The following is a 72,089-nucleotide window of genomic DNA, read 5'->3' as shown; positions in this document are numbered from 1 at the left end:
TTATATTCACAAATGTATAAGAAAAATCCAGTTGCAGTGCTGCTGTGAAACAAAAATGGTTGTAATAAGCATTTGTAAAAAGCACCAGAGACTGATTATGCTCTAATAAGGCCCTAGTCAATGTAATGAATCAAGCCAACTCCACCTCCCGTAGCCATTCTAGTGTCCCATTACTTGTCTCTTTCTCCCCACTTACCATAAACACTGTTCAAACCTATCAGTGTGCATACTATTTTCTTCTTTACTTGTACAGTTGTTGTTTGTCTTTTCGGCTTTTCCCAGTAAGGGGTTGCCACAGCGGAACTCCGGTCTGCTAATCATTGGCAGTAGATTTTTATGGTGCCAAGTTGCAGCCCGACGCCCAACCTTCAGAGAAGGCACAACCCATTCATGCATGTGATTCGGAGGCCACTCTTTACTTGTACAGTGTACAGCGATTACAGATATTTGGATTTAATTTTAAACTTTTTTGTTCAATTTTATAGCACAAACACTAATAGCTATTTGCTAAACAAAACAATACAGTCTCATAATTAAAACAGACATAGTATGAGCAACAGTAAACTTCTCCAGCCTTGAAACTCACATTCATTGAAACTCCATTGAAACCCATATTCACAGAAAATGCATCTAGCCAGTGATGGATTAGGTGTACATTTGAGTTGTTTTGAAACCATTGGCCCCTGCACATATTTTATTTAATTTTATTTGTCATTTGTTAATCGGGTTAGTCCAGCTGAGGCAGTGGCCTGTTTTCATTGGAGACCCAAGGAGAAAAGCTCTAAGATACAAACAAAATAAACAGTACTAATGAACATAAAATCAACATAAAAAAAACAAGAATATTACAAAGTGTAACATACAGTCATAGGCAAGACAGATATTGCATTTAAAAGCAAGAAGAGTAGCATGGATTATTTTATTGCAAAAAAGTAGAGTAAGACACATAAATTAGTTTCATGCTACATTTTATAATTTTACAACAATCAGAAACTAGATTGGTAATAAAATGTGTGCAAATGTGTTGCAATTACAGAGGGTGTAAGCCTTGAAAGGCAGATGGCTAGAGAGCAGCATGTGGTGAAGAGAGGTGAGAAGAGGGGGTTATTAAGTAGGATCCCAGCCAGGGCAGGAGCTAGAATTGAGAAGGTAGTTTTTAAGTTCAGTTCTAAAACAGGTTGTGCCATTGATGCTGCCAATATTTGGTGGTAGGTTGTTCCAGGCATGGGAAACCTTGCTTTTATATAGATGTTTACCAATGGTTTTGTTGGCCTTATAGCTATTAAGAAGGAATTGATCAGAGTTGCATAGAGTTCGAGAGGGGTTGTAGAGGGTATGAGAGAAGGGGGAGTGGGACAGGCTGAGGGTTTGTTAAGTAAGGTGTTAGTAAACTGTAGCCAGGTAAAAAGAAGCAGTTGGGGAAACTATAGCCATTGAAGCTGTTTTAAAGCAAGGCAGTGATGGGATTTATATGGTAGTTTAGTATGAGAATCTGCTTTGATAATGGTATTGTCTAGTAAGGAGATGAAAAAGGTGGTTTTATGGTGGGAGAGAGATTTAGGGAGGAAAAGGAGGAGTTTGATTTTTGGGGTTTACGATGAGCTGGTTATTAGTCAGCCATTGTTCGATATTGGAAAATGTGTTTTGAGTGATTGAGTGGAGGTGAGAGATGTCATCAGAGCAGGAGATAAGGGCAGAGTTGTCTGAATATTGTATCAGGGAACAGGAGGTACAGGAAGAGTGGAAGTTGTTTGTGAAGATGTTACAAAGCAGAGACCCCAGGGTAGAGCCCTGGGGGACACCGGTCTAGATTAGTAAGAAAGGGGAGCAGGCAGAAAAAGATCTGACTGACTGTAGTCTATTTGAAAGTTAGTTAGAGAACCAATGAAAAGCAGCAGAGGAGAGGATGAGATCAGCAAGTTTAGATAGAAGTTTAGAGTGAAAGACGGTGTCAAAAGCTTTTGAGAGGTCTAGGAAAAGACATGATACTAATTGTTTTTTTGTCTATGGCCTCTGCAACCGTATATGTAAAAGACAGAAGGGTGGTGGATGTGCTATGATTGGGCCTCAAACCATGTTGAGTAGGGGTCAGGAGTTTTTTGTCAAGTAGATAGTTCAGAAGCTTTTGGTATCTGCATTTTTCTAGAATTTTAGAGAGTGGGGACAGAATGGCTATGGGTCTGTAATTTGATGGATCTGTGGAGTTAGCTACTTTGTGCAATGGTATAGTGTACAAAGATTTCCAGATATCAGGGATAGTAGATTCTTGTACTGACCTATTAAAGAGACAGGGCAGGCTATTGAGGGAGCTGTGAGTTTAAGAAAGAGAGGTGGGAGGTAATCAGCAGATGGGGAGTCTGGTTTCAGTTTTAGTAGCAGAGATTTTATATATGCAGTGGGAACAGGATTTAGAGAAAAAGAGGTAGTACTTGTAGTGCTAGGAGTGGTGGTTGGAAGATTTGTACTTTGGTGATTTTGAGTTAGTTTGCGAATTGAATCAATGAAATGAGAGTTTAGTAGAGTGGTGGTTTCTTGAGGAGTATTGTTAGGATAGGGGTCAGGGGTAGTGGGTCTTCTGGGGTGTAGGATCTTGTTTATTGTGGACCAAAATTTTGGGGGGTTAGAGCTGTAGGTGGACTGGGCCTTGTAGTAGAATTTTTTTTTGTCTTTGTTAATATGCTTTTCTGTGAGATTTCTGAGTTCTTTGTATTTTTGAAGTACCGCAGTACATTTAGATTTTAGCCAAAGTTTCTAGGTGCTATCCCAATTTTTCATAAGTGTGAGGGTGTCCTCTGAGAGCCAAGGGGTATGGGCTATTTTAATACTAACTTTCCTTAGTGGGGCCAAGCTGTTAAGGATAGCAAGGAAATTATAAATGAAATCTAGAACTGTATCGAGAGGAAAGTATTTGAGTCTAGACCAGTTATTAGATGAGAGCCTATTACTGAATGTCTGGACATCAAAGGAGGAGAGGTTATGCTGGTCTGTTTAAAGATGGGCCTTGGGTATCTGTAGAGAGTGTCTATGTACAAAGATAGGGAGATGGTCACTCAGGAAGTGTGCCTGGGTTATGGTATAGGTCAGGAACGAAGGCAACGATCCAGTTGATTGTGGAACTCTTTTTGTTATTTTTATTATGGTGAGTGGGTGTTGTAATGACTTTGTTGAAGCCATGGAGACTGATGTTAATGTCTGGTGAGGTGGTTGATATTTTTTACCAATCAGTGTTGACGTCTCTGAGGATAATAGTTTCGTATGGGATATATAGCGAAATCCAGGAGAGGACAGTTTCTAGAATAGGTATATTATTTCCAGGTGGAATATAGATGGCTGCAATACAAATTTCTTTTGTGGGTTAATTTGACAGTTTAGAATAAGTAAATCCTCAAAAGTAGGAGAAACCAAGATCCAAATTGTAGAAATATAACCTGGATTTTATTAACACACCACCACGCTGTTAGCACAAATAAATCAGTAAGCACAAAGAACCACTTCGTATTAACGCTATTATAGAACACTGCATTTTCGTATTCCACCATGCACTTCATCAGATAAAAATAAGCATTTTTACACCTGCTTATATACCTTACCAAATTATGCAATTAATTAATTAACACATTTAAATGGCAATCATTAGGTTAAGGAAAATTTTAAAAGCCTTTTTTAAAAAACATTTTATATACAAGGACAAAAAGGCCTTTTAACTAAAATATATAAAAAGCTTTAAATGGGTTCCTAAATGCAATATTAATCTGTAATCATTTATTATATCCTTTAACAGTAAAATCGATTTATTTAAAAGTTGAAAAATATATATAAAAAATGTTAAATTGTTATATATAAAAAATATATTATATATAAAGAAAATATATTTTATAAAAATGCCATCTAGTGGTCCTTTACACACATTGCAGCTCAACTTCAAGTAGATTATTATATAAATAAATACATTATATAAATAAATAAATAAACATTGTATAAATTTTATAAAATTCATTATTAATTAATCTTTGTAAAAACATTTTTATCTTATACGTGTACAAGACAGGATTAACACATGCCCCAATTACCAAATATATTATAGGTAAGAAACTTATGTAAGTAATCTATTATAATTTAGCTGCTCTTAGTTTTAATAGGGGTAAAATGCTGGTATACTCATTTAAACCTGGTGGGTTATATGATTCTAGTGTCATTTGCCACCAAAGTTCTCTATACTCCAATTTTTCTTCCCAGGGTCCCCCTCTAATGTCCTTCTCTGTCTGCTCTATTACTGAAAATGTAAAACTAGCTTGCTCACATACCATGCTATGCTTATACAACGCATTCGTCTCTTTGCAATTTTTAATGTCATTCAGATGTTCAAATATCCTTCTTTTCAGTTTCCTTTCAGTTTTTCCCACATAAAAGGACTGACAAAATTTACAAGAAGCAAAATATACTAGTCCCATTGAGTCACAATTATAATGATACTTATCATTCACAATGGTCCTGTTTCTACTATTGATGTTTATGACATTGCTATTGGAAATAGATGCACACTGGGAACACCTACCACACTTGTAGGTTCCCTTCCTCCTCCTATCTTGTAAATTTATAGTTTTTTTACTTTCGAGTATGTTTCTAATGCTTTGTGAATTTTTATAAACAGTCTTAATTGGACAATTCTTGACCTTATTTATATCCATTAATTCAATAAATCTACTCCATTCTTTGTTAAAAATACTTCTTATTCTATTATTGATAGTATTATATTCTAAGGTAAGAGCTAGCAAATAATTTTCCTGGTTGCTAGCATTATTCACTTTACAGTCCACCTCATTCACTGTATTACCACCTTTCACTATCGGTAGGAATTTGGTACCTCTACCTTTTAATACTTCCTGTCTAATATCTTTAAGGTGTTCTTCCGGGTATCCCTTGTTCCTAAACATATTTTCCAAGAGATCACATTCTGTATTAAATGCTTCATCCTCACTAGTCATCCTGCATCCCCTCACAAACTGCCCTTTTATAATGTTCCTTTTTACATGTGGGGGATGTAAACTATCATAGTGTAAAAAGGAATTACAGTATGTCGGTTTTCTGTAAATTTTGGATTCTAAACCTTTTCCTTTTTTATAAATTTCCACATCTAAATATTGTAAAACATCAGGAGAAATGTGATGAGTAAATTTCAAAAAATTACTAGTGCTTTGAAGGTAGTCTAGGAAGGCATTTAAAGTTGATTCATCTCCAGTCCAAAAAATAACTATGTCATCCAGGAACCTACGATACATTACCCATGAGTTACTGAATTCACTTTTCAAGACATATTTTTCCTCCCACTTTGCTAATACTAAATTTGCGTAGGTGGGGGCACAGGCTGCCCCCATAGCTACGCCTTGAGTCTGTTTAAAGAATTCACCATTAAAGTATAAAAAGTTATTCTGTAATACCATTTCCATCAGCCAAACACTTATTAATTTATCATTATTTGTTAAGTTCCTATCCTCGTAAATTATCTCTTCGAACATACTGGTTCCTTCAGCATATGGTATGGAGGAAAACAAATCAATTATATCTACAGTGACAAATGTTAAATTTTCTATATTGTTAAAGCTAGCAATGGTCTGTAATAAATCCCAGGAATCTTTTAATATTTGTTCTCTATCAAGCCACCGTTTTTTTGTCATGTTATCCACAAATTTGGCTAAAGAATGGGTTTTGGAGCCGTCAGCAGAAACAATGGGTCTTAATGGGGGATCTGTCATATTCTTATGTATTTTGGGTATGCCAAATATAATAGGTACTTTGGGTTTTTCTACCTTCAAAAAATTATGAGTATCAAGATTAATCAAACCTTCCATAACCATCTCATTTAAGGAAATATCTATTTTATTATATGCTATATTAATCTCATTTTTTGATACTGCTTGATATTTATTTTCATCCCAAAGAATATTATACATCATACTTTCATAATCTATATTTTCCATTATGACAATACCTCCCCCTTTATCAGGTTTCATTATTCTTAAATTTGAATCAGTTTTTAAGTCTTTTAATATTTGTTTTTCTTCATTACTCAAATTATTATGAATTCTCATCCCATTTAATTCTTCTTTTCTGATTTCTTTCTCCAGAACTTTCTCAAGACTTTTAAGTTGTGGATGTAATGGGGGATTAAAGGTAGGGGTTTCAATTTAGAACTAGGACTATATATAGTGTTATCGAGTAGAAGCATCTTTAAATTTATTTTCCTAAGAAATAATTTTATTTATATCAATGATTTCGCTAAGTCCCCTTTGGTAGTAGGTATCAACTTAAGCCCTTTAGATAGTAGCTTGAAGTGGCCTTTCTGTAACACTAATGAACTAAAATTATAAATATGAAAATTATCATAAGTCCATTTATTTTCCTCCTTTGAAATTTCCTCTGTGGTAGGGGGGCAGGTAATATTAAGGGTAGTTTTACTATTTCCCTCTTCCCCTTCTTCCCCCTCTCCACTGAAAATTCTCTTCCCTTTCCCCTTGCCTAGTCATTAATCTTTCGGACCTCCTTAATGGGGGAAATTCGTCCTCATATGAGGGTTCTTCATCCTGTTGTTCCCTAATAACATTAGTTTCAGGTTTACCATGGTTGTTATGAACGTTGTTGTAATAATGACCCTCTTGCATGTATTTTTTATGTGGAGGGTGGGGATAACTCGTTTTGTTCTTATATTCACAAACATCCCTTTCCATCTTTTTAATTTTCCTAAGTATTAAATCATCCATATTTTTATCTATTTCCTTCCTCATATTAAAATATTTAGCCTTCTCTTCTTCTATAGAGAACATAAGGTCATTAGTAATCACTTTGTCAAGAGCTTCTATATCCTTATAAATATCATCCTGAATCCTACTATTTTCCCTAACCATGAGCTGCAACATTTCTAGACCACATTTATTAAAAATTTCCAACAATTCCAGGTGAAAATTAGAACCTGGTAAAACATTATTAGGATATTTATATAGCCGTAAACCTTTCGGTACAATATTTTTAGAAATGCATTCATTCAAATATGTATTTTCCACATTTAAAGTCCTATATTTATGCAACAATTTATATAAATTATTTAAATTGTCCTTATAGGTATAATTGTTCGATCGTCCAACAAAGCCATCAGGGTTCTCTTTAAAAGTAAATTTCTGGCGTAGCCAGTCATTTAAATCGTAAATAGGAACAACAGTACCTTTATCCATGCCAGGACGGTGTGCGCGAGTGTCTCGCTTATCCTTTCCCAGTCCTCCATTGGCTTCCCCTCTAGGATTGTCTTTGAAAATTCGCTGGGTGTTCGCTGGATTGAAACTAACCCCAGGCAATTCTTTTTGGTAGCCGGCGTCCCCTCTCGCACCAATAAGCTCCAAACCTTCTCCTTCCTGTATATTAGCATGTGATATTTTAGTAGTTTAGAATAGATAGTTTAGAATAAGTATTTCAGTCGGGAGGAAGTTTGGGAGAGCTATCGGCAGAGGGGATAAGTTGAGTTGGTCTGAGTACATTATTGCTACTCCTTTTTTAATGTTCCTATCTAAGCACTAAATGTTGTAGTGGGGGGTAAGATTTCTGTGTTAGAGATATGTGGTTTTAGCCATGTTTTGGATGGGGTTAGGATATGTGAAGAGTGATGGACAATCCAAAAGTGCAAGTCTGTAACTTTGTTAAGTAGACTTAGTAAGTTTGTTGAGTAGATAATGAGGTGCTTGGTAGCAGAGAGGATGGGAGGAGATTGGAGACTAGTTAGTGAAAGTTTAGTGGTAAGATGAGTGGGGGTGGGGGGCATGGAGTGGGAGTGGGAAAGCCTGGGTTGGGGTGAATGTCCCCATCGAGTAGAAAGGTTGTGGGTGTGCTGGGTTTGGAAGTATAGTGGTAGTAATCGAGTAATTTGTATTTGAGTTTGGGTGAGGTAGGAGTTAGTGTAAACATTTTGAGTTTACGTAGTTGTACACTGGAGATGGTAAATAGAGAAGTAGATATTAAGAAAGGATGAAGAGTGTCTTTATTAGGTAAGGGATGTGTGTGCATGTGTGTGGGGGAGGGTTAGAGATAATTTAGTTCAGCATGATAGGAGGTTAGGAATGAGAGAAAGAAGAGTACAGTGCTTAAGAAGTATAGCAGAAACATGACTGAGATGGGTGTTAGAGAAAATAGAAGAACATAATTGTCAGATATGAGCTGCCAAAGATTAGAAGGTGGGTTGGTGATTGTGGAAAGGGGGAGAGGTACTAGGTAGAAGGGAGGGAGTCTAGTTAGGGTGGAGAAACTGAGTGATTGGGTTATGGGTGTGGCTATGCTAAGTTATTGAAAGTATAAGTTTAAAGAAGGCAGGAGTGAGTGAGAATGGGGGTAGGAAGGGGAGCAAAGTGAGCCCGAGCATAGGAAGGGCAAACAAAGCAGGCTGAAACCTGGGAAAACAAGAAACAATCAGTAAAGCCCTTTAAGGTAAGAGTAGTCTGTGACCATCCCAGAGAGTGAAGGACAAAAAATAAGTACAAGTTGTAGTTCTGCTAGCGCAACAAAAGAACTCTCCACTCAGATATAACTGGGAAAATAAACCGTAAGGTTTAGGGTTTTAATTGTCTATGTAGGAAGGGGGAGAAACAAAAATATTTAAGCCACACAGCTGTTGTCCCTAGCAAGGCATGCAACCAATGCACTAGTTTTTTTTAACCACTACCGTATTAGTAAAAAAAGTGGGGGTATATAGAATGTAATAAACTATAAACATACACTTCCTTAAAATTAAACCTTGCTATCAGGCTTCAGTTTATCCCAACTTGTAGTGATGTTGCTAGGAGTGAAAAGAGCTCTCATATTTTAGGACCATGAATAAATGCATGTGTTCTTTGATTCACCTTCCATATTGCATTAAATTATATTCCTTGTTTAATACAGTACCACTTATCAGAGTGTGTTTTAAATGTGTAGTTTTGAACATTTTTCCAGAAAGCAGTGAAACAAAATGTATGAAGCAAAAATGACAAACCTAGCCATTTTAGAACATTTCAACCATAAAAGGCAGCTCAAACGGCTGTCATTATAATCCGTCAATAACAGTCAATGCGCACAATCCTTGCAGAAGTAAAATTCATCTGAATAATTCCACATTGAAGAGAGCTGTAACTAATGAACTAGTTACTGCTGGCAAGCAACTTTGCATTTCATTGCTTAATCTACAAATTCAGTGCCTGATGCCCTTAAAAAATAAATTGTCCATGTTACATACAAAAAACTTGGTGTGTTAGTAATATGCAATAAGGATTGATTGTCAAACCAACAACAGGTTCATAATTACTAGGCTTTTCACACTCTGGAGCTGGTACATTTAGCACTACAGATGCTTTCTAAAGACTTTGGAAATCTCTACCAGAGTATATATCAACCACTGTTTACCAATACAACCTTATTTGATACATGGCATGGACTACAATGAGAATGGAATCACAAATAAAATGTAGCATCTTTAGACAAAGATAGCCAGACATCTTCTGTAAAACAAGAAGTGTGAAAGCTTTAGTTTGAAGAGAATTTATCCTATCAATTTGAAGATGTACTTGGCATGATAAAATGTTGAAGCTGCAGCCAGTAAAAGAGAATAGCCAGGATGAATTTAAATGGGAAATCACAGGGTTCCCCATATCTTTTCAAAAGTGGTACAACACCAGCACAGACTCCCATACCAAAACCACATTCTGAATAGATGGAGTAACCAGGAGCTAATCATCAAAATAAGGGGAAAATTGTGTCTCTCTGTTGCTTTTAGTGGGCTGCAACAAAAAAGTATATTTGATGAACATCTGGGTCTGAGGCAAGACCAAACTGAAGCATCACAAAGGGGAAGTGACTGGCTCATATTCAGATGTGAACAAATATCATTGACTTTTTGTCAACTTGGTATGGAGGTATATGTCTTAGAAGTTCAAAGAGTGCATCCAGTCTTCCTTTAAATGATCTGTGTACCGCAAGTCAACATGCTACTATTATTCAGTATGCTGATGATTCCATACTCATCTGCACTGCCAAAAATCTACAATAACTTCAAACCCAAACACAGGAATACTTCATATCCATTGAAACGTCACTCAATATTTCTCAATTACTATTAAATCCTATTAATACCAAACTTATTCTGTTCACACCCAAACAATACTAACAACAAACCTGTCTTCCTCATTACTTCTGATCAAACTAAAACTTAACATGTAACTCATACCAAGCTCTTAGTGTCATCATGGATGATGCCATGAAATATGAACACCACATAAAGCAAGCTATCAGCAAAATGCACAAAAAACGTGGCACCCTATCTCAAGCTAAACCTTATCTGACTGAGCAGACTAGTCAAACAAATGTCTCTACTCTACTGTCACCCACCCTCCTATACTGCTGCAATATGTGTCTTCTTGCAAGCTACCTAAATAACCATGCTAGAAAAATGCTACAACAAAATCGTTTAAATTACAATGAATATAATTAGATTCCATCATTGCATGATAATGAAACAGATAAATTGGTTGGAATTGTCTCCCTATGTAATAGTCACAAAACTAAAAATTATTCTCAGTCTAATTCACCAACCTGAAAATTGCCAGACTCCAAAAAATATTATTTAACCTTATTCCCCATCTAGGACTCTTTACTCTACTGACAAATCTTAACTGCACCCAATTAAATCAAACAATACTGCAGACGACTCACTGTATTCCTTTCATGTCTCTAAAGTTTGGAATTTCATTCCTTTCTCACTCAGAGAAACGAACAATCTGAAATTCTTCAAGCTACTGCTGAAACAACAGCTAAAAGTCTCATGACAGTACTCATGTAATACACCTGGATAATAATACTATGTCAGCTTGACCATACACACAAACACACTATACCAAACTTTCCATACCTTTATATTGTTATGAAAGCTCACTTTACCACCATCCTGTTATAATAAAATGCTATAGGCCTAAACATTCATTCTGATCTGTGTTTGAATGTCTTTTATATCATTGTATTGTCTGCATCATTATTATACTGTAATTTTATGTTGAGTTCTCATCTTTATATTGTCACTGTTCTTGCTTTTTCTCTGTTGTATGCACAATCACTATTTTTTATTCTCATTCTTGAATTGTCAAAAAACTCATCCCACTTTGTATGTATGCATGCTACTTTTTCTTTGTGTCTTGTAGAGCTTTTTCACCTGGTCATCTCTTAAAAAGGGTTTTTCATCCAAGTTGGACTTTCCCATTCCACAAAAGCAACAAGTAACTAAATAAAACATGTGTTCAGCTGCATGACAGTTTCAAATTTTAAAATCTTACATGGCTTTTGTGTTCTTGTCTTAAACTTCTAAATGTGGTCATAACAATATTTCAGTTTTTGCAGATTTCTCTCCAACATTTGTTTCCTCAGCTTTGCTTTAATTTTCTGAAATTAATAATGCAGCTTTCTAACTGTCCATACAGCCATCTAGTGGTCTTTCATATCCAGAGTATGTGGTCTGTTCTCCATATATATATATATATATATATATATATATATATATATATGTGTGTGTATATATATATATATATATATATATATATATATATATATATATATATATATATATTATCTTCTGTTTAGAACACTCCTTACTGCATTATAGGTTACCTTGATAAATCTCTCTCAGGCAGTCTTGGCTATCATAGTTTTCAGTTTTTATTTTGTTCTGTTAGTTTGGAGTACTGATTGTGACACTTGTGATTGTAAATCTTCCACAAATTTCAAGGTATCTGTCTTACAGAAATGCCTGTAATTTCTGCTATACTGCTTTCCATCTTCACCACAAACAACATAAGCTCTTGGTTTGTATACCTCACTGATGACTTCAACTTAAAGATTCAAATTTTCCCAAAGACTTTTGTTTTCTTGCTTAATCACTGACTTGTTAATCTAACTGCCTTCTCCCAGTGCAGTATTTCTGTCTTTGCTGATTTCTTTCCAGTATTTTTCTCCATTATTTTCTAATGTCTTTCAGCTGACATATGTAATTTGTTTTTTAATGTTTTTGCCCATAAACAACTGAGATGGTGTCAAGCAGCTGCTACAATGGAATATTCTTATATTCCAAAACTCATTTTTCTTGGGACGGTTTTACTGTTTGTATACATCCATTAAACTGTGGATAATAAGAATAATGCAGACTGGATGTTATATGCCTGTATTTCTACTTTTGTGAGAAATAGTCTAAATTCCTCACTTTTTCACTGGGGACCATTGGCAGTTACCATGTCATTAGATGACTATCCTTTCAATAATAGACTTTAACACGTACCTCATTTCAATTTGTTTTTTTCAGTTTGGTTGTTAAAATGAACTTGGAGTAATAAGGCATGTAGGTTCATTGACTCAGAAATGTATGTGCTTACTCTGCGTCATAGATGGCCTTTTACTCAGTATATTATCAACTCTCCTTTCAGATTGTGTTATTGTATGTACTACAGATGGCAAAGCTCTGTACTAATGTCTTTCGTCTTTTCCCGGTTAGGGGTCATCACAGTGGAACTCTGGTCTGCTAATGATTGGCAGTGGATTTTTTACAGTGTTGAGTTGCCAGCCCGATGCCCAACCTTCAAAAAAGGCACACCCATTCATGCACGCACCTACCTGCATGTCTTTAAACGTCACTCGACCGTGGGGAGGACATGCAGACTCCACACAGAAGGCACTCCATCCGAGAATCGAACGGGAGAACCTTTTGCTGTGAGGCGACAATGCTAACCACTGAACCACTTGTTCTATATGAGTCAGCATCCCTGTCCAATACATTATATCTCTTGCTCTTTCTTTGCGATGTATTATTCTCAGATGTGATTCATTTATCCTCTCAAATAGTTGTCTTATGTCATTGAAAACTATTCTGTCAGCTTTGAACAACAAAATAAGCACTGAACACAGTTTTGCTTTCCATGAAAGATAAATAAGACAAAATTTATTTCCTTACTGATAACTTTCTTTCTGCATGATATGCTGTTATTGTACCATCTTCACTAATCGCATTTCTATGTCAAGGATATTGCATTTGCAGAATCCTTTTTCTTCTGTTATTGATAATGGAAGTGTTATCAAAAACACTAGTTCAGCTTCAAACATCTTCTCATGTTTTTTTGTTTTGTTAAATATGTTCTACAAAACATATTTTTGTGCGCAGTTTCCAGTCTATATTTTAGTTTTGGAACATACATCTGCAGAGTATGCAACAACAAATGCAATCTCACGTGTTTTGAAGGAAAATTTTCTGAATATGTTTTGCAGTAAACTCGGTATGTTTCTACGTGAACATGAAACATAGATATGCTTTTGGAGTTTCTTACATCCATACAGCATTGTATACAGTTCATTTCAAACTAAGCATATCTCTTTTGTGCACCTGTAAATGGTCTTGAACCACAGGCAACTAGTAATTTTCTTAGTAGGAGCACAACTCCTATACCATTCTGGCTAGCATTCACTAGCAACATGGCTAGCTTATCTGCATCATTGTCCTACAACACAATTGCATCTATAATTAGTTAATTTGCATTACACAACTATTGTCTTGTTCATAATTCCATTCCCCTGCAATACCTTGATATAACAGTTTTCTTAGATGTATATTTATCTCAGCTTTATAGTTTGCAAGATTATTCTCTGAAATGACTCACATGACTGCCTTCTGACTTTGATATTTTAACTTTTGTATTTTTCTTCATCAAGCTTCAGACTCAGTGATATGAGACTCTAACCCATGTATTTTAGGCTTGAAGTAAATCTGCAGAACCTCTCCTGTTCCTGACCCTCCTGAAAAACACATTATCATATGATGTCAGAAAGGACTAACTCATTTGCAGAACTGAAAAAAAATATATATCTGCATAAACAAATATGTGAATGAATATTTGCAAAGAGAAAATGTATGCATCTACAAGTAAGGATTTTCTAGCCACATGGAACGTTAGAGAAAAATGACAGTTTTTGATGTGATTTATTCCTCACTGCAGCTAGAACTGCTAAAAAGCTTGTGTGTCACAGTGTGTTGCTTGGGAAAAAACTCAAAGGTATATAATATACTTGATTTCTTAAATAAGAGACATATAAAATAGCACTTACTACAAGTTACCTTGCTCCTAAAAGATATGTGCGATTTACACAAGTTATGTTCACAAGAAAGTCTAACAAAGGCAATGAATGTTCATGTTAATGAGCTGCAAATTGAGTAAAAGATTGATTTTGATGAGCTGTATGATTTACCAACAAGATACAGGATAGTGTGTGTATAAGAAACTATAAAACAAGGAGCATGCTAGTAAGAGAAACAGGCATGACTTTAAAATGCACATGTACACAGTTTAAGGAATAAAGAGAAGAAATACATGTGCAAGATGAAATGTATGTTAAATAGAAAGGCAAAAATTAGAAATAAATGAAAAAGAAAGCCATGTAAGTATACACTGTTATAGTAACTGAGTCAAGAAACTGAGCAATGAGGTGCCAAAAAAAGGATTTTGTATGACTCATATACTAAGTGTTGCTATAATCATAACAGGAAGCATCTTCCTGATTTTGATCAATACTGTAGACTCTGACCCAGCAAAGGACAAGATCAGCTTACATACAAATATAAAAATAAGAATGACAAGACCTTCTAATATTTTGTGGCATTTGGCTTGAAAGCAGCTAAGACTGGAAAAAAACAATTCATAGCATAATTACAAACAGTGCATGTGCACAAGATTATTCACACAGTCAGAGATATCCCAAATATCATATGGAAGTATAAGAAAGACATCCTTCATGATTATACTCATTTTGTTTTATGTACTTAAGAAGTTTGACTGTAAATCTTAAATACAAACAAAATCCAGTGCTATGCCAGTGATGTATGCTGTAGGAAAGCTACAGAAATCCACAGCAGAACAGAACAAGAAGTTAACTAACCAGAATGTGTAAGTGGTTGTTGTTCTTCTTTTGGCTTTTCCCGGTTAGGGGTCGCCACAGCGGAACTCCAGTCCGCTTATGATTGGCAGTAGATTTTTTATGGGTGCCGAGGTGCCAGCTCGACGCCCAACCTTCAACAAAGGCACGCCCATTCTACGCATGTCTTTCAAACGCCACTCGACCATGGGGAGGACATGCAGACTCCACACAAAAGGCACTCCAGCCGAGAGTCGAACGGGAGAACCTCTTGCTGTGAGGCAACAATGCTACTGCTGCACCACCGCAATTACAGCCAACACGACTGAATAGTAAGGTTACTATTTTAAATTCAGATAAGATTCACATGTGCACTGATCCATATGACCTCAGTAAAGTGACTTTCTTACATCTGAGGAAGTGGGTGTCAATTAGTAATTTATTTTTAGCACTAGATAAAAAACAGGGATTCATACAGATAAAGCTAGAACATGAGGGAAACAAATTTTACTGTAAAGCTAGAGAAATAAAGTGCCAAATTCATTTATTTATTATTTATTATTTTATTTCACATTTGATTTCACATTTGTTATCCAGGATAGTCTGAGTGGACAGTAAGTGTTCATTTTCAGCGGAGTCCTGGGGAGAAAAGCTCCAACACAAATAGAAAAAGAGCATGCAATTTACATTAACATGAGATAAAAAGTTGCAAATTACATTAACATAGTATAGTATAAAAACTTACAAATTGCATGCAGTAAGTCAGAGCATAGATATAAAGTTTACAGGTAGATGTCACAATATAAAGATATTTCAGTTAATAGCAAGGAGTATTCCATTACTGGATAAAAGATGACATTTTTATACAGAACGAACACAGCAGTTTGCAGCATTTACACTGATGGATGAACAGATGACTATTTGCACAAATATTTACAATATTTACAGTGAGCACTGAGATGCATTCAAATTCATAACAAATTAACATACAGTTAGAAAGGTATAGATTCTTTAGACTTTCATTTAGAATTTCATCAATACCTGATGTACCCCAAAGAGTTGTTTTTCTCAGGTAACCAAAAGCTTGGAAGATCTGGTAATCTATCTGATAATCTACTACTGTCGAATAAGACACTAGAAGATCATGCAAAGATACTGATGTAATTGTTAAATAAAGATATAATAAATTAAGACAAAATAATTTTAAGCTTAAAAAGAGCAAATGTAAAATAGATTCATGGGTAAGTACTTGAAATAACCTATCCCATTTGGTGATAGATTGGCCTTACCCATCCCATGGTCAATAATTATGTATTACCCCTAGTGAAGATAACTGTGACCATACAATTTATAATTTTGGGGGCCTGTGCATGTTAAAAAGCATTTAGAAATGTCATCTTTGCATTACAAATAGAGGTGACAACCATGGATAAATGTTGTGCTTCCCATCCACAAATCCAAGTTTTGCTAGAATATGGAAATGGGTGAGGTTTGCTTTATGTGGATAGAGAATCTGTTCCAGAGCATCAGTATCATCTGTGAGATATAAATGTCCTTCCAAATCATTCTGTTGATGCTGCAGAAGAGGTTTCAGTGCCTAGACCATGTATTTCTGATGGAATTGGACCTGCTAATGTACATTTAATCCATCAGTATTGGGTCAGAGGATACCTTGTATGCCAGACATAGGCCACCTGTTAGCAATCTGTAGTACACATAGTTTAGTAATAAGGCTTTGAGTCAGTCCATGTATGACATATTGTTTAGACCTTGTATTCTTTTAGCAAAGTATTTCTGGGGAAGGTCCAGTTGTATTTGTCTGGACAGATACATGCAAAACGGGGCATTATATTCAATGAATGGCCAAACGAGGGCTGAGAAATTGGGGACAATGATATCCCTAGATCTAGACACAATCCCTTTGTTTATAAGCTGTGTAATATAGAAGGACTTTCTTATGACATGTTGGTCGAATTTTACGTCACTGTCCATGTAAGTTCTCAAATCCCAAACAACTGGGTCAGCTCTTAGGGGATGGGAGTTACATGTCTAAATATACACTTCATAAGGCTACAAACTCATCCACAGTGTTTATATTGTTTACTGGCTATCATTACAAACACCCATTTGCCACACACTTCACATGTATTCACATTATTTACATTAACTGTACAGTGTAGCTATAACTTAATGTAAACACTTGATGGCAGTAATTGCTTTTTAAATAAAATTTTAATAAAATCATATTAATTCACATTCGTGAGTACATCATATACATTTCATAATATGAATCCTTATTTTTAACAAGAAATTCAAAGTAAATGTTATCATCATTTTGTTATCCTAGCAGCTTAGTTGTTACCTGAGCACATGATAAGAACGTCCTTTCCAGTTGAACAGTTGTGTATTTTCTGCAGCATTGGTCTGCACTGCCAAATGTATGATTCAACACCAGTGCAATAAGTATCATTCATCAGCACAGTCCTGTCCACATGCATAGAATAGGATATGCTCGATACCCAGGTGGCATATCCACAACCCATCTGCCTGCAGACTACATTGGCAGCTGACATTCCCCATTCATTACTACAGACTCTGTACCATTCTTCATTAATGTATATCTCCAATATGCCATAACATTGACTGTGTCCATCAGCTAGTCTCACCTTCCAGTGATCTATGGGGAATAAACAGAAAAATCAACAGTTTAAAATTTTGAAACACAATCATTGCACACTTTAAATGTATGATCAAATTTTTAGTCACATGCCACATGCCAAAATGTATTTTTCTTACCTCACTGTATGCCTAGATTTTTTACTCATTCTGCACTTTTAGTTCCATAAGGTATTACCTTCAGTATTACATTGGCTAGATGCAAACCAAATTTCTGACAAAATTACATTTAATTACTGTTTCTGATTTTCTGAAATGTACATGTTAGCCTCTAACAGTGAAACTGCTGATGGGAAGCTTAAAGTGTGATACAGAATCCTGAGTAGTTTATCTCCATATTTAACGAGGATATGATGTAGTATTAGGAAACAGCAGGAAATAACTCATAAAGTATCCTTGGTGGGGTAACAGAAGGCTGCAATATGCTTCCCAAATATACCAGGGCACATGACATATGGTACTGCCTGAGAAAAATAATATTCTGCTCTGGAGGCATGGCAGAAGCCTATGCTATGTGGTTAACTAGCTACATTGTCTACTCTATTTAGAGGCAGCCATTTAATATAACCCTACCTAGAGGACTGTAACAGCCTTCACTACATAAAAAGATATTCCGTGGTGTCATCTCCATGTATCAAAGACATTAAAGTTAGCAAAAAAATCAAGATGGTATAGAGTACCTTTCCACTGCACAGGGCTTGACTTAGGTCAACTAGTGCCCTAGGTGAAAGAGCTCCACAGCACCCACCCCAGGCCACACACCCCCCACACACACTTACACACTAATGCACACACCACCCAGTGACTATCCATCCTGGCCTACCTATGTCTTACTTTTTTCTTCCTTTTTCTTCACAACTTGTCTTACTGTACAGTTTTTTATCATTTATTCATTCATTCAATCAAGTTTAAGTTGGCAAGACTGCCCTCTGGTAACTGTGTAGGAAACAACTGCATTAAACTGTGGTCTGGGGGGCTGCAAGGAGCCATGGAGGTTTTGTGATGCTTCCTCTGAGGTGCACTTTACATTTTTTTAAACAAGCTTCACTTCCAGCAATGGCCTGAACAAAATTTACAATTAAGGGAAAAAATGTACTAACTTTCAGCTTTTCTTTTTTTTTCTGAAACCTTGAAACACACCCTAACTGACGTAGACATCACTGTAAAAACAAGGGTAGAAATAAATATCTTAGACTGTAGCCGCCAAAAAACATGATGGTTCTAGATGTTCTTAGGTGCATTTTAAATTTTTTAAACAACAGTAATAAGCTGAATAAAAATCATGATTAACAGAAGAAATTTACCATCTTGTTTTTCAGAGTTTGTTTCCATGAATCCTTTCAGTATACTCTAAATGACCAAGGCTACATTGTCATAACCCTGAATTCTTTCAATATATCAGAACTGATGAAGGCTACACTTTAATAACTAAATTAAGCAAGGAGTCTAAGGACTGCTAGTCACTAGAAGCCATGGGGTTATAGATCCTCTAAGGTGATTGTTTTTTTTTTTTTTTTTTTTTTTTGCCAACCTTTTGACTCAATGATGATCTGAACAAACATTATACACAAGAAAAAAATACAGTCATGCTTTTTTTATTTCAAGGAAGAAATGAGCTGTATCCAAGGATCAGTGCTCAAAGTTAACAAAACAACAGTGCACAACAAAACATAAAAGACAAATGCTTGTGATGATACATACATCTTATCTGGAAATAGTACCTGCCTGAAAATGCCACCTTAAAAAACAGTTCACTTTCTGTGTATCCCTGTCTAGTGCCAGCGAAACAGAAGTAAAGAGTTTAACAAAATAAATGTGATGTTTCTTGCCAATCAGTTCCCTAGTTAAGTCAACCACAACTTGGTGCGCCATTCCAACCTCTGTATTCTGCTTTTCCAGTGTATATCTTGAAAAATTATATGCATGTCTTCTGTTGGTTTCTTGCTGTTACTTGCAATTGTGTGCAAGCAAGCCACAGTATATTAACTTTTAGTATGACCAACTACTTTAATACTGTATTGTACTAAGTTCAATGAATACACTGAGACAAACTGCTTCAGTTAGTATGACTTTACTGGGACATTTTTCTTTTGGATCTACAAGCATGCAATACAGATGCTGTCATCTCTCGATGGCAAATTCCTAAAGCTTGTTTATACACACTCATATTTATACCAAAGTCTGATATATTTTTCTCAATCTGATGTATTTTTATTTTATTTATTTTTATTTATTTTACATTTGTTGACCGGGCTAGTCTAGCTGGAGAAATTTCCATTTTCAGTAGTGGCCCGGGGAGAAAAGCTCCACAGAGTAAGATACATACAGAAAAACTATCATACAAAAAAATATAATAATAATAATAATAATAACAATGGAGTTAGTAATAGGGTTTGCAAAAAACAAAAACTAGTAAACCCTAATTAGTATTAGTCTTTCATTGTATAACACTTTCGTTGTTCTTCTTGTCCTTGATTCTTTTTCAAGTTTGGTGGTCCAAGGAAACTCAGTCTTGCATTATCTGAAACATGGTGTTCCAGCACTATCTGAAACTTGATGTTCTAACTTTATCTTGCTTGATGTTACATATCTTTACTTTGATGATGTCCTCCCAGCTGCCATCTGTGCAGCTATTTTTACAGACTTTGTTTCTGAATAACATACTCCTTTACATTGATGCCAGTATCTAATTAAGCTATATATGTCTGCCAGCACACTTACTACTTCCTACTTTTCAGCATTTTATACTATTCTAAATTAACCCTTTATATTTCATATCATTCTTGCAGATTTTTATTCAAGCTAATAATCATGCTAGCAACAGTTTTGAAAAGACAGTGACTATACTAAATAAAACAGAATACCATTATTCTTTCAGTTCCTCCTTATTGTATTTTTGAGGAATGGACTAGACTTCAGTTAAAGAAAAGACTGCATTTGTTTTGTCAGCATCATTATTTACAGTATTTACCATTTTGCTCATGTTTACAATCATGATTTGCTGAGTTATTGCAACACTTCGTAACCTGCAGCATATTAAACAATTGCAAGCTGTCATTATTATTATGATCCATAAAACAACTAACACTGGATGTATTAACCAATTTAACAATTTGGTTCCAGATGATGACCACCCTGTGAATATATCCCACCAATTATGGGCAGTATCAGCTTCCATTTTTTCAGCCAACTTTACCAATTTGTCTTTTACTATTATACTATTTACTTCATGCTGTAATATGCTGCAGTTACGATGATCCAAGTAAGCTTTAAGATTGTCTGTGTCTTGTATTATTTTTCTTAACTTGTCTAAAGACAAGGTAATGTTAGGAAACTGAATCATTTCATATTTCCACTAAAATGTTGCCATTTTTTTAGTACTGGTAGAAAACACACAAGTCTCATTTTCCCAGGTTAAATGCATGATATTACTGATACATCCGACAAAGGGTGTTTGCTTGTATTTTAATACTGGTTTATTTGAAACCACACATACAAATTGTGGTGCCACTTTGACAAACATTTTGAAGTTTGAAGGCAATATTGTCCATTTGCACATATTTATAGAATGTTATAAAAAACACGGTTCATAGACGGGAGAGTGCTGCTCACATATGAGACCATTCATAGCTTCTGTACAATGTTTTAACATGTGCATTTTGTTATCCATATCTATGTAATTTTCTTCAAGTTGAGGTAACCAAAGTTCAGTATCATTATAAGTAGACAAGAATATTATGAGTAATACTATGAATTGACACATTACTGTTTGTTTTGTTACATTATAATACATACGCCTTCTAGTACAATAATTGTGCTTACACTGAGTCTGTTCTGTGAACAGTGTTACCCAGCTAGAGGATGGAATCCATCTGTTGAATAGTTGTCGCCACATGTACTCATTTTTTAACATCAGCTTTGTCTGTAACTCATTTTGCTACATTTTAACTTACAATGACTGTAAAGTACATTTTGTCCAAACTGCAAATATGGATACATTGGTATCAAATTATATCTATTGCATTGTAATGATTTAAAAAAACCTCTTGATACTGTACATTTTGTTTATGTACATACCAAATGGTAGGATTCCACTGTGCAAATGTACGATTTGTGATATGTCTTGTCCTAGTAATTTCAGTTTATTTTGCAAAATTTCAATATCCACAGCATTTAGAGTTCCTACTGATGCTCCTACTCCCATTAAAAATGTGTTATACCAGACTCTTTTAAATCTGCATTTTGTTTGTTTAAAACTTGGAAATGTGATGTTGAAATGCAATATTGTTTTTTTGGCATTGCTATCCCATCATGGTACAAGTGGATGGTATTTTTACCACTTGATCTGTATGAAGTACTGGCTTATTACCCAGAATGGTGCATTCTGACCCATGGTCCTTTTTTTTTTTTGTATTAATGTGTTGATTATACAAATAAACAGAGTATTGGTAGAAATCATACCTGTTTCTTCCCGTCAAATTTATTCTTATTTTTCTGTTATTATCAACACATTGTGACATTTTTTGTATGATGTCTTCCCTTGTCAGAATTGTTACATCTTCAGGGGGTAATGTACAGCATCTAATAAGGACTGAGCTGTCTACTGAAATGTTTATGTCAGTCTTTGACTCTTCTTCTACTTTTATGTATGCCTGACCCTGTTTAGCTAACCATGCCTTTATATTAGTGTTAAATGTTATGCTTCCAAAGATACACTTTGTTTGCATTTTACAACTGAAACTGTCTTGTGTACTATTTTGTGTAGCATTTTCCCAACCTAGTGTTATTTGTGAAATGTTGTAATTGACAACCTTGAGTCCCTCTGTTTGGCATTCTACCAAAAGGTGGTAATGGTCCTGCATAGTCTATTTGAACTGCATATCATGATCCATTTGCTGGCATGACCCCTGTGTAACTGAGGCTTTTTACTTTTGGCATTAACCTGTAAACAGATTAAGCACTCTTCTGAAACTATCCTACACAGCTTTTTTAAAGCTAGATTCCAATACTTTTCTTTGACCACTGCCACGTTTCACTACCTACATGTCCTAGCACTCGATAGTTGTATTTTACTAACTGTTTTGCTGGTTGATATGGCACATAATGTCATTTTAATCCTTTTGTAGTGAGATAAACTCAGAATTCTCTAGGTGGGACCCCTTCAATCATACATCGACTAGTCTCCGCTTCTGAACCTTGTTGCCTCTGAATTCGGAATAAATCTTCAGTGATATCCCTGTCCTTATTTACTACACTAATGTGCTGTATTGCTTTGGCTGATTTTAAATCAGGATACAACTGCTATCCTGTCTTCACTGCCTGTTTGGCTAAGACATCTGCTTTTGCATTTAATTTGAACACTTCTGAAGTTGTTTTTTGGTGGGCTTGTACCTTTAAAATACTGAATTGTCCTTGTACATTTTTTGCTGTATGATTTTCCATATATTTTGCAAAACTTCTGCATGTCTAAGTGGTTTTCCTACACTGTCTACAAAACCTCTATGAGCCCAAACTGTCATGTGTAAACATAATGAGTTTACCACATATGCACTGTCTGAGTAAATATTGACAGGATTGTAATGCTGTAGTATGTACAGTACTGCTTCTAATTCAGCCCTTTGAGTTGACATGTGACCCGGGAGCTGCACCAACTCTGGAACTCCCAAACCTTCTTTTTCTGGTAGTACAGCAAATCCCATCACATACCATCTATTTTCCCAGTACCTGGCTCCATCTACAAAGACAGAGGGCAGAAAATGATTGTAGTCTGGTGATATGGGGGATTTTTCTGGCTTTATCAGATTGTCAATGCAGTTATGCTGCTTTCCCTGATATCCCAACAAGCTGGACAAATAATATTTTTCTTCTGTTTGAATGATTATCTTTTTTTGTACTGAAAGTGGTCACCCACCTAGCAAATACTGCTTGACTGATACCATCGGTAATCTTGTTCATTTCAAACCTGTCTACTAGTACTTGCACTGCATGATGCAGTGTCTGCACTATTATGGATGAAAAGACTGTTAGATACTCTACCTGTATGATTCCTCAATATATAGCCAATAACTGCTGAATACAGGGGTGATATCCCTTTTCTACCAGAGTCATTTTTTGGCTACAAAAAGTAACTGGTCTCAAAGTCTTTTGTGATCTCCTATCCCCCTGTGTGGCCATTCCTGTAATAACACCACTGATAGTGTGTTTTTTCCACCACTGCTTGTAAGACAAATGGTAACATTGAGGTTGGTGCTATTAATTCTGTAGCCCTTGCCAACTTCTCTTTCATAGCTGCAAAAGACTGTTCTTGTACCACACCTCATTCCAGAGTGCCATTATTTTTATGCATGGACAACATGTTGTACAAAGGTCCTGCCACCTGCACATAATCTTCAATGAATTCTCTGCTGTAATTCACAATACCCATGAATTTATAAATCTGAAATGGTCGTGGGCTTTTCCATCTGTAGAATATCTTGTACTCTCTGTGCACATGGGGATCTCCCCATGGGTTTGATAATGGTCCCTAAAAATTTGACTTATTGTGAAAGAAACTGTATTTTTTCACTTTTTACCTTGACTTCTGCCTCCTGCAGTGTTTTGAAACTTATTTTAAATGTTTTAAATGCTGCTCTACTGTTTCTGACTGTACCAGTATGTCATCTATGTAATAAAGCACTGATCCGTCTTCTTTTAACCCACTTAAAATTGTGCCTACTGTTTGGTGGAAAATTATCAGACTATTTTGAAACCCTTGTGGTAACCGCTTCATAAGATACTGCTGATTGTTAAAGGTAAAGGCAAATTTGGGCCAATCCCTTTTTCTCAGTGGTATGGCAAAAAATCCATTTGCCAAATCAATGACTGTGAACCACTGGCTTTGTGATTTTATATTAGCTGCTAATTCAGGCAATTCTGGGATTACATGTGTCCTAGGGGTAGTATATTGATTTACTTTTCTTAAATCTATGATTAAACTGTAACTACCATTTTTCTTAACTGGCCAGATGGGTAAGTTTGTTGGACTTTCACCTTTTACTATTATACCTGCCATTTCCCAATCTGCTATGCACTTTTGCATGTCTTCTTCTGCTTCTTTTGGTATTGAGTATTGTTTTTAGAAAGGTGGTATAAAATCCTGTTCATTTCCTATTCCTACTGGAATTTCTAGTTTTCCACAATCTGTCAGTCCTTGTGACAACAGAAGCGGAAACTGTGCCTGTAAGGACTGCCATGTATCCTGCGCATCTGCGTGTATCATCCCTCATGTTTTTTTCAGTGTCTCGTCTATTTGTATGGCGCAGCATGAAGATCTTTCTGCACCCTTCCATATTATGCCATTTGGTACATCTATGACCAAACCAATTTTGTTCATAATAATCATACCTATAATGGTCGATGCACATGAAGGGTGCATCAAAAAAGATCCCTGCATGCCTGCATCATTTTGTGTAAACTGTATAGACACATTTTTACTACCCACTGCTATGTAGCCAGTGTCATTAAAACCTGAAATGCATGTTCTTTTTTAGGATCTGGTGGGAGCGGTCAGCTAGTAACTGAAACAGCTGCTCCCATATCCAGTAATATATTTTTCCATAGGGTCCTCTCTACCCAGCTATCAATTAGGGGCATTCCATCCCACCCCTTCATAAAAGGTGTCAGGAAAGAAACTTCTTGGGTAGGGGGGGCACACCCCTATTGTATATTTTCCCAGTCATCTGTATCTAATGCTTTTTCAACTACACATAACTGTAACTGTACTACTTGCTCCTCACCCTCATGGTCATCCCCTTCACTGTCATCTACGTACTTAAACTTTGTAACTTCTGCTTTTAAACCTTCTGCATATTGTGGATTAACAGGTGTTTGGGCCTGAAAGTATTCTGGACACTCTACCGGACATATATTCCCCTGTGGTGTCATTTGTTTTACCTTATAATTATCCTTTCCTTGGTTATAGGGCCTTTGTACCTTTACCTGTTGCTTTCCCATGTTTTTATCTGTAACTTGCTTAATAAACTTACCCTTTCTTTCCTGAGCTTCCCTCTATTTCCTATAATATGGACAATCCTTTTTAAAATGGCCAGTTTTCTTACAACAAAAACACTGTAAAACCTTTTTTTCTTCCCTTTGTTCCTCGGCATCCTTTGGAGCCAGAGGTGCGGAAGCCACTCTCTGCTGCCGTTGTTGGCCTTGGTCTATCCAGTGGCTTCTACCTCGCCCTTTTGAATGAACTTTTATGACTTCAAAAGGTTCCATGTCTTTATCTACTGCAAAGGCATGGTGAGAAAAAAGACTGCCATCATCACACATTACTTTGCCTCTCATTCATTTTTACACTAAATCATGCAAATCCTTTAAAGTTTCTTGATAGATACACTTAATGTTACCTGCAATCCCCTTCACTTGCTCTAAGAAGCAGCAAATAAGCTGTTTTTGAGTGTCTTTATCTTTCATATCCTCATCAGATTTATTAAACACTACCTGATACGCCATTTGAAAGTGCTCTGCCTGTTCGAGCATTTTGTCTGAAATGACAATATTGAAATCATCTAATAACTGAGTAGTTAACGGTTGTGCTTGTGTGTATGCCTGTAACACTGCTGCCATACACTGCCGCTGAGTGTTAAGAGGATTTTTTTTAGCTGAATAAATGTTTTAAAACACTTAGGAATAAATGTCCAAAAACATTTGGTCAAAGAATCATTCCATGCATCTGCCCACCTGCCATGTAATTAATCAATTCTTCAAAAGCTAACATGTTGTAAAATATACCCTTTTTATCATTCTGTTTGGGGAGGGTCTGTAACACTCTTGATTGTTGATACAAATAAGCTGGTGCTGCTGCCTCTATAATGTCTATGGGATGCCTGACAGTTTCCCCTGCTGCAGTTTCCAATTCTTTAAGATGGTCTTGTAAGACTTTTAGTTATTCATCTAGTGTCCTGAGCTATTCTGTCCATCTGTCTAGATCATACTGCATCTGTTTATACTTTTGATCCTTAGCTTGCCTTTCCTCTACCCCTCTCTCTAGTATCTTTAGCTGCTGTTTGCACTGTTGGAGTTCAAGTTGCATTGTGTCATAATGTGCAGTTTTGTCCTGCTCTGCCTGTAATTCCTATGTAAGCAATGCAAACCTCACTTCCCAATCTTGGAGAGTGTTATGTTTAAATTCAAGTGCTTGTAACTGACACTCTAGGCTACCCAAACATTGTGATAGCAAAGTTGCAATAGACTGTCGGAGATTATTCCACTCTGTCTGACTATCCCTTTGAAATTTCTTAAACTGTTCATTTAACTTTTGTTTAGAGTCTGGTAATAAAGCTGAACTCCAGTCTGAAAAGTAACAAAACATGATACCAAATCAATGTCTGGGTCCTGTAAGAGCTTATATTTGAAATCAGTAATATCTTTTAAAAGGTTTTCAACAGTACATACAGGAGAACCTAGAAGTGTATTTGGATCAAGATACAGAGGAGAAGATAAGGGCTGTATTTCAGGGGACTTATCCATGGATGTAACTTGTGTAACAGCCTTTCTGTGGCACACTAGACAGATTTATCATCACTGTCACAAAACACACACACTGGTCTGTACTTATAAGTTTTGACATTAGACATGTACCAATCATAGGTAAAAATCCATTTATACAAAGCAGTGACATCAATATTACCTAATAAAGTACTGCATGTGCTACAGTTTTGTTTATACCAATCTTTAAATCCTGACCATACATGTGCTGGACGGTCATTACTATCTACTTGAAAGGTAGCTTTACATTTGACACTTTTCTGTTTTATGGCATCCATGCTGTAGAATGAGAAACAAAAAGAGAATTACCAGTTTCTGTGTGGAAGGTGGCCAAGTCTTCCATTGAGAAAGTGTGGAAAGTCCCTCTTTGATCTTCTCAAAAGGTTGTCAAACACAGCTGGTAGATTCAGCTGTGTGAATGTACAGGACCTGTGGAACTTGTAGAGATGCACTGTTCTGCTACTGGATACTGTGCATAAGAAGGAGGCAAACATTTGCACTGCACCTGAATGTACTAACTGAATAAAATGAAAAAGAAGCTGTAGTTGTCACAAGCAGAAACCATTCGGTCCGTCAACTGTGGCTCGCCATTGAAAAATGATATACCATGTCTTCTGTTAGTTTCTTGCTGTTACTTGCATTTGCATGCAAGCATGCCACAGTATATTAACTCTTAGTATGACCAACTACTTTAATACTGTATTGTACTAAGTACAACGAATACACTGAGACAAACTGTTAGTATGACTTTACTGGGACATTTTTCTTTTGGATCTACAAGCATGCAATACAGATGCTGTCATCTCTCTATGGCAAATTCCTAAAGCTTGTTTATACACACTCATATTTATACCAAAGTCTGATATATTTTTCTCAATCTGATGTATTAGTCTTTCATTGTATAACACTTTCGTTGTTCTTCTTGTCCTTGATTCTTTTTCAAGTTTGGTGGTCCAAGGAAACTCAGTCTTGCATTATCTGAAACATGGTGTTCCAGCACTATCTGAAACTTGATGTTCTAACTTTATCTTGCTTGATGTTACATATCTTTACTTTGATTATGTCCTCCCAGCTGCCATCTGTGCAGCTATTTTTACAGACTTTGTTTCTGAATAACATACTCCTTTACATGGATGCCAATATCTTATTAAGCTATAAGTTTGCCAGCACACTTACTACTTTCTAATTTTCAGCATTTTATACTATTCTAAATTAACCCTTTATATTTCATATCATTCTTGCAGCTTTTTATTCAAGCTAATCATGCTAGCAACAGTTTTGAAAAGACAGTGAATATAATAAAATAAAACAGAATACTATTATTCTTTCATACCTGGAATTCATGGACATACCCATTGATAGAGGTTGTCAACACCAACACCATTATGATGACCTGAAGCATAGAAAGAGAGGTCTTTTGGCCCAGTGGATCCAAGATGCCCGAGACCAAAATGCCCCAGAAATTTGTAAGTATAGGAATTAGTGATTTACCAGATTCAAGTATGAATATCTGATAGATAGGTACGCATAATGGTGTTTCCCTTCCCACAGCTGCAGAGGAGAGGACTCGCAACTTGGAGGCCCACACAGGGCGCTTAGTGAGGATGCACCAACAGTGTGGTGAGTACAGATCTAGCTTGCAATATATATAGTAATATAAATAAGAAAGAGTACAGTAGCAACTGCCAGTAGATATGTTCTGTTCTGAGTGTACTGCAATGAATGTGTTCTTAGACATGGAGTGATATAAGTGAGTAATGCCAGGTACAGTTCAATACAGATGAAGACATGGAACATGCTAATGTTGATGAAAGAAAGCTAATACTGTAGTAATAATGTGCAGGAATGACATAAGTATACTGTATAACCTCAATAAAGCTTTGTTCTGCCAATTGTTGTGTGTATTATGGTCTGTTGTTGAAGAAATCCAGTTTTACAGGTGCTACAAAGCAAATATGGGTATAACACCATGAAGTGGCTGAAGTTTGGCTGATAAAGAACTGTTATGCTAAAGTGTAGATGTGGAGCTGTACTACAACATAGAACACAATTTGATATATATTCTCCACTAAAATCTGAACCTTGAATAGTAATGTGTAAGGTATTATAGTGTGTTTCCCTCAGGATTGTCTTGTGTTAACCTTTTAATTTCTCTATACGCATTCCTGAACGTTGGCACACTGTAATGGCTATAGACTGCAAATATACGATCTGCAAATATATAGGGGTCAGGAAGGCAACCCAGCACCCTGATATGGTGTGTACCGATCACACATATTCCCATCCACTAGGGGTTAAATGTGTACACCTGCATCCCAAGTATTAATACACACTTCACCTACTACCTCTGTCATGCATGAATCTCATGCATGTATGTTCAATGGTCACTGCAGTCTTCTGTGACACTCTACCTATATTACCAGGTCAGACTTTGTCACCAGGTGAGCTTTAGGCACATATCAGTCAACCAGCACACAGCAGTAGCTCAGTGTGATAAGCAATACATATGTCATTACTTTTTCCACACACAGACCAGGGTTTGAATCCAGGGACTGGTACTACGATTTATTTATTGTAACAGAAAAGTAGTACTGACTATTTATAGAAACAGTCACGTATTGTTAACAGATATTCTTCCCCACAGGACTTACAGGTAAAGAAATATCTGTAGTAGCTTTATGAAGGGTATACTAATGTCTGTGTCCAGCTGTTTAAGTGTGTAAACAGCATTGCTCAGCAAGGTGATAAGACTTCATTAAATAAAACATCATGAAGTACACTACTATTAGGTTTGTAAGTTCATATGTGTGTACTAGGCTAATGGTCATGGAGCCTTTACAAGCCTAGCCCATAAGATTACCCTAACATTGTGCCAGCTGACCTTAGTTCTTTGTGCCTCTGTCGAGTAGAGTGAATGGAGTGATCTCCAGGGTGAATTATTTTTCCCATCCACTCATCAAGATTCCACTTGAAGACGGCCAGTGAGATGCTCTGTTTGACACATATGGAAAGTCTATTCCATAGCATGGGCAGTCTCTGGGTTATGAACCTGTCCCTCCAGCATGTTCTGTTGATTGTGGTAATGAGGTTGAGGTCTCTGGAGAGTGTGGTGCAGAAGGCTAGGGATTTCTTTAGATGTAGCATTTCTAACAGAGCTGGGTCAGACATGGCTTTGTAAGTCAAGCAGAGATTGCCTGTAAGTAGATGATATGAGACAGAGAATTGTTGGAGTTTTTTTAGTCTGTCCATAAAGGACAAGTGTCTAAGGCCTAGGATACTCTTTGTGAGGTATTTTTGCAGGCTCTCCAGTTGTTGCAGGTGTCTAGTGAGGTACATGCAAAATGGGACATTGTACTCAATGACTGGCCTAATGAGGGAAGAGTAGAGGGAGACAATGATCTTTTTCTTCCTGGATGCAAATCCCTTAGAAATGAGATGTGCCACATAGAAGGACTTTCTGACCAAAGTGGCAATGTGGTGGTCAAAAGAGAGGTTGCAATGTTTTCAGAGGAGTTTGTTTTGTTTGGTGGAGGAGTTCCTGTTTTCCTGGGTGGAAGATGGAGTTGATGGTGGACCAGAATTGTTTAGGGTTGTTTTGGGTGGAGTTCAGGGCAGACTGGTAATTTAGGATTTTGTCCTATTTTATTAATTTTTTTGACTTTGTTACGTAACTCACAGAATTTCTGTCTATCAAAGTTTTTTTTGTCTTGCATCAGTGATTCCAGGCTCTATCTCAGTTTTTCATTTCTGATCTAGTGTTTTTTTGTAGCCATGAGGAGGATTGGGCTTTAACTCTAATAACTCTTGTGGGCACATGGGTGTTTAGGACTTTAAGGAAGGTGGTGTTGAAAAATTGGACAGCGTCATCAAGGTTGAGGTATTTTAGTGGAGTCCAGTTGCAGCTTTTTAGGGCTGAGATGAAGATGTCAGGGTTAAAGTTTACTTTATTACATGGTTTAGCCTGATATATGAGTTTTTTGAGTAGAAAAGTTGGAATATGATCACTGAGGTTATCCGGTAGGCAGCCAACTGTGTATGATTGGGGCTCTTGCTGACTAGTATCCAGTCAAGAGTAGAATGCTTGTTGGAATTCTTATTTATTCTCGTGGATGTCTGGATAAGTTGGAAAAAAACATGAAGATTTAGATGGTGGGCTTGATGGGGGTTGGAACGGGATAGCCAGTCTATATTAACATCACCTAATATTATGGTTTCTTGTGGAAGGTGATGATTTACTCAGCTGGGGAGGTTTTCTAGTGAAGGGATATTGTTGCCAGGTGGGAAGTAGCATCCTATTATGTTAATTGTCTTGTCTTGATTTACTTTTAGGTTGGTATAGATTATTTCTTCTTTATCAATTAGGGGGGGGGGCAATAAGTTTAGGATGTGAATATTAAGATTCAATTTATACATTACAAGTACACCACCTCCTTTTTTGTGCAACCAATCTTGTCTTAGGATATTGCAGCCTGAAGGAAGAATTTGCTCACTGGTAATGTGAGGTTTGAACCAGGTTTCTGTTAGAATAATAATATCAGGGGATTATACGTCTACGGTAGTGTGGAGTTCATGGATTTTATTTGTTATACTTCTGATATTTACGCTTAAGATAAGGAGGTCAGTTGATTTCCTATTGGATGTAATTTGAGGGTGGGTGAGGTTGTTAGACTGACTATCAGTGGAGGAGTTGTGGGGTCCAGCGTTTGGATGGATGTCCCTGCTGAGGGCAATTATTGTTATGGCTGAGGACATTAGTTTTAGTAATGAGAGAATTAGTTTAAGTTTTGGGGTAGCATTTTGGGTGAAGTGGATGTTAGATAAATTAGGTTGAGGGATAGTTTGTAAGGCATTAGGAATGCTTTTTGTTTGTGTGGTGGAGGTGATAGCTTAAGTGGGTTGTGCATTGGGGTGTATTTGTTGTGAGAGGTGTATGAGTAGTGTGATGGTGTGACATGAGTGGTGGCAACTGTAGTTGTGCAGTGGAAGTTGTTTGGTGGGGGTATAATGGTAATTTGGTAAGATGTAATGTGTGCAAGAAGGGTGCATGTAAAGAGTATAGGTAGAGTGTGTAGGATCATTGCACTCAAGGTGGGAGGTTGATGGTAGGCTGTAGGTATGGTTAGAGATGGTGTTGCAGGTGTGGTTGGTTGTGATTGTAATGGGATGGATGTCTGGCTAGAATAAATGTAGGTGTGTTGGGGGCGGGTGGGATATGGAGGCAGGGAGGGGAGTGAAGCCAGCATAGTGAGCGTAGTAGGAAGAAACACTATTTGTTGTAAATATCAGCTGGAACCAATCAATAGGCTAATACAACTCACACACGTCACAATTATAGTAGAAGTTTAGGCAGATAAAGGTATAAAAATGACCTGTGCCTTTAGCATTAAACTGCTGGGTTAGAGTACACTAGCAATGAGATGCTAGTTTGTAAAGGAAAGGGGAAAGAGAGGTTGAGTGAAAAGAAATGATCCCTGGAAACCTTGAGGCAGCTTGCCAGACCACAGTAGAAACAATCAGTTAACGTGTGCCTGAAGACAGTGGAGCAGTTAAGAGTAGCAATGCCTAGAGGTAAGAAACTCACACATGTAATAGCAACCTAACACATGCTGCTTTATTATGTCTGTATAGTTTTGCAGCTCTTGATATTAGCAGTTGCTAAAAAGAGAGAAGAACGGAGGGATAAAGTTCAGGGGAAAGGGTAGGGGAGTCCAACACTATTTAATTGAGTGAGTGAGCGTGCCACTTGACAAATAAGCACTAAAGTGTTTCACTATAGAAACTTGCCTAATAATAACAGCTCCCAACTTGCAATCATCTGTGAACTTTATCAGCCAGAGTCCCTTCTTGATGGCCTGGATTTCAGATAAGTAGATAACAAACAGGAGAGGACCCAGGATCGAACCCTCTGGGACTCCACTCATGACTGTTTGGCAGTCTGACTTGGAGTCAGCTACTTTCACACTGTGGGCTCTTTCTATGAGTCAGTTTGCAACCCATCTAGTGATATAGGGGTTGATAGTTAGCTTAGTGAGTTTTCTATGATTCCTGAGTGAGGAATGGCATCAAAGGCCTTGGCCAGATCAAGGTAGGCTGTATGAACCACTTTGCCTTCATCCACAGCTCTGGTGACTGACTCAAAAAAGTCAATCAGGTTGAACAGGCACAACCTACCCTTCACAAAACCAAACAGCGAGGGATGCAGAGTTTGGAGATTCCCTATATCATTGTTTATTGGGGCCATGATGGTGTGTTCCATAGCTTTGCATATCAGACTCATCAGGCTAATGAGTCGATAGTTCCCAGGGTCTGTATTTGCTCCTCCTTTGTGGAGAGGGATGACTGTAGCGGTGCACTATTTGGTAGGGCCAAAGCCTGAGGTGAGGTTGTGATTGAACAGGGCACTCAGGTGAGGTGCCAGTTCACTCTGTAGTTCATGCAGAACACAGTCAGGGATATTGTCAGGTCCCATAGAAGCTGTATTCTTGGCCTTGGACAGTGCTGTTTTCACCTGTGCAGCAGTAAAAATGGGTGCCTAGCAATCTACTGGTATTGTGATTGGGCCTTTGGGATGGGAGAGGGGTAAAGTTGGCACTGAATATGTCAGCCAGTATATTGGCAATATTTATTGGCTTGGTATAGGAGGTACCATTGTGCAGTAGGGCAAAGAAAATCTGGGTAATGCCATGGAGATTCTTTACATAACTATATAAGGCCTTGTGGTTGTCTTTACTATCTGCTACAATTCTGTTTTCATAGCTAACTTTAGAGGATTTGATGAGGGATCTCAACTTTTTGTTGAGGCTGATAAGGAAGTTTTCCAGTGTTGGGACTTCACCTTATTCTGCATCAGTTTCCTCTTTCTGTCGGGTTCTGTTGTAGAGTTGGTTTATGGCAGGGGACCACCAGATTGGCTTCCCTTATTTTGGAGGAAAGCACATTGTTTCTATTGGGTATGGCGAGATCCATGCATTTGTGTATGTGTTTGCACAGTGTATTGGTGTATGATTTGGTGGTCATCTAACTATTCTTCATTTGCATGGGTGCCGTGAAGTTAGCCATCTCTGTTTTTAGGAGCCCAAAGTTAGCTTTGGAGAAGTTTTTCATGGTGGTTAACTTTACGGGGGGGGGGGGAGTGGATTTCCAAGGTGATTAGTTTGTGATCGGATCTAACCAGGGAGGGGTTAACTATTGGTGTAGAGCAATGGTCGCCCATGTTAGTAACGACCAGGTCAAGGATGTTGCCACCTCTACTGGGTAAGAAAGGTAAAGGTAAGAAAGAACTGGTCCAGGACATTGGAATTAATGAATTCCAGGAAACATTGGGCAAGTGAATTGGTACATGAGTAGTTTTCCCAGTTAATGGAGGGGTAGTCGAAGTTGCCCAGTATAAGAGTGTTAGGTTGGACCCTAATATTCTCCAGGGTGCTTAGAAATGTAGAGTGTGAGGCTTGGGACATGGTTGGGGATCTATAGCAGACTACAACCTGAATTGCTGTCTTACCCAATGTTAGCTGCACCTGAAGAATCTCTGATGAGTTATGTTGCCCTACCAGTCTGGAGGTGTGCACATCCTTTATGACTATGGAAATACCATCACCTTTGGAGCTTTGGTCCAAGTTCTGGGGCCAAAAGGTGTGGAATGAGTTGTAGCCTGGTAGTGCAGGGTGCTTTCTGCTGCTTTGAACCAGGTCTCTCTTCCAACACAAATGTTGATGTTCTCCATTTTAAGGAGTGCTTCGAGCGAGTGCATTTTGAGATTTAGACTTCTAGCATTCAGCAGCATGACCCTCAGATTGCATTTGTTTTTAGCTGATATGGTGGTAATTTGGTCTTTGGAAGACCACCAAAAAAAGGCATTTTGGGGGTGGCAAGAGTCTTGGCCAGTATCCAGAAGCCCAGGGGTGACAGATGCAGGTGATTTCTGGGAAAGCTTCGAGGTCTGTCAATCATGTCATCTCAGGCTGACAGATATTGGATCCTCTTAGAATGACATCAGAAACTTAGCCAGTTGTTGATATCAATCATTTTATGCTTGTACTGTAGTATCATTCTTGGTGATGGTAGGATGCTGCTCAGGGCTAGGGTCATACCACCTGGCCTACATAATCTGAGAGCTCCTCCATGTCTCTTTTCATGTGGTCCAGGGAGGTACATCTCAGATCAATCACACCCACATGTACAATGACAGTCATATTTGTACTTGTTGTTGAGGGACATAAGTGGGTGCGTTATGTGGCAGATCCTGGCACCTGACAGGTAAATGACTGTTACTTTCTTCTTATTCAACCTAGTGAGTGGGACATCAGTGTACCTCACCATTGAATCATCTATGACTAGTGTGTTGGGCATGCTGTTTTGCCTTAGGGGCTTTGATTGACTGGCACACTGTTTAGGAGAGTTATATGTCTCGTGATTAGTGTTCTGTTGTGGTGGTCGAGGGCATTTCTACTTTGGAGGTCTCTGCTGTTTGGGTAGAGGTGGGTGTATGGTTTGTGTTTTTATGTGAAGGCAGTTCTGGTGTGTGTTCTGGAGGGCTACGTCTGCCATGTGGTGTGGTGCAAGTGTTGACATTCTCCTCTTGAGCAGCTATTCCAGTCTTGGATGGAGAGTGTGTGGCTTCCAATTTGGATATATAAGTGCATCTCTTGCAAGTCTGAGTGTTGGGAGGTAAGAGGAGAGGTTTGTCAGTGTACATGAGGCAGTTGCTACATTGCCTCAGGATGCCCAAGTTCACCAGGTTAATAGGAGAAAGCAGCGTGAACTGACCTTTAGACATGCCTGGATGGGTGGGCATTAATAATAAGTACTGGAGCTGTTTCCTTGGAGAACTTTAAGTGCTGGTAGCACTTTTGTGTGCTACAACAATTGCTACAAGAAGTCTGGTAAAGTGCTAGACTAATAAGCTAGTAAAAGCACAAGAGAGAAGAGAACTAGCAGATTGAAGGGAAAAATTGAAGAGCAGACTTTGGCACTGTGCAGAAGTTTACAAACAGTCCTGAATACAGCAAATATGTATCTGGACTAGACTAGCTACAGGAAAGGCGAGAAACAAGTGCAAATGTGGGCTTTTAAACCAGAAAGTTGAAAGAGATGGACAAACTACCCAAATGGCCAAAAAACTACAATTTCCTGGCCAGAAACCTCTCCTCTTGTGGTAGATAGGCTTCCTCATGCTTACCACTCCCACTGATAAGCTAGAAGGCTTCCCTCCAACACAGAAAGGCTTGGGGGGGGGCTCAGAAGCTTACATACAGTCCTGGGTACAGCAAATCTGTATCTGGACTATTCCAACTGAGTAAGACAACTTAAATGTTCCACTGGTGGTACGGCTGTATGCCTGGTACATCTGTGAATGTGTGCTGATAGTCTTACCCCATGCCTATGAATGAAAGCAAGATAGGTATAAACTGCACTGTGCATGATACATGTCTTTCAGTTGTCACGCTGTCATGGTTAGTGATCGCTGTTGCCAATAACCTTGGACACAGATATAAATCCAGTTGAAGTATGCCAGTAGCACACTCACACAATATCAATGCAGGCTACACCTTTTTAGTCATATATGTTCCCCTTACATGTCATAGCACTGTAGTTATGTATCTATAGTTCTTACAGTTTGGCCCATAACATCCCATATGGACAGCTTGAGTGGTATGTACATGCTACAGAAGCTATAGGGCACATGTAGATGTAAAGCAATGGCAGACCTGTAGAGTAGTGAGCAGTACTGTTGTGAAAAAATATAGCCTATACAGTTGGTAATGGAATGTCTTTCCCTCCATCCACTCCTTATTTGCTTCACAAATTTTTATTCTTATACTACGGGTATGTTTTCATATCCACATATGTTGTTCTCATAACCTAATGTTGGGCCTTGTGTTGTATTATTGGTTATGTACTACAATGGTTGCATACTAACATATCTTGCTGAAGTTCCACCATTGTTGGTCTTTTGCTGTAACTGTTATTGACATGCTTTTACAATACTGACTGTTATTCCAGTTATGCCTGTGTTCTGTATGCTATCCAAGTTTATTGTTCTGGGTTAATTGGAACACCTACATATGCTGTTATAACTAATGTTTAAATGTTCTGCTCATGACTAACCTATACAAGTTGACAAACCTCAACACCATAGTATGACTGGGTAGGCTGGTTCCGGAGGATCCGCCTATCCCACCTCATCTGGCTGCAGCAGCAGGTCCCAACATGTCTGGGACCCAACCTGGAGCTGCTCCCACTGCTAGTCCTGCACCACCCATGGGTGGAACCACCTCAGGGGACTTGGCCCATCCCCCCCTGGGCATGAGCGCAGACAGGAGGTCGTCACCTGGAATCAGGTTTCAGGTATGGTGCACAGGGTCATCCAGTGTGACTTGGATGATAGACTGCACCAGACTGAGGGTAGACTGGTGCACCTTGAGGGGCAGGCCATCCCCAGTGCCCAGCCCCCAGCACAGTCACCTTTGGGGCCTTGAAGTGGCAGTGGTGACTGCCCATGGGTGGGGATCTCAGTCCTACTATTGCAGTCTGGGGGCACTTGGTCCTACGATTCCTAACCACCCTCCCTATCCAAGGTGTTTACTCCCTTCATGTGTCATACACCATCCTTGTCCACTGTCTTGTCTGTCTGTAAAAGCAACCACTCCTACACAATTTACCCCCCAAATGTACCTACAACCCATCCCCAATATCCCACTCTCAACTTAAAAAAATGGGCATCTGTCCCAAAAGAAATTTTTTTGCACCATACATAGCTCTCCATTTTGCCCCCATATACACTGCCATCAATCAATCATCCCATCAATTAATCAGCAAAGTTATGTCACCCACACCCCTCCCTGTGAGGTGTGAGGTTCCAAATTCTAAATAGTTCACATCATACGCAGCTGTTGCTGCCCAAGAAATGGAGAGCTATGGTCCTTTCCTACACCTATCCTGCACATCCCTACATGCCTCTCATATTGTTTTTCCCCTGCATGCCCCCATTTCACCACTGTCCTATCACCACCTTTTTCCTTTTCTTTTTTTTTGGAAATAGCATGGGTTTAAGCAGGAATAAGCACCCCTTAGCATCACGGAGCATCACTCAAACTCATGCAAACCTGCTTAAAACTGCTTTAATCATCTCGTCTGATTCTGACACTGTTATCCTCATCAGTAAAATAATCACCCCTTACAAGTATCAAGCCCAGAATCTTCTGATCCACAGCATAATGTGTGAGCTCACTAAGGCCACCTCAGCTCTGGGGAAGAGTTGGTGTTTCTATAAATCTATTATGCATTAAAGTGATGTCACATCAGCAAAAATGTATACCCCTACCAAGTATAAAACCCAGGACTTTGTCAACCACAGAATAGTGCATTTACCCACTAGGCAAACTTAGCTCTGGTGAAGAGCTGGTGTTTCTATAAATATATCATACATTAAAGTGATGTGACATCACCAAAAATGTACACCCCTGTCAAGTATTGAACCCAGAACCTTGTCAACTGCAGCACAGTGCATTAGCCTGCTAGGCCATCTCAGCTCTGGGAAACAGCTGATGTTCTTACAAACATATCCTGATTCCAGTGACAAACTACTCCTACATATAATGGGATAAATTACAGTGTACTTGGGCCTGCAATGCAGACACCGAACCAGTACACAGCCAAATAAATGCTGATGGATATACAGGAGGCCTATGATATCAGGTAGAGCTGATGACTGCACAGACTGTTGCAGAATGTAAAAACTTGTGCCCCCTACTTATGGCAAGGTTGTCATAAAACCTATTCTGTGTGCTGAAGTAATAGCAAGTTAATGCAGATTGAGGTTACAAAATCATGACAGACAGGTCAGTGTCACACTTCATACCCATCAGAAACCAACATGTCTATGCCAGTCCTGTGTAACATACTGCATGCATGAAGATATGGCTTGCAAATACACCTGTCATAATAATGACTCAGTAGATGTGTCTGTTACATTCCTAGCATGGGACATCCACAGTCCTGGCCCACAGTCCAGTCTGTTGCATGACAACTACATTCATGTCACTTAAACATAGGAATAACTGAGCCCTGCAACATCCAGCAATACTGGATGTCACTATTACTTAACATATGTACCAGAGGCACATGCCTCACCTGGACTGCCATGGGAATCATCACCCTGGCCAACCTGTGACACAAGACCTGACACTGCTCCCTCACTGACATTAACAGCTTGCTGTCCCCCAATGTCTTCACAATCCCTACTATGACTCCTGGCCAGAATGCAGCAGCTGCAGCCTGCTACACATGCAGCAGTATGTTCAGCTACCTGCTACAGAACTAACATACCTCCCAATCACCTAGAACAGGGCATCCCCACAACACTCATACATAAAGGGTTGGGGGGGAATGTTCAGGTGAAAGGGGCATGTGTCACAGTCTCCCCCTACAAACATACACAGCTGATAGACCAGCATCAACTGCAACAGCATACACATTCAGATAAAACGGATGTATGACACTCATATCTGCCTGTCTCCTTACTGACCACAACACACATTGTTAAACAGTACATGGCTACAGAATCAGAAAGTCTGTTAACAATGGCCAGACATAGCATTCAAAACTGTGGACATAAGACATCAATCCAAACAGTGGACAGTATTTCTACCTACCATATGTGACGCTGTAGCTTCCATGCCTTGATAATGTCCTCCTTAATTGTAGCACTGTGTTGCCAAGCCATTGGCTAATGAAAAGGCAACTTAGCTGTTCTAAATGTTATTAGCAAGTGTGAGTCACAGATTGGTGCATAAGCAATCAAGTGTTCATGAGCATTACCTACAAAAGGCAAGCTGTTGCATATGGTAAACAGGTCTGAGACTTTCTTCATGAAGACAGACTGCGACTTTCTAGGAAAAGTACCACTGGATTTCTTCTCACAAAGGAGTATAGTACTATACTAGGTATGTCATAGAATTAAGCATGTAATGGAATGCAGATGGGGGGTGCAGTCATGGGAAACAGGAATTTCAACAGTAGGTCCCAACAACATATCTTGGAATGACATGTTGCTGTTAGTCTACTGTCCAGCACCTATGACCTTCTCTTTTGGCTCTGTCTGCAGTGACATAGATCACAGCGCTGGCCCCTGAGTCACCCCAACAATGGTCAGCTCACAAATAAGTGCTACTGGATTGTCTGTTGTACAATAGTGACAGTAAGTACTGGTGGATACAGCTGGCATATCACATCATGTACTGTCAGTGAGCCCCTCTCAGTCTGTGAATGTCATATAGGCTTAGTTCAAAGATTGCCCAGGTGTCCCTGACCATTCCTGCTGTACTCTGGCTAGGTCTCTGTGTACTCCACACCTATATCTCATTGCCTGACACCTACAGCTAACATACCTGGTGACCCCCTGCAGCAGGACAGCAGGTTATAGGCAGTAGAAGTGGAGGGACACTGGCTCTGCCTCAGCAGCAGTGTGTACATATTGAGCATGCAATGTAAGAGAATGAATACAGTACCAGATATTAATGTACCATTAATGTGTTCCAAGGAATCTGGCATGTCACAGATACATTCCCCACACTCTGGGGACAACCATCATGTATTGCCAACTGTTTTCCAGAAATCTACATTTGTCTGGCAGGGGGTCTACATATATCAAGCACATGTACACATTCCACAAACATCTGGGTACTGCAGATGTCAGACACCTACAAGGAGGACACCCTACACAACATATGCACTGCTCACAGTTACTGTGCAGCATAAACTTTGCTGGAATGCTCACATGCACTTGTACCACTCACCAGTTTGTCGGATGTAAGCTATATCACATGGTACTGTAACATTGCTCATAGTGGACACACCACAGTCAATGGCAGTGATGGGTATGGACACATAATAACACAGTCTGTCACAGCACATAACTGGCATACCTGGTACCATATGAGGTTACTAGGCTATGGGCCCTGAGAACCCATATGCCTAGACCAGATGATAGCCCATGTGTACGCAAGGCAGCACCTGATGCCCCGGTGCAACAGGGACTCAGATGGTATCGCAAGGGAGTATGTGCAGTTAACCATCCAGTTATCCAGGTTCCACCTGCAAAGGTGTAAATAGCTACCCTGCATGATATGGACAGGGTGACCATTGTACAGCAGGATGAGTGTGTGGGACACACATCTGAGCTGGCAACAAGCCCAGTTCATGTCACCCACTAGATTGAGGGTGTGTGTGTGTTAACAGAGTGGACCATGAGTTGCACTTGTGCAGGAATCCCAGCAATGTGGAGTCTGTGATTGTCATGCATGCCACACAGAGGTCACCTCTGAGAAGTATATATGAAACTATGTAGAGGGTTGGGCCTATAGCCTATCTGTGTATGGTAGATGTTTATGGCCCTTGTATTCCCTGGTGGGGAACCTCTGTGATGTCCCCAGCTGTTGCGCATGTTGTGTGATGTGAATAATGAACAGGGAATTATACACAATAATGGGTCTTACTGGGGGGAATACAGGGATGTTTTGACCCCATGTTCCTTGATGAAACCCTTATGTATGAGGTGGACTATGTAGAAGGTTTACCTTACAACGGAAGCAATGTTGTGTTTAAATGTCATGCTGGCAAAGACCTGTGTCCACAAACCCCTGATGACTGATTGTGTGCCTAGGATGTTGTTAGTACTGTGATACTATGTGGAGATGTCACTCTCCCCAAAGGGGTTGACACTGCATTTCCTGGCAGGTGGCCTGAGGCCATTGTTTGGCAACAGTCAACTGTCTGTGTGAGACCCTCCTAGGCAAAAGTCCACATCACTAGGCAATCCGGTAACATGGTCGATCACAGGCCAATGGCTGTTACCTGCACTGCAGACATGTACATCACACATAACAGATGCCCAAACACAGACCAACAGGTTACACCACTAGTTATGGTTCAATTGCTTGAGGTGGATTCTGGTATGTGGAATAGGTGGGTCATGTCAGTGCACTAGTGTGCTACCCCGATGGTAACATATTGTGTGATGCATACTTGGGAGTGTATATTTATTATGGTCAGGTGGGTTATACTGTCAAAGACTTTGTTGCCGTCAAAGCAGGCAGTTTGCACTGTCACCCCCCCATCCACAGCTTTAGTGACTGTATCATAGAGGTCAACCAAATGTAACAGACATGAACCCTTCCTTGACAAAGCCTAACTGTGTGTGATGGAGTGTGTGCAGGTCAACAATGTCCTCGTTAATGGGGTTCACTATAAACTATGCTACGGCCTTGCAGAACAGCCTAGTTAGACCGATGGGTCTATCATGTGACTAAGTGGTGGATGCCCCACCTTAATCTAAAGGAGTGACAGTGGTTGTTCTTCAAACAGCTGGGACAAAGGTGGTAGTCAGGCCTCCTTTGAATACAGTGCCTTATGGTGTTGCAAGGTTATGGTTGAAGTCATGAAGGATGCATCCTGTGATGTGATAGGCTCCCATGGCAGATGTATACCATGACTTTCACATGGCAGTGGTGGACCATTTCTATTAATTATTCCTTGCATGTATCTTCCTCTGTATTTAATTTACTGACTCTAATAAATTGTCCCTTCAATATACCTTTATAAACATGAGGAGCATGCATGCTTCTCATGTGAGTATATCTGTTAATGTGAGTTTCTTTCTTATGCAGACTGTTTTTTATCAAAGTCATGCATTTGTCTATCTGTACATCTAAACAGACAATAGTACTGTTAGAATAATTCATCTTAAATTTCAAAAATTCAGTAGAAGTATTCAGATATTCAACAAAGCTCAATAACATTTGTTCACCTCCTTTCCAAATTAAAAAATAATCATCAACACAATGTAAATACAATAGTACATTTTCTTCATAAGGACTATTAGAGACATATATAAATCCATGCTCCCATTCATTTAACACCAGATTTGCATAGGTGTAAGTCATGGGGGTGCCTATTGCTACACCAGAAACTTGTAGAAATGGCTCACCATTGAACATTATGAAAATATTCTTAATTAATACTATTTCAATACATTCACACAGATTTTCAATCTGCCTACCCAACATCTCAGTGTTACCACACAAAAAGTCATGGATTGCATTGATACCATATTCGTTAGAAATAATGCAGGAATTTCTACAGGACCTTACAGGACCTGTAGATGACATCCACCTGAATAGTAGTGGCAGACACTGCAAAACTATATAAGCCAATAAGGAAAATGATTATTTACTGGTGACACTTGATATAAGGGGTTAAGAGGTATGGTGGTGGCCCTAACACAGTCACACTGCAGCAAGGGGATATCCATACATACACACACACATCCCCTCATGAACTGCTCTTGTTGAGAGTAGAACCCTTCCTACCTAGTGTAACATATGACAATGCTGGATACATAGAGCATGCACCACAGAGCTTATATAGTTTTTCAGTGTCTGTCACTACTATTCAGGTGGATGACATCTGCAGGGCCTGTAAGTATTGCCACTGGGGCATTAACAGACCCTTAAAATGGTATAACCATCTCACCCACAAGTACACTTCTGCAGGGGGGACATGCATTCGAGCACACGTACACAGAGTTGCCAGTTCTGAGATTAGAATACATATCTATCTAGTTATGTACACTATAGCCCACTGTATGTATTGCATGCACCACAGTGCTATTGTGTTTGAAAATGTCTAACTCTGTATCTAAGGTGGATGACATCTGTAGGCCCTGAATAGGTTAGTGATGGGGGAGTTAACATGGTGGAACAGGCACATAAAATGGTATAACCATTGCACACACACACACACACACACACACACACACACACACACACACACACACACACACACACACACGCACACACACACAGGCAAGACAGCCACACTGTTGTAAGGGATATGCATACACAGACATATACACTCACACAGTTGTCAGTATTGAGATTGGAACCTTACTTATCTAGTTGTATGTACTATAGTGCTATGTACTTATCGCATGAAGCATGGAGCTTATACATCAGGGGCATACCTCTCAACCTCTTAGAGCAATAAAGCTGGACAAAGCTTTCAATAATGGAGGATAAAGGCCCAAATATAGGGACACTGTTTACATATTGCTCTTACAAACTTAGATAACTGATAGATGAACAGGTTTTGCATAAGCATCAATGTTGTGAAGGGTATAAAGTCTTAAACTCAAATCTCTGTCATTATTTTCTAACGTCAACTCTCAATGATTTGCCAGTGATTTGCCAAAAAATTAAAATTTTATGAGAAACAGACTATATATATGAGGCAAACATCTGGACATTCGGCAAAATGCTGTACAGTTGAGAGGTATGACCTGGAGAGTGTCAAACAGTGCATCTAAGGTGAGTGACATCAACAGGCCTTGTAATGTAATGCAATGGGGGGAGTCAACAGGGTGCAACAGGCCTCAAAATGTATTGGCATGCCACACACATAGGCAGGAAATACACACAGCCATAGGGGAACATACTTATACACACACTCACTGAGTTGCCATTGTTGGGATTAGAACCACTATGTATGCAACTGTCTATACTATAGTACTATGCATGTATCGCTTTCACCACAGACTTACGTGGCTAGAGAGTGTGTAAATGTGCATATAAGGTGTATGACATCAGCAGGCCCTGTAAAGTAGAGCAATGGGGGGTTAACAGGCTTCAAGATATATTGGCATTGCACACACATAGGCAGGAACTACACACAGCCGTAAAGTGATATACTTAAACACACACACACACACACACACACACACACACACACACACACACACACACACACACACACACACACACACACACTCACTGAGTTGCCTTTCATGGGATTAGAACCACTATCTATCTAAATGGCTTAACTATAGTACTAGGTACTCTTCGCATGCACCACGGGACTTACAGATGTGGAGAGTGTCTGGCAATGCTGTTGGGGTGGATGCTATCAGTAGCTGCTGACAGGAAGACCACTGTTGTGGAGGACACTAGCCACACGGCCAAAACATGGATGGCCATTACACAGACATCGGCCTTTTGGTTGTGTATTCTGCTGTACATGTAATACATACAGAAACACACACACACTCACACACGTGGCAACTGATGTGAGATTACAACCCCTAATCACGTACTATTACACAATGGGGTTCACCATAGTATTTGCACGTGCCACTGGTTCAAATTGGTGTACATATGGCTGCGGCAGTATATCACTCTATGCCTATTGGGGTCTCTCTCTCTCTCTCTCTATCTATACCTCTCTCTCTGTCTCTCTCTCTCTGTCTCTCCCCTTGTCTCTGCCTCTCTATAAATTATATATTTGTATATGTTACCTATACATCTGTATGTATATCACACTCCACAGATCCAGATAAATCTTATACATACCACATATGGATAGATGGGGTAAACATGTCTGATGGGGGGTGGAGATAGACAGTTAAGGTGTACATAGCTATCTGTATGCACAAGGGATATATGTATATAGGTTCATAGGTGTGTATTAAGCTAATGGCCCTGGAGCCTTTAAAGCGTAGCCCATAGACACGCCCTGGCATCCTGCCGCCCAGTGTTAGTTCCTAGTGCCTCTATCAAGTAGAGCCACTGGAGTGATCCCCGCGGTCAACTTTCTATTTCCCATCCACTCATCAAGATTTCTCTTGAAGAGGGCCAGTGAGGTGCTCTGCTTAACATGTATGGGAAGTCTATTTCAGAGCATGGGCAGTCTCTGGGTTATGAACCTGTCCCTTCAGCATGTTCTGTGATAGTGGTAATGAGGTTGAGGTCTCTGGAGTGTGTGGTGCAGAGGGACTGGGATTTATTTAGATGTAGCATTTCTAACAGAGTTGGGTCAGACATGGCTTTGTATGTCAAGCAAAGATTGCCTCTTAGTAGACAATATGAGACAGAGAATAGCTGGAGTTTTTTGAGTCTATTCATGTAGGACATGTGTTTAAGGCCTAGGACACTCTTTGTGAGGTACTTTTGTGCCCTTTACAGCTGTTGCATGTGCCTAGTGAGGTACATGCCAAATGGGACATTATACTCGATGACTGGCCTAATGATGGAAGAGAAGAGATAAATGATGACCTCTTTCTTCCTTGATGCAAAACCCTTGGTAATGAGATGTGTCACAAAGAAGGACTTTCTGACCACAGTGGCAATGTGGTGATTGAAGAAGAGGTTACTGTCAACCTGTGTCCCCAGCTCTCCTATAATGCCTTCAGTGTTCACTGGGCTTCCATTGATGTGGTAATTAGTGGGAACTGAGTTTTTCCCAAAGGGAATGATGATGCATTTTTTTTGGCATTAAGCTTAATGCCATGGTTTTGACACTAGTCATTGGTCTCAGTGAGGCCTTCCTGTAGGATGTCTACATCACTTGGGGAGTTAATAATGGCTCCCAACTTGCAGTCATGTGTGAACTTGTTCAGCCAGAGTCCCTCTGTGTTAGCCTGGACTTCTGAGAAGTAGATGCCAAACAGGAAAGGACCCAAGACCAATCCCTGTTGGACTCCACTCGTGACTGGTCAGCAGTCTGACTTGGAGTCTGCTACTTTTACACTGTGGGTTCTATCTGTGAGCCAATTAGCAACCCATCTAGTGATCTATGGGTTGATGCCTAGTTTGGTGAGTTTATCAATAATTCCTGAGTGGGGAATGATAGCAAAGGCCTTGACCAGATAAAGGTAGGCTGTATGAACTACCTTGCCCTCATCCACAGCTCTGGTGACTGACTCAAAGAAGTCAACCAGGTTGAGCAGGCATGATCTACCTTTCACAAAATCAAATTGTGTGGGATCTAGAGTTTTGGAGATTCCCTATATCCATGTTAATTAGGTCCATGATGATGCACTCGATAACCTTACATATCAGACTCATCAGGCTAATGGGAGTGTAATTCCCAGTGTCTGTAGTCGCTACTCTTTATGGAGAGGGATGACTGTAGCAGTGCGCCATTCATTTGGGACAAAGCCTGAGGTGAGGCTGTGATTGAACAGGGCACACAGATGTGGCACCAGTTCACTCTGTAGTTCATGTAGAAATGGAAACTGTATTTTTGGTCTTGGACAATGTAGCTTTAACCTGTTCTGTAGTAATGCTGGGTGCCTGGCATTTGTCTGGTATTGTGATTGGTCCTTTAGGGGGGGAGAGACGGGTAAAGTTGGCACTGACTCTGTCAGCCAGTATGTTGGCAATATCTGTTGGCTCAGTATAGGAGGTACCATTGTGCAGTAACTCAGAGCAAACCTGGGTATTGCTGTGGAGATTCTTGATATAACTATAGAAGGCTTTGTGGTTGTTTTTAGTGTCTGCCACAATTCTGCCTTTATAGCTGGCTTTAGAGGTTTTGATGAGAGATCTCAACTTTTTGTTAGGAGGTACCATTGTGCAGTAACTCAGAGCAAACCTGGGTATTGCTGTGGAGATTCTTGATATAACTATAGAAGGCTTTGTGGTTGTTTTTAGTGTCTGCCACAATTCTGCCATTATAGCTGGCTTTAGAGGTTTTGATGAGAGATCTCAACTTTTTGTTGAGGCTAATATGGGAGTTTTTCCAGTCTTGGGACTTCACTTTTTTCTGCAACAGTTTCTTCCTTCTGTTGTACAGTTTATTAATAGCAAGGGACCACCAGATTGGCTTCCTTTTTTTGGTGGAGAGCGTCTTGGTTCTGTTGGGTATGGCTGGTTCCATGCATTTATGTACATGTTCATACAGTGCACTGATGTATGATTCGGCAGTCATGCATCTATTTTCCATTGACATGGGTGCTGTGAAGTTAGCCACCTCTGTTTTTAGGAGCCCAAAGTCAGCTTTGGAGAAGTTTTTCAAGGTGGTTACCTTTGTGGGGAGTGTGGGTGAGATGTGGATTTCCATGGTGTTTAGTTTGTGGTCGGATCTAATCAGGGAGTAATTAACTATTGGTGTAAAACAACAGTTGCCCATGTTAGTAATAACCAGTTCAAGGATGTTGCATCCTCTAGTGGGGGTAAGAATGAGCTTTTCCAGGCCATTAGAATTAATGAATTCCAGGAAGCGTTGGGCCAGTTTATTGGTGCATGAGTAGTTTTCCCAGTTGATGGAGGGGTAGTTGAAGTCACCTAGTATGAGAGTGATGGGTTGGACTCTAATAGTTTCCAGGATGTTTAGAAATGTGGAGTGAGAGTCTTGGGACATGGTTGGGGACCTATAGTAGGCTACAACCTGAATCACTGTCTTACCCAATGTTAGTTGTACCTGAAGTATCTCAGATGCGTTATGCTGGGCTACTAGTCTGGAGGTGTGCATATCCTTTATGAATATGGAGATGCCACTGCCTTTGGAGCTTTGGTCCATGTTCTGGGACTGAAAGGTGTGGAATGAGTTATAGCCTGGTAGCACAGGGGTGCTTTCTGCTGCTTTAAATCAGGTCTCCATTACAGCACAAACAATGTTCTCCATTTTGAGGAGTGCTTTGAGCAAGTGCATCTTGAGATTTAGACTTCTAGTGTTGAGCAGCATGACCCTCAGATTGCATTTATTTATAGCTGCTACAGTGGTAATTTGGTCTTTGGAACATTGCTGAAAGAAGGCACTATAGAGGTGGCAAGAGCCTTAGCCAGTCTCCGGAAACCCAGGGGTGATGAGTGCAGGCCATCTCTGGCAAAGCATCGAAGTCTGTTAATCATGTCATCCCAAGCAGACAGATACTGGATCCCCTTAGAATGACACCAGAAACTTAGCCAATTGTTGAAGTCGATCATTTTCTTCTTGTACTACAGTATCATTCTGAGCAATGGTAGGATGCTGCTCAGGCCTAGGGTCATACCTGCCTGAGTCACATAATCCAAGAGCTCCTCTATGTCTCTTTTCATGTAGTCCAAGGAGGTAAGTCTCCTTTCATTCACACCCCCCATGAACAATGACAGAGTCATACTTGTACTTGTTGTGGAGTGACCTGAGTGCATTTGTTATGTGTCTGATTCTGGCACCTGATAGACAGCTGACTGTTACCTTCTCCTTGTTCAACCTAGTGAGTGGGACATCAGGGTGCCTCACTATTGAGTTACCTATGATTAGTGTATTGGGCAAACTGTTTTGCCTTACAGGCTTAGGTTGAGGGGCACACTGTGTAGGTGAGCTATGTGTCTTGTGGTTTGTGCCGTGTTGTGGTGGTTAAGTGCATTTCTGCCTTGGAGGTCTCTGCTGTTTTGGTAGATTTCTATTGAGAGCCTCAGCGAAGGTTGGTGTGTGGTTTGTATTTTTATGTGAGAGCTGTGATGGTGGGTGTTCTGGAGGGCTAGGTGTTGCATGTGGTGTGGTGCAGGTGTTGACCTTCTCCTCTTCACCAGCTATTCCCGTCTTGGTTTGAGGGTGCATGGCTTCCAATTGGGATATATAAGTGCATCTCTCGCAAGTCTGAGTGTTGGGAGGTAACAGGAGAGGGTTGTCTGTGTACATGAGGCAGCTGCTACACTGCCTTAGAATGCCCAAGTTCACCAGGTTAATTGAAGAAAGCACAGGGAACTGACCTTTAGACATGCCAGGAGGGAAGATCATTACTACTAAGTACTGGAGCTGTTTCCTCGTATATTTCTTTTACAGGAAAAATGTCACTCAAGGTGTCTGAGTCTGTACAGAGCACTGCCAAACACTTGAGGGGAAATTAATTCATATACCCTGAAAATTTAAGGATGAAGTATTTAGGCAGATATTCTGAAGTTAGAAAAAAATCAAGCAGTACTTACTGAAAAATAAAGTAGCAGCTTGTCAAGAATGATGTAAAGAGGGGAGTTGCATGAATGGCTACTGCCTGGCTACTACTAATTTGGAGAGTCACATGAATGGCTACTGCCTGGCTACTACTAATTCTGGTCTCAGCACAGCTTCACTCTGTTGGGATAGAATACTTTTTTGCTTTTTCTCTCACCAAAAGCAAAATGTTAGCATGAATCCCAAGAAGAGAAGCAGGCTCAGTCTTGTCCCAGATGATGCAAGGGTCGGCAGGCTACTAGCCTTTTTCTGGTAGATGCCTGTAATAGCAACTAGACCAATCAGGTATGTTAAGCACAAACATTCACTCTCCAACCAGCAAGAGCCAGGAATCAATGCACTCTGCTCCTACTCTCACCAGGATCAGAATATAAGCACAGATTCCAAGCTGTTACCTACAAAGCAGTTATTAAGCTTTCCAGTGATCAGCAGTGTCCAGGAAATAATGTAACTGCACTCCTTCTCTCACCAGGAGAAAGCAGAAGGACTAATCCCAAGATGACTACTGAGAAGCAGAATGTGGGCTCTCCAATAACTGGTGGTCTTGCAATAGATGACATGGAAGAGCTCTCGGATCATGTGGCCCAGGCAGGTATGACCCTATCCCTAAGTAGTATCCTGCCTTTGCATAGAATGATACCACAATATAAGGACAAAATGATTGACTTCAACAATTAGCTAAGCTTCTGGTGTCATTCAAAGGGGATCCAGTATCTCTCTGCCTGGGATGACATGATCGACAGACCATGATGCTTTGCCAGAGATGGTCTGCACCTGTCGCCCCTGAGATTCAGGTTACTGGCTAAGGCTTTTCCCAACCCTATAGTTCCTTTTTTAGGCAAAGTTCAAAGGACAAAACCACCACTGTAACAGGTACAAGCATGCAAATTCTGAAGGTAATGCTACTCAATGCTAGAAGTCTAAACCTCAAAATGCACTCTCTCAAGGCACTCCTAAATATGGAGAACATTGATATCTGTGCAGTAACTGAGACCTGGTTCAAGGCTCCAGAGAGCACCCCTGCAACACCAGGCTACAACTCTTACCACACTTTTCGGACACCAAACCAGGACCAAAACACTAAAGGCGGAGGAGTGTCCATATTCACCATGGATATTCACACCACCAGGCTAGTTGCCCAACACAATGCTTCTGAAATTTTCCAGGTGCAACTAACACTAGGTAAGACTGAAATCCAAATTGTAGCTTGCTACAGATCCCCCACCATGCCCCAAGATTCTCACTACACCTTTCTAAACATACTGGAAAATATTAAGATACAACCAAACACCCTAATACTGGGTGATTTCAACTACACTGCCATTAACTGGGAAAACTACTCATGTGCCAACACTTTTGCCCAACAGTTCTTAGAATTCATAAATTCCAACACCCTGGATCAACTAATCCATAGTGCCACCAGGGGCTCCAATATCCTAGACCTGGTCATTACCAACATGGGAAATCCATGCTCCATACCTATGGTCACCCCCTCATTGGTCAGGTCTGACCATAAGCTAATCACCCTTAACATCCACATTCCACCCCCACCCCCCAGTAAGGAAACCTCCATAAAAAACTTCTCCAAAGCCTACTTCATGCTACTAAAGTCAGAAGTGACAAACTTCATGACACCCATGCAGATGGGAACTAAAAGTTCGACTGCTGAATCCTACACTAAGGCACTGTACGAGCACATCCACTCATGCATGAATCGTGCTATCCCAAATAGAACCAAGATGCTCTCCTCCAAAAAAAGGAAGCCAATCTTGTGGTCCTCTGCCATAAACAAACTTTACAACAAAAGGAAGAAACTGTTGCAAAAAAGAGGAAAATCCCAAGATGCAAAAAACTCCCTTACCAGCCTCAGTAAGAAGCTGAGATCCCTCATAAAATCCTCCAAATCTAGTTGCGAAAATAAAATTGCCAAAGATTCCAAAGACAACCACAAGGCATTTTATAACTATGTCAAGAATCTAAATGGCAATGCTCAGATCTGCTCTGAGCTACAACAGAATGTTATTAAATATACTGATACCAAGGATATTGCCAATATCCTGGCAAATCAATTTAGTGCCAACTTCACCCCCCTCACCCCCTAAATGGCCCATCTCAATACCAGAAGATTGCCAAATTCTGGTAATAAGGCCCCAGAGGTAGAAAACGCACTCTCCAAAGCTAAGAATGCAGCATCCACAGGACCAGATGACATCCCGGGCTGTGTACTACATGAACTACAAAATGAACTGGCACCTCACCTAAGTGTCATGTTTAAACATAGCCTCACCTTAGGCTTCATGCCTACTGAGTGGCACACAGCTACAGTTATCCCACTCCACAAGGGGGGATCCACATTGGATCCCGGGAACTACCACCCCATCAGTCTGACGAGCCTGATCTGCAAGGCCATGGAATGTATTATCATGGAACTTATAAACAAAGACATCGGCAACCTTCAAACACTGGACCCCACCAAGTTTGGGTTCATGAAGGGCCAATCTTGTCTCCTGAACCTGAATGACCTCTTTGAATCAGTCTCCAGAGCCATGGATGAGGGTAAGGCGGTCCACACAGCCTATCTCTGCCTCACCAAGGCCTTTGACACCATCTCGCACTCTGGAATCATAGATCGACTTACTAACCCGGGCATTAATCCCTACATCACTCGATGAGTTGCCAACTGGCTTACTGACAGAACCCACACTGTAAAAGTAGCCGACTCCAAATCCAGCTCCAGACAAGTGACAAGTGGAGTACCTCAGGGTTTAGTCCTGGGATAGCTCTTGTTTGGCATCTACTTCTCTGAAGTACAGGCCAACACTAAGGGACGCTGGCTAACAAATGATGACTGCAAACTGGGAGCCATTATTGAATCCCCAAATGATGTGGATACTCTACAAAAGGGCCTTACAGAAACAGATGCTTGGTGCCAGAGCCATGGGCTCAAACTCCATGACAACAAATGTATAGTTATCCCGTTTTGGAAAAAAACATGTACCCGTCAATTACCACATAGGTGGCAGTACACTAAACACCAAAAGTGTAATAAGAGACTTAGGAACCCAGGTGGACAGTGGTCTCACCTTCGATAACCACATCACCACAACAGTCAGAAAATCCTGCTATGTAGCAGACCTCATCACTAAGGGCTTTTCATCCAGAAAAAGGAGGTCATTGTCCCACTGTATTCATCCCTCATTAGACCCATTATAGAATACAATGCCTCATTTGGTATGTACCTCTCAAGACATCTGCAACAACTGGAAAGGCCACAGAAACACCTGACTAAAAGAATCACAGGCCTAAAGCAGATGCCCTGTGCTGACCGCCTTAAAAAACTCCAGCTATACTCTGTCACATATCATCTACTCAGAGGCGATCTCTGCTTAACATACAAGGCCATGTCAAACCCAGAGCTGTTGGACATGCTACACTTAAAGAAATCCCAATCCCTTAGGGCCACACACTCCAGGGATCTAAACCTTGTCATCACAATAAACAAAACATACTGGAGGGATAGGTTCCTGACCCACAGACTCCCTAGACTCTGGAACAGACTGCCCATACATGTCAAGCAGAGCGCCTCTTTGGCCTTCTTCAAAAGGAACCTTGATGATTGGATGGGAGAAAGGAAATTCACCCCAGGAATCATGTCAGTCACCCTGCTAGACAGGGGTCCAGGCAAATAAATAGTGTGGGAAGAAATAGCCAGGGAATTGTCATGGCTAGGCTTGTATAGGCCCTATGGCCATTAGCCTAGTACCAACCTATGAAATCTATGAAAGGTAAGATGAAAAAATGGTTTATCCTAAACACTGCAGTATGCACTAGAGGTGTTAGATGTGAAAGTAGGTAACTTAAGTTTTACCTGTCTAAAAAGTTAAGTTTTAGTGGACAGTCACTATTTTTAAAACAGCAAAATAGATTGAAAGGGGTGGTCACTTTTGTATTCTGGTACTATGGAATACAGTAGGATTCCCAATAAATTTAAATAGTTGAAGAGGAGTGATTTCACAAAATGATAATTTTGTGCTTACTCACACCAACCAGTAAAAGCAGAGAGGAAATAAAATACATGGTCACATTAACACAAGGAGTGGGCAACTAGAAAGACAGTGGTGTTTAAGAAACACAACAGTTACCATGTGGGAGGGTGGAAAAAATTAATTTCTGTCTCAGTCACAAGAGGCAGAGCTGTGGTTTCTTTTCACTTTTTAATATGCAGTTAAAAACAGAATACAAAAAAAATGGTGTAAAGAAAACAAATCACAGTATACAAAATAGAAAAAGGCAATAAAGTAATAGAAAATTCAACAAATAAAAAGCAAACTAAACTTTCCCCTCACAGCAAACTGTAGCAGAGTCTGAGTGAACCTTTCCAGGTCTATAGTCAGATGTGGGTTCAGACATGGGTTGAAAGTAGGAGCATGCCCAGTATGACCATCAATAGTAATAGTGGGACTCCAGGCCAGACCTACCTGTACTAGTAAAACAACCACCGACCAACTCCAAGGAGATTTTAAGGCTTTATTGGATACAAAACAACAACTGGTAACATAAACACTTAGCGCTTTCACCCGTTCACCATATCGGGCATCATCAGAGTGTACAAGGCACCTAATCCATTCAACTTTTATATCTTGTTACACCAAAATACACCACCCCCACATATTTGAAAAGCCCAGTCACAACCCTTCAATTAATACCTTTGCGTAAATGCAAATAAATAATTATACACATCAACATTACTTACTTCTAAAAACTTGTTAAAATAACTTACTAGTCCCAAAATTTATTATTATTTATCAAATATTACTTAATTTAAATATTTTAAAATATTATATAAAAATAACACTGTAATCAAATACAATGCGATCTAAGTTTCAAAATACTAGCAATAGAAATGTGTTCATTTATACCAGGTAATCTAGCAGCATCAAGCCTCAGTTGCCATAAACATTCTTTGACCTCTAAAAGAGTCTTATCATCCCCACCTTTCTCATTAAACAGACCTCGATCAATCACAAAAAATAAAAAGTTTTTAAAGTCATTGCATTTTGTACTATCCATGTAAAGAGCACTAGTCACTTTCCTGTTCCTAATGTCCTCGGCATGTTCTAAGAGCCTTACTCTTAATTTCCAAATGGTCTTTCCTACGTAAAATGTGGGGCAACGCATACAGGTAGTGATGTATATGACCATCTTTGTGTTGCAGTTGCAAAATCCGGGGCATCTGATGGTTCTCCTGTAATTATGCACTACAACATATGGCCCATCATTAATAAATTTACATGTACTACATGTGCCACATTTTTTCATCCTTGACATCCTATACATGTTTGAATCCACCCCACCTTCCAATAACTTTTTTATGTTTTTCCCCTTGCTGTAAACAAAATCTGGCCCATTACCCAGAATGTCCCTCAATTCATTAATAAATACAGTCTGACAAGTTTCCTGCATAATAAGTTTAATCTTGCAGGCCACCTCGTTGAAAGGTAATATCATGGCCCTTGCCCTATTGTCACTTATCTTCTGTTTGTCGGTTTGTGTACTGTTGACTGTAATGTCTTTTAAAAGACCACCTTTTAATATTGGTTTAAAAAGTGTATTTCTTTTAGTCCCCACTTCCTCACTTATTTTAATCAAACTATCATAGGGATACCCTCTTTCTACAAACATATCCATCAATTTATTTAACTCAATCTTATATTGTTCATCTTCACTCACTAGTCTGGACAGTCTCACCATCTGTCCCTTCATGATGTTTTTCTTCTGGAAGTTCGGATGGCAACTATTAAAATATAAAAAGGAATTTGACTAGGCCTTTTTTCTAAAAATGTTAGACTTTATGAGCCCTTCCTCCTTATAAAGCAAAATGTCCAGATATTCACATTTTGATTCATGGACGATACTAGTAAATTTCAAAAAAGATGTTGTTGTTCCAATATAGTCAACAAATTCATGTACCTCTTCAGAAGTTCCCTTCCAGAAAATCAATATGTTGTTTGTCTTTCGGCTTTTCCCGGTTAGGGGTCGCCACGGTGGAACTCCGGTCCGCTAATGATTAGCAGTAGATTTTGACGAACGTCTAGGTGCCAGCTCAACGGCCAACCTTCAATGAAGGCACGCCCATTTACGCATGTCTTTCAAATGCCCACCCAACCGTGGGGAGGACATGCAGACTCCACACAGAAGGCACTTCTCTTACTCCAGCCGAGAATCGAACGGGAGAACCTCTTGCTGTGAGGCAACAACGCTACCACTGCACCACCGCGGATCTTCCAGAAAATCAATATATCATCTAAAAAACGTAAATATAAAACTATTTTTGACATGTATTTAGAGGTGAATACCCATTCTTTTTCCCATTTCACTAATACCAAGTTCCCATATACTGGGGCACATCTGGCCCCCATGGCCACCCCAGTGGTTTGTTTATAGTATTCACCATCAAAGATGATATAATTGTTGAGTAAGACAATTTCCATCAAATCTATTATTGGAAGGTGGGGTGGATTCAAACATGTATAGATGTCAAGGATGAAAAAATGTGGTACATGTAGTACATGTAAATTTATTAATGATGAGCCATATGTTGTAGTGCATAATTATGGGAGAACCATCAGATGCCCCAGATTTTGCAACTGCAACACGAAGATAGTCATATACATCGCTATCTGTATGAGTTGCCCCACATTTTACATAGGAAAGACCATTCGGAAATTAAGAGTAAGGATCTTAGAGCATGCTAGGGACGTTAATGTTATTTTAACAAGTTTTTAGAAGTACGTAATGTTGATGTATATAATTATTTATTTGCATTTACGCAAAAGTATTAATTGAAGGGTTATGACTGGGCTTTTCAAATATGTGAGGGTGGTGTATTTTGGTGTAACAAGTTATAAAAGTTGAATGGATTAGGTGAATTGTACACTCTGATGATGCCCGATATGGTGAACGGGTGAAAGCACTAAGTGTTTATGTTACCAGTTGTCGTTTTGTATCCAATAAAGCCTTAAAACTTCCTTGGAGTTGGTCGGTGGTTGTTTTACTAGTATCTAGTGTGTCAAAGTTCTATTTTACATCAGACCCACCTGTACTCTGATCCAGGATATTGTGTGCTACAGCTGATTCACTGACAAACCTGTGTAAACAGTCCAGCACCTCAGTGATATACTGGCTGTGGGATCTCCTGGCTGTGTGCTATCCTTATTAACTGAGTTATATCTTGTGTGGGTACAGAGTGTATTGGACTGAACAGAGTTTTGCATAATATGTGAGGTACATTTTATACAGCACTCTGATGTCCTGGTATGTTAGTGGCAGATCAGTATAAATTAATGCGAGGAATCGCTAACAGAAATTTTTCTACTGACTCCATACACTGCAGGAAACCCATGCTACTGCACAAATTGTTCTAGTCTGCACATTTTACATTTGTCTGGCCAGTGGCTCCTCCTTTCTCTTATATGTGGCCCTTTGTCCTGCTCTGCTCCAGTCGAAGGCTTTGTCCACAGTTACTGCTCTTATGTAGTTGCAGTTATGGTATGACTGGGGTAGAAGTCATAACATCACACACAGGGTTACGGACGTCACACCTCTGACTGTACTTGTTTAGCAGGTTGGCCAGCATTATGCCCCATACATCTGCTCTGGTCCTCAGACGATTTGTGTTGCACTGTTATTATAAGGCTATATGTTGGCCATACCTCTCAAACTGTTACAGCCAGATATCTGGACAGGGTCATATATAACATTCAGTCACAGGCCCAGAGATGGGGAAAGGATCTTAATATTGCTGTTGCAAAAGTAAACAGTTGGTAGAATGGTTTTGTATTAGCTTGCATTTTCTTATGGGTGTATCAACTGTCTGTCACTGATGTTTTCACATCATTCTTAATTGGTTTGCCAATAGTTTGCCAGACAAAGGCAATGTTATGACAAACAGAACAGATATATGAGGCATACATGTGGACATTCGGAGAAACCTTGTCATTTGTGGGGTATGGATGAAGCCCACTGACTTGTTGTCAGCACTGCCACAGTTATGTGGCAGCCTTTATATCCTGGCACTAGACTGACTTGTCACATCCTGCTGTTCTACTAGTCAATGTCTAGGTTACTCAGAGCTGTATACTGTCCATATCTGTGGCCCCCTGTCTCTCCATTGTCCAGCTTTGCTGTAGTGGCACATATTGACTTCTGGACAGTCTGTAGAACTCCTACCATAGGTGTAGCTGACATGCAAAATAGTAGGTATGGCCAGTCTCGAACCATGTACCTTATTAAGCACAGTAATGCACCTAACCCACTAAGCCACAACAGCTACCAGTCAGTGCTGTCAACTTCCTGACACTATTAACCACACACATACATAGCATATTGACCCCTGCATATTGTGAAACTGGAACATGTTAGCAAGTTGATTGGGTCAGCCCTGGGAATGTGTGGCCTGCTGCTATCACCTTACAAACATAAATGTTACTGCAGTTCTATGGGAACATGGGTGTGCCGGGGGTAGGGGACAATACCTCTCAACTGTACAGATTTTTGCAGAATGTCCTGATGTTTGCCTCATATTCTGGGTCAATATTTCATAAAATTTTGTTTGTCTGGAAAATTACTGGCAAATCATTAAAGACTAAAGTTAGAAACTATTGACAGACATTTGGGTTTCAGACTTTTTACCCTTGAAAGAATTCATGCTAGTGCAAAACCTTTTATTCTATCAACTTTTTAAGTTTGTAAGAGCAATATTTAAAAATTGTCCCTATTTTGGGGGCTTTGCCACACATTTCTTTATGGCTTTGTACATGTTTCTTGCTCTAAGAGGTTGAAAGGTATGTATGGGACCCCAACATTGAGTTCCATGCATCTGTCCTATGACCCCGCTGTTTGTAAGTCCCTCACATAGTGCAGTGGGTTTTGCTGGCTTGGGGCCTACTGTATATTCTGGGGCAGCCAGTATTTGGCAGAGAGTTCCTGTTGTCCCACATAGTTGTCAGTTGTCTGCTGCTATCCCAGTAGCCCACTCCATTCCCTTGCATACATACTGCAATACCCTAGATATGCTACCACAGTCTACTACCCCATTCATTTGTTGTTAAGAAGAGTGACTTACCTTGTGCCTGCAGCAGTTGAGAGGACAGTGCTTCAGGGCTGACTCTACTGGATACACTCAGTACACAGTTTATACTTGGTAAGGTATAGGTAGTGTAATGTAGCTGGCATCCTTTTTACTGTGTATGTAAGTCAGAGTGAGGTGTGAGTCCCTGGGTCGCTAGGTTGTCAGTGCATGTGCTGTGTGCTGCCTCTTTGCCAAGGACAAGGAGTACTGAGCACACCTACGTCTGCATACAGGGACAGGCTTGGGGGTCCTCCTCCAAGTCCCCTTGTGCCTGTGGGGACCTTGGCAATGGTGGGAGGCTGTGTGCCCCTTCCCTGTGATGTTCTTGCTGCAGCTGTTTCTGCAGGATCATATTGTGTAGCATGGCACATACTATGAATATGTGTGCACATGTGGCTGGAGAGTAATGCAGGGCTCCACCAGATATGCCGAGGTAGTGGAAGCATGACTTGAGCAGCCCAAACACATGCTCTATGATGTTCCTAGCTTGTGTGTGTGCCTCATTATGGGGTTCTTCAGTTGGTGTGTGTGTGTACATTTCTGATGGGTGTCATCATCCACGGTTCCTGTGCATAGCCAGCATCTGCCAGTAGATGGCCGTATGGGATGTCCCCCCTGGCAAATGCCTGGTACAGCTATGATGTGTGCCAGATGTGAGAGTTGTGATAACTGCCAGGGATGCCAGCATACACATTGATGATAATGTCTTGGGCATTGCACACAATCTGACAGCTGATGGAGTGATACCCCTTGCAGTTGGTGTAGACTCTACCCTCCTCACCAGGTGGTGCTTTGATGTGCACATGAGTGCAGTCTATGGCACCCAGTACCTCTGGGTAGTCTGCTACACAGTGGAAGAGACACATATTGCTGGTAGTCTCCTCAGGGGTGCTGCAGAAATAAATGTACTCACTGGCATGTGTTAGCATGACATCCAGGAACTGTTGGAGTACCCTGGATGCGGATGCCTGTGAGACCCCCATGATGTCCCCAACAGGTCTTTGGAAAGTACCTGTAATTAGTATTCTTAAGGCTACACATACCTTTGTTTCCACTTGGATGGGTTCCCCTCTGTTGGCTCTGGGTCTGAGGTGAGGATGGCAGAACTCGGTGAGCTCCTGTAGTATGTCCCTGTCCACCCTGTACTGTTCTACTATCTCCAGCTCATGTAGCCACTGAAAGGTTATCCTGAGCCTGAGCACTCTTCTCCTCCTCAGTCTGGGCCTATTGTCAGCATCATCATCATCATCATGACCTCAGCCTCTAGCACATACAGCTGTAGTAGAGCAGCAGCAGGCCCTATCATTTTGTCAGTTAAAATTCCCAAGTGTGTACTCCAATGGTGCAGAACATGTGGGAAAAATCAGATTGAAGGGTGTATGCATACTTTATAGTGGTGTGCTGCAGATGCAGCCTATGTGATTGGCTGGCTATAATACATTCCACCTGCCAGGTATATCAGTGAGGGGTTTGAATGGGCCAGAGTCAGTGGAACAGGGCTTATCAGTCTTTTATACTTGATTGGCTTTCCCAGGCTATTTCTTTTTATTTATTTATTTTTTCAATTTCTTCCACTGCTAAGCACCATGGTGCTCTGCACAAACCCGCTGTGCTAGTATAAACATTGCTCAGCAGTTTGGACTCTCCCCTGCATATGGGTACACTTAGCATTTCTTTAACCAGCTAAAACACATGCCACAGGGCTAAGCAGAGGTTAGCAGCTTCAGACCCACCCCCTGCTTAGCTGTGCTTACCTGAGTGCAAACAAGTGCTGCTAAGCCCCAATCACTTAAATATGGTGTGACACCCTCTGTTTTGATGTTAGCTGTCTGTTCTGGCTGGACCAACACAGTTCTAGCCCTACCACGGTTAGTACCTATGGACACGGTGTGCCTTTTTTGCTATTCAATAACCCTGGCTCATTTACATACACCTAATTGCATATACCCTGGATACTGCACTACACCAGGGCCTATCTCCTTAGCAACCACTATAACCTGCCATTGTATGACTCTGCATGCTAGCCAGTATAGTGCAATATATTTGCATAGCTTTAAATTTCATATTTTAGACTTTTTATTTATGTATTTTGTTTTTTTTTTTTTTTTTTTTTTTTTGTAAAATAGCATATTTGCGCATCACTGTACGCTGCTTAAACGTGGCATATGTATTTAAAAAAGTTTAATTTTTCATGTATTGCATTAATTTTTAACTCAATGGCCATAGTAGTTTTGGCCATTTTTATGCCTACTTTGCAATATACAACCTTTTATTTGGGCTGTTACAGCCCCTGTTTAAATTTTATAATCCGGTACAGAGTTTGCAACTGCTTACATTTTTTATGCTAACACAGCACCTACACGGGTGTCTTTCTGCTTGCTGAATCAGAAAATAACCTCATTTGCATGGTTTTTACCAGCATATGAGGTGATTTGTATTTCACGGACAACTCCATGTCCGCACGATGTCGGCATGGTCATGCATGACCCTAGCCCTTTTTCCTGGATTGCTCAGCAACCACATTCAATGTTGAGACCACTACACTATTTCTACATGGAGAATCACTCCGTGTAGGGTTTTTTTGAGTTACCCCCTTTATTTGTCCTCTAAGATGTTTGTTTAGTTTGAGGAGAGTGCTTTAATCCTGCAGGTGCTGCACCAGCTAATTTTTCCAATGATTTTCTTCCTTCTGTTATACAGACTATTGATTTTGTAATTCTACCAGGGTGGTTTGTTTTTTCAGTTAGTTCTGTATTTCTTCCTGGTGGGTATAGCTGCCTCTGTGCCGCTATTAACATGCTTGTACAGGGTTTCTGTGAACAGTTCTACATAGGCAGCAGTACTCTCAGGGTTTATGGGGCCTTGAAAATTTTCCAGCTTACCACTTAATAGAAGAAGGTTAGTCTTAGAGTAGTTCCTGAATATTCCAGGTTTAGCTGGGGGTCCGTTTTTAATTTTACTTCCAAGGTGACCATTTTGTGGTCTGATCTTACCAGGAAGATATTACAATAGGGGTTGTGCAGCACTCTCCCATATTAGTGAGGACCAGATCCAGTATGGCTGCACCCCTGATTGATGTATTGACTATCTGTTTCAGGGAGTTTGTGTTTACAAAATCCATGAATCTCTGTGCCTGTACATTTGGTGTCATATAGGATTCCCAATTAATAGTGGGGTAATTAAAGCCACTCATAAATGTGGTACTGGTTTGGATGGTTAGTGTTTCTTATAAGTTTAAATACATGGTATGGGTTTTCCTGGGTCACAGAGTGGGACCCATAGCTGACAAGGAAGTGATATTGGATTTGGCTATGGTGATTTGAACATGGAGCAGCTCAAGTGCATTGTCCATTTTGACCAATCTTGAGGATTATTTATTGTTGATGTAAATAGAGACATCTCCACCTTTAGTCCCTGTCTGTGTAGTAGCTGATCTAAATGTGTGGAAGGCATTATAACCTGTTGGTGTGCTCTCCATGGCTTTAAACCATGTCTCAGTGACAGCACAGACATCAGCATTCTCTAGGGTGAGGTAAGCTTCTAGGGAGTGGAGTTTTTTATTTAGACTCTAGCATTGAGCAGTGATACCTTTAGATTTTCTTGGTTTTGATTTTCTGTGTCAGAAGTACTTTCAGTCTGGCATTGCCTAAAAAGGCTCTACGGGGAAGACAATGTTTTAGTTAACATTTAAAAGCCTGGGGTGAGAGGTGCACACTATACCTGGCAAAGCAGCATGGACTTTGACCACCTCCTTCAGCTGCCTTTCTTTGGTTCTTTATTTAACTTCTTTATTACATAAACACATTAGGATGAATAGCATCAATACACATATAAATTAACTGAAAGACTGACAGACTGTACAAATACACATGCTTACATCTCAACAGCTAACTACAAAAATGGCAGTCAGGCTTGCACAAGCTCAGTACTTATAATCTTGAGCAAACCCCTAGGAAGCTTCTTAAAGGTGCATACACATTGATCTACATCCTTCTTAAACAGATTGCCCTTAATCAAAATGCCATTAAACCAAGACGTACAATAATATAGACATTAGAAATAAACACAACGTTCATGTACAAGTTGTCATGTATCTGGAACATGGACTAGAAATATGACCTTATCTAGTGATATAGCAATCACAATTGGTTTAGCAACAGGGACAGTCTTTGGTGAACAACTCATATCAGGAACTACAGGATTCATTTCAGGAATGGGAATGCTCATCGGAATGTCTGCTGAAACTGGAATACTGGATGACTCACTTGATGGTACAGGGTCATTCTCACAAGCTACATATTGTGGTACAGGTTCAGACACCGGGATCAAATGTTTCTGATTCTGCCTGAATTGTGCTCCTTTTGATTCCACAATCTACAATTTGGGCTGTGGACAAATACTCTCCATGACACCAATCCGATCATAACCTTTGTATGTTTGCACTTTCACTGTCTCTCCTTCATGTAATGCATTGAGCGGTTTACTGGACTTGTCATAATAGAGCTTCTGAGTTAAGCGTTTCTTGGACAGATGGGCTTTTACTAATCTGTTGTTCTTAGCACTTGGAACCAATAAACTACTGCTGATGGGAAGTGTAGTTCTGGTTTGTCTCGACAGAAGTCTCTGTGCAGGCATGCCAAGATGTTTGTCACAAGATATTTCTAAGATTCAGGAGATTCAAGAAAACATCACTATTGTCATGTTTTGACTTCTCTAGTAACTGTTTAGCACTTTGTACTGCAGGTTCTGCCAAACCATTTGACTGTGGATACTCAGGACTACTTGTAACATGAATAAAGTCCCACTCTTCAGCAAATCCTTTGAACTGTTGGCTTGTAAACTGCATACCATTGTTAGAAGAAACATTGTGTTGACTTCCATGAGTTGCAAAATGATGCTTCATCTTGGTAATGACAGTATTGGATGCTAGACTGGAAAGTAGGTCAATGTCGAACTAATATGAATAAGACTCTACCAACACCAAATAATGTTAATCATTCCACTCGAAAATGTCTGGCTGCTGTCAACCAATGTCGTTCAGGAATCTGGTTTAACTGAAGTGGTTTTCTCTCTTGATGTGACTTAGTACTGTTAATACTGAACAAGATAATTACACTCTCTCAATATCATGTGACATAGAAGGCCAAAATACTAGTCATCTCACCCTTCTTTTGATAGAGTCTGAGTCTGCTCCTGGGTGGCCACAATGCAAGATAGTAATGTACTCAAGTGGCAACAACTTTGGAACATAATGATACCATTGTTAAAACAAAATCTTGTCTCTGTAAGGAAAATAATGTTGCACTTCTACTGGTAAACAAGATTGCTTTGACAGCCATCCTTGTTTGATGAAGTGGTAGAGGTTTTGTAGAATTAGGTCTGAAGCTGTATGACTTCTAAGCTCATCAAGATGTGTGGAAGAAAAATTTCTCACTTCCATGACTTCAAAATCATCATCTGAATGAATGCTGTTCAGTGGTAGTACAGGGCGATGTGAATAAAGTATCAACCAGATAAAGAAGTTTGCCTTTCTTGTAGACAAGATTGTAATTATACTTCTGCAGTTTTAACACCATGTGTTGCAATCTGGCTAGAGTGGTATGCATGGGTTTTCTCCAAACAATAACTAGAGGTTGGTGTCTGCTTCGATCTGGATAGGTCTACCATAAATATAATCAAGAACCTTTGTAAATGCAAACACAATTGCCAAGAGTTTTTTATCTGAGCATACTGCATTTCAGTTTGGGTAAGAGTTCTGGATGCATAGGCAACAGGTTGACCCTCTTGTAAAATGACTGCACCTAGACCAAATTTCAAAGCATCACATGAAAGAGTAACTGGCTTATGAATATCATTGCATCTGACAGTTGGTGGATAGGCAATTCTCTGTTTCAGGACAACAAATGCTCTCTGGTGTTGTTCCAACCATGATCAGGATACATCTTTATGTGTGAGCTCTCTGAGTGATGCTGATATCTGACTCAGGTCTGGAATGAATTTACCTAGGTAATTAACCATGCCAAGAAAACATTGCAGTGCTTGAACATTGTCTGGAGCTGGCATCTCGAGAATAGCAGTTTGCTCAAAAGGGTCTGGTCGTAAGCCTGAACTGGTAAACAAATTACCAACATAAGTGACTTCATGTAACCTGAATTTGCATTTCTGAGGACTGAGCTTAAGGTTTATTTCACAAGCTCTTTCCAATACTTACTTGAGGTTTCTGTCATGCTCAGCTTCACCATTACCTCCTTCTAGTGTATCATCTACTATAATAGCACAAGGATATCCAGAAAAAAATTACTCCATTGCATGCTGAAAGACTTCACTGGCAGAATTTATCCCACATGTCATTCTCAAAAATCTGTACCTGCCAAATGGAGTACTGAAAGTGGTTAGCAATGATGATTTTCAGTCAACTGAAATTTGCCAAAATGAGCTCTTTGCATCTAAGACAGAAAAAACAGTGGCATTGGGCATGAGTGCTGAAACTTCTTCGATTGCACGCATCGGATGATGAGGTCTTTTCAGTGCCGTATTCAAATCTCGTGGATCTATGCATATTCTGATGTCATCTGAGCTTTTCTTATGAGCTACCGCCATGGAGGATACTCATTCAGCCGATTCACTAACTGGACAAATCCCACATTGTTGCACCATCTTATCTAGCTCGGCTTTGACTCTGCTCTGCATGGCTACTGGAACTCTCCGGGCTGGCCTGACAACTGGGTTGATATCCGGGTCTAACTTCATGGAGTACACAACTGGAAGCTTGCCTAGTTTGTCTTCAAAAAGATCAGTATAGGTAGAAAAAATATACTGGGTAAAATTAAACTAGTGTTTTTTTTTTTAAGCTAACATGGTGGATTTGCTTATTGAGTGAAATCAGTCCCATTCTCCAGCTATCTTGGAAGCCCACCAATGACTGTACATGTCTTTTGACAACAGAAAATAACAAGTCATAGCATCTCCCAGCACAGTAACGTAAAAGCATTACTGAGTCTTCCATCTGAATTTCTTCACTACCATAAGCAACAAGTTTCACACACTTTGCCATATCAAGCCTCTTACCAGCACATACTCTAGCAAATGTTTCTGCAGACATGACACTGCACTTTGAATCTGTGTCAACTTTGAGCTCTATGCATTTCCCATTTATCCAGACAGTACAAAATACTTCAGTCTTTGCCCATAAATCTACTGCATTAACTGTTTCACTAATACACTGGCACATCATCAACATGAAAAGTAGGGTCACAGTTTTCTAATTGATCAGTTGATCTAATTGCTTCTTTGAATGTTCTCTTTTAATAAAAGAATGTGTGCCTTTTGATTTACAAAACCTTTTGAAATGATTCAGTTTATTACATTTGTGGCATTGCTGACCAAAAGCTAAGCTCTTTTCTCTTTAGATTCATTCATGACTTCTATCACAGTTGTGACAGTTAGCAATGAAAATGGGTGGCACCTTTTCAGCTCCGCCCTTATGCCTATTTGCTGACTCCCTCTTGTGCTTCACTGAGACTGTACAGTTTCTAGAATTTGCTAGAAAGCCCTGGGGTTCCCTGTGAGTACTGCAAGGGTGACAGTTGCTGCCATATGCTTGGGCCTGTTTCTTTTAACCACATGTCACATACTATCTACATTAGCTTTAGAAGTTGCTGGAAGCATGCATTTCTCATTTGAAAGCATATGTGTATGCTTTTCTGTGAACTCATGTATCTGACAGATCTCAATGGCCTTATTCAAAGTTAAATCACTGTCATGAAGCAAAATCTTTCTCCTAGCATCATCTTTAATACCACACACCAGTCTGCCTTTTATCAACTCATCCCTTAGATCACCAAATCTGCAAGTTTTAGCTTTATTTCTCATATCAGTTAGATATGCTGCAAAAGTTTCACCAGACTTTTGATTCCTTGTGTAAAATGAGTGCCTTTCCATTGCAATGTTTGTCTGGGGTTACACATTTCTCTAAATATATGTTTTAAGCACTCGGGGTCTTCCCTTGACTCAGCCGGTACAAATATATGATGGTTTCCCCCTCTCCAGCAAATATAGCAAGTACGTACACAAATGAATGCTCTCTTACTATAGCTTCTGAACTAGCTAAATTAAGCAGAATAAATGGCTTTGTATGATCATCTTTATCAGAAAATGCAACCGGTATGAAAATATCATACTCTTGCTCAAACAATCTCCAGTTCTCTGCAATATTAGTAGCAAACACAAGTGGTGCTGGCTTTCTAAATCCATCTGCCATGCCAACAAATTGTGCCCAAACACACTAAAAAATGGCCCTTGTAATTATATTTGAACATGTACACACAGCCAGTACTTGTAATAACAGAAAAATGCACAATAAACTCTTCAAAACACTGTACTCTGCGAAATATGCTTTGAAATAGCTGTAGTTTGTGAAATAACTGTGCTGTAATACTGCACAAACACTTGAGACTTCATATACTTCTGATATCTCAGATTGCTTTAGTTAATGTGAAAAAGTAGTGCTTTGGGAAAAATGAAGTAATTTTCTTTATTTTATTTGTTTTATGCAATTTGGACTTTATTTCAAACATTTTCCATAGTAATTCAAATATTTGTATCAATATGTTACAGTTTCAGACATTTAGTTTAACTAATAATTCGTTTGGGGCATTCTGTATGCTTTGTTTTATATTTTTCTAATAAGAGATCATTTAAGCAAGCTTTGATGCCTGAAATTCGTTTCTGATCTGGATTTGCAAATTAAACGTGCAGCAGGAACAATCCACTCCTGTATATTTTTCCAGTTGTAACCAAACACCTTTGGTCGTGTATCTGGAGCAACTGGCTCCCATTCTGGCTTCATGTGGTTTTAGACAACCCACTTCTGACACCATGTCGATCTTCCTACCTTATCACAAAGAGTAGGGTGGGTTCTTAATTTAATGTCTTTATTACATGAAAACACATCAGGATGGAGAGCATCAATACATATATAAACAAAATGAAAGACTGACAGACTGTACAAATACAAATGCTTACATCTCAACAGCTAACTACAAAAATGGCAGTCAGGCTCTCACATGTTCAGTATGTATACTCTTGTGCAAGCCCCTAGGAAGCTTCTTAAAGGTACATACACATTGAGCTACAGTCAGTATACATGAGGCAATTTCTTCATTGCCTCAGGATGCTCATATCCACCAAGATGGTAATGGAGATAGTGGGAAAGTTCATATCCATAGCAACAGACTCTTTTCTATTGATTAGATAGCTGGAATGAGAGTATAAAGCAATGTCAGGAGTATTTAGTTTGTAACTCTGGGGACAGTGCTTGTCACTGCAAACTAGTTGTCCTGTGTAAAATTTGGTACTGGAGAAATTTCAATAATGCTTTTACAGGAAAAATGTCAATCAAGGTGTCTATGTCTGTACAGGGCATGGCCAAACACTTGAGGGGAAACTAATATGTAGATCCTGAAAATTTAAATATGAAATATTTAGCCAGATATTTTGAAGTTAGAAGCAAATCAAGCAGTACTTACTGAAAACAAAGAATTAGCATGTCAAAAATGATGGAAAGAGGGGAGCTACAAGAATGGCTACTGCTAGGCTACTATTAGTACTGGTCTAACCACAGCTTCACACTTCTGAGATACAATGCTCCTTTGCTTCTTCTCTCACCAGAAGCAAAACGTTAGCACCAATTCCAAGATGAGAAGCAGGCCACATAGTGTTTGGTGATCCACAGTATTGCCCAGATGATGCAAGAGTCCGTAGGCTAGCTGTAGACTTTTCCTGGTAGATGCTTTGAATAGCAACCAGACCAATCAGGAACATTAAGCAAAGACACTCAATGTCCAACTACAAACAATCAGGAATCAATGCACTTTGCTCCTTCTCTCACCAGAAGCAGAATATTATCACAGCTTCTAAGTTCTCACCTATGAAGCAGTTATTAGGCTTTCTGGTGATCATCAATCTTCAGAAAAACATGTCATTGTGATACTTCTATCACCAGGAGTAAACAAAAGCACTAATCCCAAGATGACTACTAAGAGGCAGAATGTGAGATCTCCAATAACTGGTGGTCTTGCAATAGATGTTTAAAGGTAAGATAAAAAATGGGTTAGTATTATAAGCACTGCAGTGTGCACTAAGCAGTTAGATATAAAAAAGGTGTTAATTAAAGTTTCAGGTGTCTAAGTTGAAGCCACTAATTTTAAAAGCACAAGACAGATTGAAAGGGATGGACACTTTTGTTGTCGAATGCATTTTCATAGACACCTAAAGAGCAAATAGGCAAAACAGCGAAGCGACTGTTCAGCAAATTCTTTCCCTGGGAAAGAAGTCGCTTGACTGCTTTCTTGCTTTGCCGTGTTCTGCACTGTAGTGTGGTCTCAGAGATTCCCTTATCCAGTATAGCTCCCAAGCGTAAATGTGCAGGAGTTACTGACCTTAGGGTTAGATTGCGGGTTAAGGTAAGGGCATATGTATGAAAGTGTTTATTTTTTTGTTTTTTGCGTTGGATGTACGGTTGAGTTAAGTGCATATGTGTTTTAAGCTGTTTACTTTTGTATTTGGGGGGGGGTAGAATTAGGGTTAAGGTAAGTGTGTATGTGTTTGGAACTGTTTATGTAAATGTGCCACAGTTACTGACCTTAGGGTTAGGGTGCGGGTTAAGGTAAGTGCATATGTTTTAAAATGCTTACTTTTTTTGCGATAGATGTATGGTTGTGTTATGTGCATATGTGTTTTCAGCTGTTTACTTTTTGGGGGGTGGTAGAATTAGGGTTAATGTAGGTGTGTTTGTGTTTGGAACTGTGTACTGTTCTTTCTTTTTTTTTGGTTGTAACAGTGATTTCTTTCCCTAGGAAAGAAATTGCTGTTCTGAGGTGTCGACAATTACAGCTTTTGCTGAAATAGGGTCGTTGAAACATCTTTCGCTGATTTAAGTGTTCGATGTTTTAATATAGACCCATATATATATATATATATATATATATATATATATATATATATATATACACACACACACACACACACACACACACACACACACACACACACACACACACACACACACACACACACACACTTTATGCATCACTGCTTAGCTAGGGTTAAACTTTTCCTGGCGCCATAAAGTCTGCTCTTTAAATTTTCATTAGAACTAGTCAGTTTTTTAGTTTTAGCACCCACATCTGTTTCTTTGAGCTCAGCACTTGTTCAGAACTCATTGTAAGCACTAAATAAGCTACAAATTACTACAGCATTCAACTTTCCTCACTTGTCTAGAGGAAAACAGTTTTTAGTACTTAATAAATAAGCACCTATCCAAGCATGTCTAAGGGTTAGCTGCCGGTGTTTTCTCCTGTCTACCTGATTAATCTGGGCATCCTGGGGCAATGCAGCAATTGCCTCATGTACACAGACAATGCTCTCCTCCTACCACCCAACACTACAACCTGTGAGAGATGCACTTATATAGCCAAACTGGAAGCAAAGCTCTCTTCACCCAAGAATGGACTAGACAGCCAAGAGGAGAAGGTAAACACTTGCACCACACCACACTCATTACATAGTCCCTCAAAACCTACACCAGCAAAACACACACATTGCAACACAAAACACACATATATATTCACAGAGGCTCTCAATAAAAGTCTGCCCAAGCACCAGAGACCTTCAAAGCAGAAACACATGCAACCTCCACCCCACAACACAACCCAAATGACACATAGCCCACAAACTCAGTGTGCCACTCAAACACAGCCCATAAGGCATAACAACGTACCTAACACTCTAGTCATAGGTGACTCTATAGTCAAGCACACTGATGTTCTACTCACCTGGCTAAACAAGGAGAAAGTTACTGTCAGCTGTCTGTCAGGTGCCGGGATCCACCACATAATGCATGCACTCAGGACACTCCGCAAGTACAAATATGACTCTGTCATTGTCCATGTTGGTGTGAATGACATGAGATGTACCTCCCTGAACTATATGAAAAGAGACATGGAGGAGCTCTCCAATCTTGTAGCCCAGGCAGCTATGACCCTAGCCATGAGTAGCATTCTGCCATCACCCAAAATTATACCACAGTACAAGGACAAAATGATTGACTTCAACAATTGGCTAAGCTTCTGGTGTCATTCTAAAGGGATCCAGTATCTGTTTGCCTAGGACGCCATAATCGACAGACCACAATGCTTTGCCAGAGATGGTCTGCACCTGTCACCCTTGGGATTCTGGATACTGGCTAAGGCTCTTGCCACCCCTATAGTGCCTTTTTTAGGCAAGGTTCAAATGACAAATTTACCACCATAACAGGTACAAGCAAGAACATCTGAGGGTAATACTACTCAATGCTAGAAGTCTCAACCTCAAAATGCATTCACTCTAGCCACTCCTTAAAATGGAGAACATCAACATCTGTGCAGTGACAAAGACCTGGTTCAAGGCTCCAGAGAGCACCCCTGCATTATAAGGATATAATTCATACCACACCTTTCGGCCACCTAACCTGGACTGAAACACTAAAGGTGGAGGCGTGTCCATATTCATTAAGGATATCCACACCTCCAGGCTAGTTGCTCAGCATAATTCATCCGAGATTATCCAAGTGCAACTAACTCTGGGCAAGACTGCAATCCAAATTGTAACTTGCTACAGATCTCCCACCATGCCCCAGGATTCCCACTACTCATTTCTTGATACACTGTAAAATATTAGGGTACAACCCAACACCCTAATAATGGGCGATTTCAACTACCCCACCTTTAACTGGGAAAACAACTCATGTACCAACTCTTTTGCTCAACATTTTCTGGAATTCATAAATTCCAACGCCTTGGATAAACTTATCCACACCCCCACCAGGGGCAGCAATATCCTAGACCTGGTCATTATCAACATGGGCGATCTTTATATAAAAGGTTCCTGGATGATATAGTCATATTTTGGACAGATACACATCAAAGATTTATTGAATTTTTAGATTATTTAAAAAGTTCCACCACTTTTTTAGATTTCACTTATAGTTATAATTCAG

The sequence above is a fragment of the Protopterus annectens genome, chromosome 9.part0, assembly GCF_019279795.1.
Source record: "Protopterus annectens isolate FY-2018-M chromosome 9.part0, PAN1.0, whole genome shotgun sequence".
NCBI lineage: Eukaryota > Metazoa > Chordata > Ceratodontiformes > Protopteridae > Protopterus > Protopterus annectens.
This window is presented reverse-complemented; position numbering follows the sequence as displayed.